The sequence below is a fragment of the Oryx dammah genome, unplaced genomic scaffold, assembly GCF_014754425.2.
Source record: "Oryx dammah isolate SB20612 unplaced genomic scaffold, SCBI_Odam_1.1 HiC_scaffold_8, whole genome shotgun sequence".
In the NCBI taxonomy this organism is placed as follows: Eukaryota; Metazoa; Chordata; class Mammalia; order Artiodactyla; family Bovidae; genus Oryx; species Oryx dammah.
The window spans coordinates 35315855-35381899 of record NW_024070192.1 but is presented as its reverse complement, the minus strand read 5'-3'; the positions used below and the strand labels follow the sequence as shown (position 1 = coordinate 35381899).

The 66045-nt window shown below is 50.2% G+C and overlaps 7 protein-coding genes and 2 long non-coding RNA genes across 20 annotated transcripts; 5 read left to right on the top strand and 4 right to left on the bottom strand.

The window, feature by feature from the left end:
- Positions 1-7985: 7985 nt before the first annotated feature.
- On the top strand, positions 7986-21866 carry ALOX12 (arachidonate 12-lipoxygenase, 12S type). 4 transcript variants are annotated; one of them, XM_040243571.1, is made up of 14 exons: positions 7986-8294; positions 8852-9053; positions 10363-10444; positions 10548-10670; positions 10788-10891; positions 11156-11316; positions 12147-12290; positions 13086-13295; positions 17125-17211; positions 17417-17586; positions 18094-18215; positions 20236-20336; positions 20458-20628; positions 20748-21060. In XM_040243571.1, exons 1-14 carry the CDS (start codon positions 8160-8162, stop codon positions 20925-20927), a joined length of 1992 nt encoding a protein of 663 aa, XP_040099505.1. In that variant the 5' UTR covers positions 7986-8159; the 3' UTR covers positions 20928-21060. The 4 variants fall into 4 exon arrangements, 3 of the variants coding, with proteins under 3 accessions (XP_040099505.1, XP_040099504.1, XP_040099503.1); XR_005721589.1 differs by lacking the exon at positions 7986-8294 and having other exon boundaries at positions 8539-9053; positions 20236-20368; positions 20748-21866; XM_040243570.1 differs by lacking the exons at positions 7986-8294; positions 20748-21060 and adding an exon at positions 21528-21865 and having other exon boundaries at positions 8539-9053.
- LOC120866095 lies at positions 8466-23318 on the bottom strand. Its single transcript, XR_005721591.1, has 4 exons — positions 23229-23318; positions 20561-20641; positions 8782-9088; positions 8466-8544 (listed from the first exon to the last, which is right to left on the bottom strand). It is a non-coding gene; the product is annotated as an uncharacterized LOC120866095 (long non-coding RNA).
- Positions 23319-23527: 209 nt separating this feature from the next.
- On the top strand, positions 23528-25301 carry RNASEK (ribonuclease K). Its single transcript, XM_040243577.1, has 3 exons — positions 23528-23756; positions 24459-24535; positions 24911-25301. Exons 1-3 carry the CDS (start codon positions 23679-23681, stop codon positions 25050-25052), a joined length of 297 nt encoding a protein of 98 aa, XP_040099511.1. The 5' UTR covers positions 23528-23678; the 3' UTR covers positions 25053-25301.
- A 97-nt stretch (positions 25302-25398) lies between these two features.
- Positions 25399-28340, top strand: CUNH17orf49 (chromosome unknown C17orf49 homolog). 4 transcript variants are annotated; one of them, XM_040243573.1, is made up of 6 exons: positions 25399-25646; positions 25832-25926; positions 26564-26665; positions 27341-27531; positions 27755-27859; positions 28071-28340. In XM_040243573.1, exons 1-6 carry the CDS (start codon positions 25626-25628, stop codon positions 28073-28075), a joined length of 519 nt encoding a protein of 172 aa, XP_040099507.1. In that variant the 5' UTR covers positions 25399-25625; the 3' UTR covers positions 28076-28340. The 4 variants fall into 4 exon arrangements, with proteins under 4 accessions (XP_040099507.1, XP_040099506.1, XP_040099510.1 ...); XM_040243572.1 differs by having other exon boundaries at positions 28067-28340; XM_040243576.1 differs by lacking the exon at positions 26564-26665.
- On the bottom strand, positions 26415-27344 carry LOC120866094. The gene is made up of 2 exons (XR_005721590.1): positions 27052-27344; positions 26415-26792 (listed from the first exon to the last, which is right to left on the bottom strand). It is a non-coding gene; the product is annotated as an uncharacterized LOC120866094 (long non-coding RNA).
- Positions 28341-34180: 5840 nt separating the features above from the next.
- Positions 34181-40157, top strand: BCL6B (BCL6B transcription repressor). Of its 2 annotated transcripts, XM_040243568.1 has the most exons (9): positions 34181-34268; positions 34816-35006; positions 35245-35466; positions 35577-35921; positions 36182-36306; positions 37070-37234; positions 37315-37445; positions 37561-37698; positions 38100-40157. In XM_040243568.1, exons 2-9 carry the CDS (start codon positions 34828-34830, stop codon positions 38214-38216), a joined length of 1422 nt encoding a protein of 473 aa, XP_040099502.1. In that variant the 5' UTR covers positions 34181-34268; positions 34816-34827; the 3' UTR covers positions 38217-40157. The 2 variants fall into 2 exon arrangements, with proteins under 2 accessions (XP_040099502.1, XP_040099501.1); XM_040243567.1 differs by lacking the exon at positions 34181-34268 and having other exon boundaries at positions 34293-35006.
- Positions 40158-42527: 2370 nt separating this feature from the next.
- On the top strand, positions 42528-46359 carry SLC16A13 (solute carrier family 16 member 13). 2 transcript variants are annotated; one of them, XM_040243565.1, is made up of 4 exons: positions 42528-43179; positions 43329-43472; positions 44103-44840; positions 45513-46359. In XM_040243565.1, the coding sequence occupies exons 1-4, from the start codon at positions 42981-42983 to the stop codon at positions 45707-45709; spliced, it is 1278 nt and encodes a 425-aa protein (XP_040099499.1). In that variant the 5' UTR covers positions 42528-42980; the 3' UTR covers positions 45710-46359. The 2 variants fall into 2 exon arrangements, with proteins under 2 accessions (XP_040099499.1, XP_040099500.1); XM_040243566.1 differs by having other exon boundaries at positions 42848-43196.
- A 285-nt stretch (positions 46360-46644) lies between these two features.
- On the bottom strand, positions 46645-49363 carry SLC16A11 (solute carrier family 16 member 11). 3 transcript variants are annotated; one of them, XM_040243564.1, is made up of 5 exons: positions 49190-49363; positions 48417-48624; positions 47951-48094; positions 47018-47785; positions 46645-46923 (listed from the first exon to the last, which is right to left on the bottom strand). In XM_040243564.1, the coding sequence occupies exons 2-5, from the start codon at positions 48616-48618 to the stop codon at positions 46694-46696; spliced, it is 1344 nt and encodes a 447-aa protein (XP_040099498.1). In that variant the 5' UTR covers positions 48619-48624; positions 49190-49363; the 3' UTR covers positions 46645-46693. The 3 variants fall into 3 exon arrangements, with proteins under 3 accessions (XP_040099498.1, XP_040099496.1, XP_040099497.1); XM_040243562.1 differs by lacking the exon at positions 49190-49363 and adding an exon at positions 48854-49086; XM_040243563.1 differs by lacking the exon at positions 49190-49363 and adding an exon at positions 48859-49034.
- Positions 49364-52731: 3368 nt separating this feature from the next.
- LOC120866081 (C-type lectin domain family 10 member A-like) lies at positions 52732-56861 on the bottom strand. Of its 2 annotated transcripts, XM_040243556.1 has the most exons (10): positions 56700-56853; positions 55415-55605; positions 54707-54820; positions 54308-54403; positions 54147-54218; positions 53969-54040; positions 53718-53804; positions 53472-53626; positions 53134-53240; positions 52732-52975 (listed from the first exon to the last, which is right to left on the bottom strand). In XM_040243556.1, exons 2-10 carry the CDS (start codon positions 55479-55481, stop codon positions 52819-52821), a joined length of 927 nt encoding a protein of 308 aa, XP_040099490.1. In that variant the 5' UTR covers positions 55482-55605; positions 56700-56853; the 3' UTR covers positions 52732-52818. The 2 variants fall into 2 exon arrangements, with proteins under 2 accessions (XP_040099490.1, XP_040099491.1); XM_040243557.1 differs by lacking the exon at positions 54308-54403 and having other exon boundaries at positions 56700-56861.
- Positions 56862-66045: the final 9184 nt, after the last annotated feature.

Here is a 66045-nt window from a genome sequence, read left to right as displayed (position 1 = left end):
CATCATGGAAGAAGGATCCTGGAGAAGGAAAAATATCATAACAAGCAGGATGGAGGTATAGAACAGTTTAAATACTGAAAGGAGGGACTTTCCTGGTGGTCCAGTGGTTGAGACTTCATACTTCCACTGTAGGGAGCATGGGTTTGATCCCTGGTTGGAGAACTGAGATCCTGCATGCCACGGAATGGTGTGGCCAAAAAAAAAAAAAAAACTGAAAGGAGTGTGACCTAATTTTGTAACAAACTGGTAAAGCAGGATATATTGGTTAAACTACTTTTTGCTTCTTTGATCCAGAGTTTGCCACAAGATTGTTTAAAAACATCTTTTCAGTCATCTCTACAAGGGGATTTGGGAGCGAATAAATACTCAATACTGATTACAAGATAGTGGACTGATAGATGCTGGAGTTCACCCTCCTACAGCAAACTCTACCAATAATGGAAATGAATCTGAAAAAAAAACGTGCACACACACACCTAGATCACGCTGCTGTACACCTGAAACTAACACAACACTGTACATCAACTAAAGTTCAATTAAAAAAAATAAAAGAATAAATAAAATAATGGATGATTTTTTAAAAAGTCAAATGGCTCCAGGGTATGTGTGGAGCAATCAGCTCAGGTCCTCAGAAAGGCTCAGAAATTAGAGTTCCAATGATCCCTGAAGACAGGGGTGCAGGTTAAGACTGAACACAGTAAGACTGACTGAAAATCTGTATGAAAAGCAAACAAACAGCCTCCATTAATCCCTGGGTTAATGAGCTGGGGCTCAAGTTCATCAGAGAGAAATTTCTGGTGGCACAAATGATGGCAAAAAATTTTCAGAATACATGGAGATAGCTAATATGAAGTCTTTCAACTGATCCTGTCTTTATTTAAAATTTTGATATTTTGTTGACTAATTTTTTGCACTAATTTTGATTTTTTTAAAATATTGCATTAAAATACTATTTACCTTGATAACCAGGTTTTGAGGCACCCAAGCTAAATGCCTCACTTGCCTCTCTCTAGTCTTCACCTAGGTTACTGCCTTTACAAACCTTCAGTACAAATCTGTTACAAGGAACAGCTTTGGATTAGTGATTGCTTTTAAACATGGTCCAACACAGAGCGGAGCAGAGATTCATCAGCAGTAGACAAGACATGAAAATCATCTAGAAATCAGTGTGATTAAGAAATCTGGGCTTTCCTGGTGGCTCAGTGGTAAAGAATCCACCTGCCAATGCAGGAGACACAGGTTCAGTCCTCGGTCTGGGAAGATCCCACATGCTGAGGAGCAACAAGGCCTGTGTGCCACGACTTCTGAGCAAGCCTGTGCTCGAGAGCCTGGGAGCTGCAACTACTGAGCCCAGGTGCTGCAAACATGTGGGCTTCAGTGTTTGCAGCCCAGGTGCTGCAAACACTGAAGCCCACATGCTCTACAGCCCATGTTTTGCAACGAGAAGCTACTGCAGTGAGAAACCAGTGCACTGCAACTAGAGAAAACCCCATGCAGCAATGAAGACCCAGCAGAGCCAAAAATAAATAAATAAGATTATTTTTTTAAAAAAAGAAATTTGAATACATAGAATTAGAACAAAGAGTTTAGGCTGGTTTCAGGTATTGGCAGGGATCCCAGAGAAGGGATGGAATTTCTGTATTCCCTATACCCTCTGATGAACCCCACAACTCATTTGTCCCTTAATCTTTGTCTCTCCAAGATGGAGTGAGAAGCCTGAGATGCCACGGGTCTGGGCTTGCAGTTCAGTCCTGAGAAGAGAGTTGAAGGGTTTGAGACTGGATCCCTGAGGAACAGAGATAAGCAGTGGGGGCTGGAGAAAGGCCCAGGATTAACCTTACAACATCTTTACAGAAATGTTGAGAAAAGCCAGTGTCAGAACAAGTAAATCCAAGTAGTTTCAAGATCTCAATCTAGTGGAAAGGGATTCTGAGAGGCCTTTCTTGATATAAAGTTTACATAAAATGCTAATTGGTAACATAAAAGTGTGGGTCCCTGGCTGTTCTACCAGTGGTGCTGAGGAGATAAGGATGAGGGAAGGGCTCACATCAGCCTCTGCCAGAGGGAGTCTCAGGATAATGTTCTAGATGATTCCAATCTTTGATTTTTCTTGCATTAGCAACCAAGCAGTGAGTACCATTAGGGGTATCACACCCCAAGTCATGTTTCTCTACATTTTTCTGTGATTGCCCCCTTACAAAGCCTTTACTGTCGTGTACCTGCTCATGCGTGTGGCCCTCTGAAGGGCCATAAGCCATTATAGAATCTATGATGTTGGGGCTCCACCCATGAGAATGCATGGCCTGTAGCCAGTTCCTCCCCACACTTTCCGGATTTTATATCCCCCCTCAGGGTCTTCCCCTCATCACTTACACTCTTGTTCCTCCACATCTCAACCTTTCCACCCACCTCCAGCCATGGCCCCCCTCTCTGTTCCCTGCCTGGCCCTCTTTCTTTCTTTCAACAATTTCTGGTTTAATTGAAATGGGGTGTAAATGAAAGGCCTTGTAGTACACTGTTAGGTTTATAATTTTAGATGATTTACTTTTAAAAAAATTTTAAGGGTAATACATTGTAAATAAGTTTTATTTTTATTTTAGTTTCTGGCTATGTGGCATGAGGGATTTAGGACCCTGACCAGGGATGGAACCCATGCCCCATGAAATGGAAGCATGGAGTCTTAACCACTAGACCACCAGGGAAGCTCCAGCCTTATTTCTTGAGGGCATGCTACACTCTGATCTGCATTCTGTCTCCTTCTCTCTACTGAACCTATTCTCCATAATATCACAAATGAACTCCAAGCCCCCCACCTCAACACATACTCTTCCACCCAGCAATCTCCATGTCAAAGAAACCTTACCAGCATGTGCCTAGAAGATAGCAAAACTGGACACTATGTTTCACCACAACTCTTTCTCACCAGCTGGATTTTAAATGGTTGTGAATATTGAGTAAAATTGCTCTGCCCAATCCTCAGTGGTCCTAACTTAAGACTCCCTTGGAACAACAGGAGTTGTCTCCACTGTGCACAAAACTATGGACTCTCTCCAGGGTACAACTTGCAACTTTTAATCATCATAAACATTAAGAACAGCCCCTTTCAAGCAGTCAGAAATCCCTGACTTAGGCTCCTCCCTGAATAATTCAGTTGATGTCTTCGCTAGTGGGTTCTTCTGCCTGACAAAAAAAGACACTTAATTTTGTTGACTGTTTTTATCTGTTCATTTTATTTTGTTCTTGTTTTTTTATTTGGTGGTCTTTCACCTTTTGTAACTTTTCTTGAACTTTAACCCATAGAAACAAAGCCACCAAGTATATAAGGATATAAATACAAACATGCTCTCTATAACATTCATCAAATGTCTAAAAAGTATAAACTGAATGATCACTGGCAGAGGAATGGTTAAAACCAGCGTGGGGCACCATGTAGCTGTTAAAGAAAAAGTCCAAGGAGTTCCCTGGTTGTCCAGTGGTTAGGACTACATACTTCCACTGCAGCGGGGTATGCGTTCAACCCCTGGTCAGGGAATTCAGATCCCAGGTGCCAATGGCCTGGCCAAAAAAGAATGAGTCCAGGGTATAACTACTGAACCACAGAGATGTCCATGAGAGAGAGTTCTTAAATGAGGAAGAAGTATATAGTATGGCACAGATTTGTTAAACAACAAAAAACAGCCACTCCTAGAAGTGTACTCATGATTGAAGATGATTCTATGCAACTGGCAGAAACCTGAGCAGACTCTTTGGGCTTGGCTTGGGGATTCTTGGGATCAAGGCAGCAGAGGTGGTGGGGTCAGGTGGCAAGGCGCCAAGAATCTGCCAGCTCTCTTCTCTCTGAATGGACATAGCTCCCTGGGAGCAAACCTTCTTTGACTCTCCTCTGAGCCCTGAGCATCCCCTCACCAGCACCCATTTGAGGTCCCACAAAGGCTCTTCCCTCTTAGTCCCATCCCCAAACTCCCTTTGTAGGCAGAGATAGTGGATGAGGACGAGGGGGCAAATATGCCTCAAGGACCAAGACTCTACCTGGAAGAAAAGAGATTGAGACTGAATTCTTTTTCACATTGTTTGATATGAATGAAGTTCTCTCTGAATGTTGAGAAGGTTCCAACAGAGATCCACCAGCAGGAAAGAACGCTAAAGTTCTCCAAAGGGAAGCCCCTGTGAGCAAAGTCATCTGGTCAAATGACCAGGCTCAGCATCAAGACTCAAGGTTTAAGGGGCTGAGGCTGGACACGGCCCTGACCCTGGCCCCTGGCACCACAGTCCCTCTGGGAGACCCTGTGTGAGCTAAGAGCTGGGAAGCCCAAGTGTGGGTCACTCTTGTGGCCTGTGCAGCAGGCCCATGAGGCACTAGAAATGACCCATCGGATGGTGCAGGAACAATGTGTCCCTAGTGCCACCAGTGAACAAAACAGAAGTGAGTACCACACTCAGAGAGGGGAGGTGCTGGGCTTCCTGCACACTGGGGAGGGGTACTCAAATTACTCACTGGAAAAATACGTGATATAAAGTCTACCCTCAAATCAGAGCCTATATTTTAAGTTACACAGTTTATAATGCTGTGTTCGTATGTCCAATTTGTCCTCAAGGAATAAACACAAACTTCTGTAGTCCTGTGCCAAATATGGGCTCCAAATACTCATGGAGTGGGGACACTGGGGTGACCCTCTAGCCAACTGAAGTCTAAGCCACACTGGTACAGGAGAAAAGAAGAGGATGAAATGGCTCTTGTGTTCAGAACACTTAAACAAGGCTTCTTGGCTATGAAATGCAAGGTCCATCCCCCTCGCCCACAGTCCCTGGGGAAGTATCTAATGAGAGAAGCTTTGATCAAGAAGCTAAATTGTCCTGCAGAGAGGTGGTAGAAAAGTGAGACAGAAAGCAGGGCCCTGGGGATCTGGAAGAAGAGGAGAGTTCAGCTTTGGGGTGCACATATGGGCTTCCCTACTGCAAAACCCAGCCCCTGGTCCTTCCTGTGGTAAACAGAAGAACAAATGGTAACTGTAAGGACCAGTAAACATTTTAAAACAAGAAGCTTAATTCTTCCTGTTGAAAATAAGAGACTTCTTCCAACCTTTTCTTTTCTTTTACTATTTATTTATTTGGCTGCGTCAGGTCTTAGTTGAGGCACAAATTTTCGACCTTCATTGCTGCATGTGGGCTGTTCAGCATGAGACCTCTCAGCTGTGGCATGCGGGGTCTAGTCCCCTGACCAGGGATGGAACCCAGACTCCCTGCATTGGAAGTGTGGAGTATCTCCAATCCCTTCCTTAAAGCATTAATGTTAGAAAACTTATAAGTTCTTTCTCTGTCTCTTTGAAGTGTATGGGAATCTTTTTAGAAGCTAAACTAGCCTCTTGCAGCTTTATGACCCAGGAATGTCTCTCTCCCAAGGCCCTGGCAGTCATCTCTTTGAAATGGAAAAATCAGGAGAGAGAGCACCCCTACCTCCCAGTTTCTGTGAGGACAGGACCCTAACTGAGGTGAGCACCTTGCTCTGAGATGCAAAACTACCTCCTGTCATAAAGATATGAGGATATTGGTTTTCCTGTGATTAACCCTATTAAAAACACCAAGGATCACCAATCACCAGGTAAAGTTAGGACGAACCGTGTGTGACAAATGGTGCTCTCAAGGCTCTTACTTGAGAACTAGTTACTGTTTATCTTGAGAACATGTGTAAAGGCTGCATCTGTTTGGCACTATAACAGGACGGGATTACCTTATCTTTACAATCTCTTAGCAGATGGCCTGTGACGCACATCACATTCTGGTAATGCTTATTCAAGTATAAAACTACTTTCTTTCCTCCACTGCCTTTGTGGAGAGCTTTTCCTGGGTTGGGAAATCTTGTTTTTTTATTATATTTCCCAATATAATGCATGAGCTGAAAAAGAAAAAAAAATAAGTGAGAAGGTTTTGAGGAGTAAGACATCTAAATGGAAAGGATGTGGAAAAATAGTATGGGGTGAGGAGAGGCAGAGAAAGTTCTAGAAACACTGATGCTGACATTCAATTGAAAACTGTTTCCAGAATGTAAGTAATAGAATAATAGCAATGAACACATAAGGAGACTACTGCCAGGTATTGTTCTGTTTTAAACATTAACTTATTAGCATACGTAGTAGCTTAATTATCCATCCCCACCTCCACCCTGCCTCTGAGTACGTTCCAGCAGGCAGAAAAGGTGTCACTGAACAGCAGAGAAGCAGGCTGAAGTATGGACTAGTCTTGGAAGTATCACGCAAACTTTCTTTTTAGGTAAAAGTGACACTTGAAGGGCACATGTGGAAAGGCAAGGTTCAGCTACTACAAAAGATGGGGAATGTGAGCCACACTATTTGGATATTACAGGATACCCCAAACTGGAGGAAACTGGGGGCCAGCAGACACCAGCCCCGAGCACTGAGGATGCAGTAGGCGGGAGTGGGCCCAGAAGATAAGGGGAAGGGCACCCAGTTAGGATCAGACACTTCTGTAAGGTCTGGAGGCTGGAAGGCAGGACTGGAATCCCTCTCACGCCCACCAAAGACCAACATGTCGAGTCATTTTTGAGGGTCTGGCTCATGAAAGCAGGTTTACCTTGCCCTGGCCTAGCCCAGGCTGCCAAGCACGTGCACTGTGAGCCAAAGGCTTATAAAGACTAGGGCCAAGAAGACTTGGGTAGGGACCAGCAAGAGGCTTCCTGGGTGGGTGCTAAAGCCTGAGTTCTGAATCATCCTCCTGACAAGTCCCACCGCTGCTCCCTGGTTCCCCAGTTTCTCGCCCTGAGTGCCAAAAACGGCCAGGAGACAGTGGGGGTGGGGGGGGGGGGGTTTAAAGTGGGATAAAGACAAGGGGGAAGATGAAAGAAGTAGAACTTCATGACTGATAAGAACTTTACACCTGAGTCTTTTAGGAGAAAATTGGATTCTTGCGGGGAAAGCAAGCACCAGGGTCAGTGAGGCCAGAATAAAAATGTACCTGGAACATAGAGAAGAGAAAGAGGCTGCATTCATTCTGGAGGGACAAAGTCCATGGGAATCGCCCAAGGATGCTGGGTCCCTAAGTGGCTCCACATTGCACCCTCACACCTGGGTCCCTAACATTCTCTGCACCCACTGTGAAGACAGGACAAAAGGAAGCACTCACTGCCCTGCCTCAGTTAGGCCTCCCTCAGTATCTGAAGGGGTTGGCAGGTGGCGCTAGCGGTAAAGAACTCATCTGCTAATGCAGGAAACACAGTGATGCGGGCTGGATCCCTGGGTCCGGAAGACCTCCTGGAGAAGAAAATGGCAACCCGCTTCAGTATTCTTGCCTGGAGAATCCCTGGGACAGAGGAGCCTGGTGGGCTATAGTCCCTAGGGTCCCAAAGAGTCAGACACGACTGAAGCGACTTAACAAGCAATAGCATGCAGTATCTGACGTGTATGTGTTTGTGTGTGGGGGCCGGGGGGGGGGCTCCTAACCCAGCCATGTTTGACGAGGTTGGGGGTGGGGTGAGGAGCAAGTCTCTCAGCCGTTACTTTTCCAAGTTTTAGGCAACATGGGGAAACTCTGGTCATTTATTGAAGGACTGCGCTCAAATCAGGTAGCAATCAGAATCTGAAGACTGGCTGGACTGCACTGGGTCCAGAGAAGCCCACTCTCCAGGAATGCGCCAGCTTAGCCACCCAGGTCGACCTTCCAGGGCTCGGCCCACGGTCTTCCCCAGGTCCCAGCCCACAAAAGCAGGGACTTTCTCCTCCGTTTGGAAGACCGACACACTCCCTCTTCCTTCGAGCTCCCCCAGAGTCCCGCCGACCTCGGGGAGTGTCCTCGTCCTGCTCCCTTCAACGCCGAGGCCCCTGACCTCCTCGGGAGGAGGAGAAACCCGGGCACATCCGTCCTCTCGGCTTCCCCCAGGCCGAGGCCCCTTTATCTCCCTCGCAGCTGCGCTCGGGCCGGGAGGCGCGGCTCTTCCCCACAGCCGGCTCTGCGGCGGCTCGCAGGTTCGGGCTAGTCTTGGGCGGAGACTGGGAACGCCTGAATGTGGTGAGGAGGGCGGGGACGCGAGCCCATCTTTAAAGGCCCGGGACCGGCCCTGAGGCGCCTGGACACCTGTCGGCGGCCCCGGGCGGCCTCGAGAAGCGCGCACGGACCCGGCTTCCCTCGCTTCAGCCGCCGGGGCGGCCATGGGCCGCTACCGCATCCTCGTGGCCACCGGGGCCTCGCTCTTCGCCGGCTCGCACAACCGCGTGCAGCTGTGGCTGGTCGGGGCGCGCGGGGAAACGGAGCTGGAGCTGCAGCTGCGGCCGGCGCGGGGCCAGGTCAGCGGGCGAGCCGGGACGCGGGAGGCCGGCGAGGGGGAGGGATAGGGGGCGAAACGACGGCAGCTCCGCTGGGGCTTTCAGGTGTTGGGCCGCCGGTGCCTGGGCGGAGAGGATCGGGAGCCAGGGTCCAGGCAGGGTGCACACCCTTCTCGCTCCCCGACGGCCCTGGTCCTCACAGCCTCCAACTCCTTCTTCAAGTGACCCGTGCCAGTGTCAGTAATAGGATCTGAAGTCAAGCAGGATGCTCCTAGTAAGGAGCGCGCGGGGGGAGCTCAGTTAAAGGACCGATTGAGGTGCTGATGCTCAGACATCAATTCAAGACACTGCGATCCACGCGCCGGCCTCTCTCATTCTGCCGGTGCGATAGGGGTGAGACCCACCGCGCAAGCGTTCGGAGGCAGAACGAGGAATGCTCTATCTGGAGGCCTTGCCACCGAGGCTCCACAAAGGTCCCCTCCTCTCTTGACCCCCTCGCATTACTTACCCCCACCCCCACCCCGGCAAAATGGCCTTTCCTGGAACCCTGCTACTGTCTCTGGGTTCTGGTCCCACAGGAGGAGGAGTTTGAGCACGAAGTTCCTGGGGACCTGGGGCCGTTGCAGTTCGTGAAGTTGCGCAAACACCACTCCCTGGTGGACGACGCGTGGTTCTGCGACCGCATCACGGTGTGGGGCCCTGGAGCCTGCGAGGAGGCCGCGTTCCCGTGCTACCGCTGGGTGCAGGGTGACGGCGTGCTGTGCCTGCCAGAGGCCACCGGTGAGGGGCAGTGTTGGGAGGAGGGGTGTACGGTCCTGGAGAACAGATGGGAAAGGAGCGGGGATGGAGCTGAGGAAGGTCAGAGGGCCTTGAGGAAAGTGAGCGTTCAGCAAGTTAAGTGTGGAGAAGGCAAGACACTGGAAAGTTATAAAATACCAAATTTATACACAGGGAAAAAAAGCTGCAAGTGGAGCTGGACAGGGACATAAGTTCACGTGTAAATCCCACCCTCCAAGAAGATGAGGGCAGGGGATGGGAGTCGCAGCAATGATGGGAAACAGAAGCGCCGAAAGCGCCGAAGTAAAAGCAGAAAGGAGATCTGTATGGGATGAGGAGCAAGTTGGGGCAGGGCAGGTACAGGTAGCATGTGGAATAGCGGATGGAGGTGACCCTGAGAGGAGACAGTGTGGGAAATAATAAACAATGTGACTGGGAGAGCTGGTTTGGTTGGAAAAACACGGAAGCAAACCATGAGGGACAGGGTGCACACTGACAGCGGGTGGGGGTGAATGAGGGCAGCCAATACAGAATCTGTTACCAGATTCTGGGAAATAGTAAGAGAGATGATCACAGAGGAAAACGCAGGCCAGGGCAAGTAAGGACAGAAAGACATCACTTTGACACTGTGACTAAACATGCAGCTAAGAGCAGGAACAAGGTGATAATAGACTCTGAGGGTCTCAGCAGAGTGAAGTCAGAGAAAGAAAGCAAAGAGCTTTTCCTCATAGCTTTCCAAAGACAGCTGAGGTGTGGCAGGTGAGGTTCAGCACATATGAAATTAACCAAGGCAATATATAGAAGAAAACAGGTAAGGGCATATGGGTGACTAAGACTTTACCCCTCACCCTTTTTTTTTCTTTTGGCTGCACTGCTCAGCATGTGGGATTTTAGTTCCCCAACCAGGGATTGAACCCATGTCCCCTGCAATGGACTTGCAGAGTCTTAACCACTGGACTGCAAGGGATTCACAAGATTTTATCACCTTAATTACAGTGATTTTTCCAACAATAGATACTGATGAAATAGGATTAAGTGGGGAAAGGCGAGTTAACGGACAAGAAAAGATATCAAACATGATATTGTCTCAAGGCAAGAAATGAGGGTTGAGATTAACAAAACCCAGAGTACACAGTTGGCAATGACAAGGTAAATGTGTCTCAGAAATCAATGGAGTGATGCAAGGCCAGAGATAAAAGCAACAGAGCAGAACTGAACACAGGGCCCATGACTGCTAAAAGGAAGATGAAGACAAGCGGGGGAGAGCCCAGGACCACACAGACTGTGGCCAATTGTCTTAACATCTCCACAGCCCGCCTGGCAGGAAACAATGCATTGGATGTGTTCCAGAGACATCGAGAGAAGGAGCTGAAAGAAAGACATAAGATATACCGGTGACCACCCACCTACAGGGCCTCTCAGTGGTACCCCCTTCCCTGACCCCAGCCCCACTACTGACCTGGGCACCCTTCCTGAAGCCTTGTCCCCATTTCCTAGCTGGGCCACCTGGAAGGAAGGGTTACCCCTGACAATAGCTGCAGGCTGTGAGGATGATCTACCTGTAAATATGAGATTCCACGAGGAGAAGAGGCTGGACTTTGAGTGGACACTGAAGGCGGGGTGAGAACGGGCCTGGAGTTCAGAGTGGTGAAAGGGCCGGGAGATCTAAAAAATGGTGGTAGATGGTGAGGGGCTGAGGGATGGGCGACTGGGTTCACGGCTTGATTCCTGTCCTAGGGCTCTGGAGATGGTCCTCAAACGTGTTTACACCCTCCTGAGCTCCTGGACCAGTCTGGAGGACTTTGATCTCATCTTCTGGGGCCAGAAGAGCCCCCTGGCTGGTCAGTGGTTCCCCAGGTCTCTGTAACCTGTTGATGGCCTCTCCTGATGTCCCGACCTTCACACTCCAGTCCCTCATAAGTGTTTCACAGATGAGACTATACTGTGCTGGGTCATTTCTCAGAGGCCTCAAGATGAAAAGATAGGGACTGGATATGGATGGGGTGGTCACATGCCTACATTGCTGGGGTAGGGCCTGGAGGAGGGACATCCTGACTGTGTAAACCTCCTCCTCCACTCGACTCCACTCCACCCCGACCCCACAGAGAAGGTTCACCAGCGCTGGCGGGACGATGAGTTGTTTGGCTACCAGTTTCTCAATGGCGCCAACCCCATGCTGTTGAGACGCTGCACCTCTCTGCCCTCCCGGCTGGTGCTGCCCTCGGGGATGGAGGAGCTACGGGCCCAGCTGGAGAGAGAACTCCAGGTATCCCTCCCACCCTGCCCTGTTCTCACCTTGGCAGTGCAGCCAGAAGTGGTGAAGGGGAGGGACCAAAGATGAGTTGAGGAAGGCAGGCTGTGGTAACCCTTGGTCCAGACTCCAGTGCTGGAAAAAACTAGAGGTGATACAGTATGTGGGGAAAACTCTGAGGAGCTCCCAGCATGGAGGAGAAGTAGGATGGATCCCCAGGGCACAGACAGGCTCAGTGGTGTTACCAGGGACAATGTCGTCTCCTGGTTGATGTCAGTGCCCCGGACACCAGTGTCCAAAGGGAGGACGAAAGATGGAAAATGTGCCATCCGTGGGGGAGGACTGTGGAGGTTACCTGGGTTTGGAGGACGTGAGCTGCATATGAGGATGATGAGCGAGGCCAGATGTGAGCATGTCATGGGCATGTGTGCACTGGACTGGGCAGCAGTGCTGGCAGCGGATTCCTTGACACAGGAGGTGAGTTTTGGAGAGGGAGTGAAAGAGCGTCCGCTGAGCTGCTGACAGCTGAACACAGGGAGCAGGTCACTGCAGGATGGTGGGGTAGGGGCCTGGCCATCTGGACAAGGGGCCAGCGTGCACACTGGACTAGGCAGGCCCGTTCTGAAATCAGACCTGCACAAGACGTCTACCTTCACTAGGCTATTTGTCACTTAAAATGAGAGGAATCAGGCCAGATGCTCTGGTTCTGCCAATAAGACTCCGTAAATGACACAGGATGATGGCAAGAATCAAGATAAATGTCTTTAAATGTGTTCCCCCTTTGCCCCTGCCCTCTTGGGTTAGACTTTAAACTCAAAGGATAGATACATTCCTCCTTTCCCCAGAACGGTTCCCTGTTTGAGGCTGATTTCATCCTCCTGGACGGAATTCCAGCCAACGTGATCCGAGGAGAGAAGCAGTACCTGGCTGCCCCCCTCGTCATGCTCAAGATGGATCCCAGTGGGAAGCTGCTACCCATGGTCATCCAGGTGAGGTGCCCCAGGCACCCCCTCCCAACTCTGCTGCTGTTCACCTCCACCTCGGCACCTGAGGACCCAGCCCCTTGGTTCTTGGCTCCCAAGCTCCATCCTCACATAGTGAGACCTGTCCTCATGTCACTCTGCTTACAGCCTGGTTTTTCCTGACTCGCCCAACTGGAAGGACTTGTTCAAGAGTCATAATGGCCTTTTGGAGTTCTCATCCTATACCCAGTGGTTCTCGAACTGCAGTGTGCCTCAGAATGACCTAGAGGGCTTGTTAAAACAGTTTGCTGGGTCCCAGCCTGAGATTTTCTGATTCAGTCCATCTGGGATGGGGACTGAGAATTTGCTTTTCTAAGTTCCAAAGTGACGTGGATGCTTCAAGATTGGGAACACATTTTAAGAGTCACTAATTAATCCCTCAGTCCACTCTCTTTTCTCCCACTGTTTTCAATAGTCAGTTTAACAAACCCTGTCAATTATCTCATACACCCAGCTTCCCCTTCCATCCCCCACCATAACTCAGACCCCCATAACGTTTCTCCCAAACCACCATCAGGACCTCCTCACTGAACTCCCTGCTTCAGACCCCCTGCATTCACCCTGAAGACCATGATGGGTGCACGGTGCCACAGCAGTGAGAGGCAGGGTGGAAGGGGCCTCATTCTTCCACCTCCTAATCCTCTAGATCACAGCCTCCTGGATAGCAAAAATCGTACTTACTCATCTATTTCCCCAAGATGGCTGACCATAAGGTCACACATAAAGTGGGAATTCAATGAAGGCTTAATTTCTTTTTCCCAGATCCAGCCGCCCAGCCCCATCTCCCCGACCCCACCACTGTTCCTGCCCTCGGATCCTCCACTAGCCTGGCTCCTGGCAAAGATCTGGGTCCGAAATTCAGATTTCCAACTGCATCAGCTCCAATACCATTTGCTCAACACCCATCTGCTGGCTGAGGTCATTGCTGTGGCCACCATGAGGTGCCTCCCAGGGCTGCACCCTGTCTTCAAGGTACCACCTCTACCCTCCATGTCCTACTTCATTCAGACCCCAAAGAAAGGAAACAGGCCAATATCATATGATACTGCATGTGTGCATGCTAAGTTGCTTCAGTCATTTCTGACTCTTTGCTGCCCTATGGACTATAGCCCACCAGGCTCCTCTGTCCATGGGATTCTCCAGGCAAGAATACTGGAGTGGGTTGCCATGCCTTCCTCTGGGGGATCTTCCCGACCCAGGGATCGAACCCTTGTCTCTTACATCTCCTGCACTGGCAGGCAGGTTCTTTATCACTAGCACCACCTGGTATTATGATATGATATTATAGCAGCAAAAATTTTTTATCACTTTGTAAAAGAAAGGAGAACAGAAGGAAGAAAGACTGTATCAGTATTTTGAGACTTGTGTTTTAATTAAGTTGAGTCACTTAACATTTCTTCAGGACATATTACAAAGGAACCCTCTGAAATTCTCAGATCTGACAATCTAGCAATGGGCCAAGAGAATAGCCAGAATATTGCCAGTAAAACAAAAGCCTTGTTCCTGCCTTAGTAGATTTATGATTTAGCCAGAAAGACACATGGTGCCCATAAGAACTCCCCAGAGAACAATACCTGGACCTAGAATTTGAAATCACGAGACAGCTGGTAAAACTAGAATACTGATGGAGAACGTTCCATCCCAACTGAGAGTGTTAAGTAGGAACAGAGCAATAGGCAAGGAGAGCAGCCCAACAGGGTGCTTATCCCAGCCCAAGAGAGAAATGGAGAAAAACATGTGTTGGCAAGGTGGTGACAAGAATTAAAAAAAAAAAAAAATCAAGGACTTCCCTGGCTGTCCACTGGTTAAGACACCACACTTCCACTGCAGGGGGTACAGGTTCAATCCCTGGTCTGGGAATTAAGATCCCACATGCCACATGGCTCAGCTAAAAAAATAATCATCATCAGACTTGGGGAAGAGAAGGAACAGTAGCTGCAGCAAGCCTGGGTATCAGAGCAGAGACAGAAAAGTCAGAGGTCTAAGCTTCTACAACACTCAGGAGCCCAAGGGTGGGTGTGGGAGACTGACCTAGAAATCCTGTAATTTTATAAAAGAGTGAGCTCAGCATCTACTGCTCAGCTGACAGCAGCAACATAAGGCTCATGCTTGCTTTAAAATGTCCTCAAAATCTTGATGACATTTTAGATATAGGGAACAAGGCAAAAGGGACAAAACTGCATATGAACATATGCATATGAAACAAGCATATGAACCAGAGCAATTGTCAGAAACAGGAAAGCCAGGAAAGAAGCCAGCTGGGAAGTGAAGATGAGATTCAGTTTGAGGTTCATGGAATCGGAAGTGTTGCCAGGACACACAGGTGAGCACGTGGCAGGGAGAAGGCCTGAACTGTACTTCAGCTGGGGGCCCTCCAGGTCCCTGAAAGCCTGACCAGCAGTAGCTGTGGCCTCTCGGGAGGCTGGGGCGGCACCAACAAGATGGAGTCCAGTGTGATGAGCAGAATCTTGGGTTTTACTCATCTCATTGTGCTCCTGCACCACTATCTTCTGCTCACCTTGGATAGGCTAAGCCTCTTTTCACACTGAAAATATCCCCCCTTTACGAGTTGAGCCCTGTGCCCACCTGTCTCCACTCCCAGAGCAAAATCATGTCAAAGAGCTGCACTGTTATCAGCACACACAGGAGAGCCAAGCCGGCCAATGTCCCAATGGTGATCTGTGCAGGCTCTGGATTCAGACTGCCAAGGCCTGAATCCTGAGTCCTAACCTTTGTACAGGTGTGAGCTCAGTGTCCTCATGTCTAAAAGGGGACAAAAGGAACACCATCATGGGGCTGCTAAAGGATAAAATGACCTAATAGCATGACACAGGCTAAAAGCTAGAAAAAAATTAGTTCTTGCAATTTTTGTTATTATTACCTTTGGTCGGGGGGTAGCTGGGCTGGGTCTTCATTGCTGTGCACAGGTTTTCTCTAGTTGTGGTGAGTGGGGGCCACTTTCCAGCTATGGTGTGTGGGCTTCTCACTGCAGTGGCTTCTCTTGTTGTGGAGAACGGGCTCTAGGGCAAGTGGGCTTCAGTAGTTACAGCTTGTGGGCTCTAGAGCTCAGGCTCAGTAGTTGGCATACGGCTTAGTTGTCCCCCTGGCATGTAGGGTCTTAGTTCTTGGACCAGGGATCAAAGCAGTGTCCCCTGAATTGGCAGGCAGATTGTTAACCACTGGACCATAGAGGAGGTCCCGGTTATTATTAAGAATTGTTTGTCCTCGGGCTTCTCCTCTCCTCAAGTGGATGTTGGGCTTTCTATGACACTCAGCAACTTTCATGAACTTTCTGAAGTTTCAGTCCAATGTAAGCTGCTTTGACCTTCTGACCTCATAGTTCTCTCTGGTTCATTCTGTCTCCAGCAACAACTACTTAGATAAATACCAACCCTTTGTGAAATCTGTACATAAACTGGGTGGAAATGAAAACAAAATAGTCTGAGATAAAAAGAAATGCATGGAAGATCAGGTGGCCTTTTTTAATAGCTAAGGAAAAGCCATTTCTTGAAAAGCTTGCAAAATAGAGGGAGTCTAACCACCTAATTTGGGGTGGGAGGAGATTTGATGACAGCCTCTCTGCTGCCCTGGTGGCTCAGCTGGGAAAGAATCCACCTGCAATGCAGGAGACCTGGGTTCGATCCCTGGGTTGGGAAGATCCCGTGGAGAAGAGAACGGCGACCCACTCCAGTATTCAGGCCTGGAGAATTTCATGGACTGTATAGTCTGTGAGGTCGCAAAGAGTCAGACATGACTGAGTGACTTTCATTTCACCTCTGCTGCTTACACAGGTGGCACAGTATGGCTCCTCCTCACTGAAGGTACCCAACTCTACCCCTCAAAACCTGACAGTGAAGCAACCAGGGGATGGAGGTGTGACTCTGGAAATGAGCAGAGAGACTAATTTAAACTGTGAGGATGACAGAGTATAAAAGCAAATCAGCTGTGGAGTAGGAAATGGCAACCCACTCCAGTATTCTTGCCTGGAAAATCCCATGGACAGAGGAGCCAGGTGGGCTATGGTCCATGGGGTCGAAAAGAGTTAGACATGACTAAGTGACTGAGCACATCAGCACATACTATGATTTAAAATGGTTGTTTTCTTTTGTATTCCTACCAGAAGAGTCTGGGACTTCCAATGCTTCCATATCCTTGCCAATATGTTCAGTCTCTTTAAATTTTGACCTTTTTAATAAATGTGTAGTATTTAAAAAAAAAAAAAAGCAAATTAGGGACCCTGGTGGTCCAGTGGTTAAGACTCCTGCATTGTAAGCCCCGGCTTACAATGCAGGGGCTGCAGGTTTGATCCCTGGTCAGGGAACTAAGATCCCACATGCCACAGCCAAAGAGGGGAAGAAAACAAGTAAAAGCAAATCAAAAGAGGCTGATTCTCAAAGGCCACCTACACTCCAGGTGGAAATCATCAAGATAAATAACAGCCGCTACTCAAGGGCATCACTCATGTAAGCATCACTGTAGCCTCCTAAGACAAAAGACAAAAGACCCTATAACCAGCCACCGTTATCATATGAGGATAGGAGATGAGAAAGGTCAACACTTAGAGGGTCCTGTACCTTGGACAAACATAAAATGACTGCTGAAGTGAAACCCAGGTCAGTGTGGCTGGAGAGAATGACGACTTACAGAGGTGACAAGATCATGAGATGACGTGATCATGGAAACAGGAAGAGACCAGCCTGTCAAGGGAGGAAAGCATCAAGAGAAAAGGCCATCATGCTGCCTATAAAGAAGGACCTGAGCATGTCCCCCATAATCGACCCCCTTTACTCCCCCATCCCAGCTCCTGATGCCACACATCCGCTACACGATGGAAATCAACACCAGGGCACGGACTCAGCTCATCTCAGATGGAGGCATATTTGATAAAGTGAGTGGGGCTGCATCACTGTCTGACTTTCTACCATCTCTTGCCACTTTCAAGATCCCAGACCAACCTGGATAAATGTCCTGACCCTTAAACCTATGAGCCCTTTATATCCATGTCTCTAAAATGTGAAAACCCCACATCTGAAAACCCTTTATATACTGTGCACTGGCTTCTTCCTCAAGGCCTTGCATCTCTCTTGTCCCAGGCTGTGAGCACCGGTGGAGGGGGCCACGTGCACTTGCTCCGCCGAGCCCTGGGTCAGCTGACCTACCGCTCCCTCTGTCCTCTTGACGATCTGGCTGATCGCCGCCTGCTGGGAACCCCGGGTGCTCTCTACGCCTGCGATGCTTTACGGCTCTGGGAAATCACTGCCCGGTGGGTGAGGGGGAAGCCAAGAAAGGAGTCGGTGGAGGGGTGAGGTGGGGAGAAGGCGAGTGGGGCTCTGGTCCCAAGGTCAGCCTGGGGCAGAAGGAACATGAAAACAAGAAGGTCCAGACAGGAGAAGCAGAGGAAGGGATCCTGGGGAGAGATGAGGAAGAGTGAGGAGTCAGTGGGTGGGGTCTGAGGAGCAGACTGGGGACAGAGAGCATAGATTGGGAAAGCTGTGGATGCAAAGGCTGAGGGATCTGGACAAATCAGCAGTTTTGTTAGAAAGAAAGGCTTTCAACAATATCTGGGAATGCCTAGAACTAAGGACCCACGTGTCCTTCCTCTCTAGGCTAGTTTGTAGAAACAGCTAGGAGTGACCCAAAAGGCAGGCCTAGAAGACTCTATACTCAGACATAGCAACAGTCAGCTGACCAGAGACCATGGAAAAGTGTAGAAGTCAGAGGCCGGAGCCTTCTCCTCTTAAGGAGCTCACCTCCCTTCTCCCCGGGGCAGGTATGTGGAGGGGATTGTCCACCTCTTCTACCACGGGGATGACGTTGTAAAAGGGGACCCTGAGCTGCAGGCCTGGTGTCGGGAGATCACTGAGGTGGGGCTGCGCCAGGCCCAGGAGCGAGGTGAGATCCCTCCCAGAGATGGGAGCTCCTCAGACACTCTGCCCAGAGCAGAGTCTGAGTTCAGAACCCCACCCACTCATCACACCCTCTGCCCTCCACACTTCAAACATCTTAATACCATTTCCACCTCCTAAGACTCAGGACAATTCCCAATGCCCAAGGATCAGCCTCCTCAAAGCCCTTGGCCATCATCCTTCACTTTCACCCCCTCCTCTAACCTGCCACAGCATGGCACCCCCCAGGAACAGCAGGGGATCTTCCCAAGCCCTGCTGGGGCTCACGTTCTCTCCTCGGCTGTCTATACCTTCCTGAGGATATAAATGGGAAGCGTTTTCCACCAAAGTCCATGATGACCCCTTCTGTTTCCCCTCTTCTCCTGCCTCCCACTGTCCAGCACAAACAGAGAAAGTCCAGGGCAACTGCACAATGACCACAGTGCAAGGTCATTTCTAGATGTAAACACAATGCTCTACAGGCTTTGTATCAACCCTGAAGTCAGTGCCCCCTTGGGGCTCATGTCGCTTTGGCCGATCCAGCCTCCCCCACAATCAAGTCACTGCCTTTAGCACCCCTACTGGCATTCTACCCTCTAGGGAAGAAGCAGCCTTTCTTGGCTCTTCCTGGCTTCCTCCTCCTCTAACACACACAGGCCAGCATGGCCTGCTCCAAATCTCCCTTCCGTCCCTGTCCCTCACATTTCACACTGACATCTCTGCCTCTGTGAGGCAACTACAGATATTTACTGGGGAGCCGCTATGGCCAGCCTCTGGGGGTGCCATGAGCACTAGTCTGACACTCGCCCTCAAGAGGGAGCGTCCCTCTGGAACATTGGTGGCTGCAACACCCCCCTTCCAGGACCAAACTTTCTCTAGTACATCTGAGTCTGTCCTCTGGGCTCCACAGGCTCCCGGGAGACCCCTCTTCCTCTCCTTGGCCATTTTTTTCCCCAATCAGCATCTACATTTGGAAAATGAAAATAAACATCCACATGTCAACTTTAGCCTCCAATAAGTGCTTCTCATTCTCTCTTCATCCACTCTCCCTCAATTCTCACAGCTCACTTTTGCCTCATTTTCTCAGCAGACATTTTAGAAAAAAATGTGCTAAAATAAAAACCTGAGATTAGCAGTTAGGAATCCAAGTTCAAGGTCAGCCTCCACCTTTTCCTAATTACCACAGTCCTGTTGTTTGTTTAGCCGCTCAGTCATGTCCAGCTCTTATGAGATGGCCCAGACTGTAGCTCACCAGGCTCCTTTGTCCATGGGATTTCCCAGGCAAGGATACCGGAGTGGGTTGACATTTCCTTCACCATGGGATCTTCCCCACCCGTGAACTGAACCCATGAACCCACATCTGCATCGGCAGGTGGATTCTTTATCACTGAGACACCAGGAAAGCTCTACAAGCAGTTTAATCTCTTTTGTCTTTGATTTTTTATCTATAAAAAGGGAGTGTTACATTTGTTCACCTTAACTGGCAGGATTACTGGGTCTCTGAGCCCCCAGCTCCACCATAAATTGAGTGGCTTGAACATAATCTTTGCAGAAAGCCTCTCTTGCCTGTGACATTGTAAATCTATAACTTCGCTTATCTTTCGTATTATAAATTAGACACCTGCAATTCCCTGTCTGCAAACAGAAGGGAACATCCCTAAATTCTCAACCATTTTTTGAGGCAAAGGGTTTCTGATCATTCAAACCTTTTCAGCACCACCACCACCACCCTTCCAAAATAACAATAATTGCTTATTGGAAGACTTGTTCCATACCAGGTGATTAACTCATTTATAAAGTAGGTATCACTCATATTTTACAGGTCAAGAAATTGAAGTTCAGAGAGGTTAAGTAACCCAACTGTATTACTTGAGTCTGAGTTGAAGCTCACGTCTGATGCAAATATACTTGAACAAATGAACTAAACAAACATCCATCAATTCCAAAATCTAGACATCTGAAGACATCGGCCTTTATTTCTCTCCTCTCAGACTGTAGCCTCTAAATCCTGTTCCTTTTCTGCCCAGGTTTCCCTGTCTCCTTCCAGTCCCAGAATCAACTCTGCCATTTCCTTACCATGTGTGTCTTCACGTGCACTGCTCAGCATGGGGCCATCAACCAGGGCCAGGTATGGAGCGCTGAAAGCCCAGATCCCTGAAGGCAAGTGTTTGGACTTGGGATGCTCAGGGGAGAGACGGGAGTTCAAACCCTAAGTACTAGGATCCTAGGGTTGCAGTTTCTTCCCCCAGCTGGACTGGTATGCCTGGGTCCCTAATGCCCCATGCACAATGCGGATGCCCCCACCCACCACCAAGGAAGATGTGACAATGGCCACCGTGATGGGCTCACTACCTGATGTCCGACAAGCCTGTCTTCAAATGGCCATCACGTGGCATCTGGGTCGTCGTCAGCCAGACATGGTAAGAGAGGATTCTGGGGAAATGGAAATGACAGTTGGAAGGGAACAGCATAGTAGGGCAAGGCTCTAGGTGTGTCTGTCTTTGAAATCAAAACTGACTGATCCTTTGTTCTTTCTTAGGTGCCTCTGGGGCATCACAAAGAAAAGTATTTCTCAGACCCCAAGGCCAAGTCTGTACTAAATCAATTCCAAACAGATCTGGAAAACTTGGAAAGGGAAATTACAGCCCGCAATGAGCAACTTGACCTGCCCTATGAATACCTAAAGCCCAGCCACATAGAGAACAGCGTCACTATTTGAGCTCTATGGCGCCCCCCATGGGCAGACTGCAGATCAGCTCTGGGACTGACAATTCCATCTTGAGTTTCAGTTCAGTTCAGTGTTCAGTCCCTCAGTCGTCCCCGACTCTGCAACCCCATGAATTGCAGCACGCCAGGCCTCCCTGTCCATCACCAACTCCCGGAGTTCACTCAAACTCACGTCCATCGAGTCGGTGATGCCATCCAGCCATCTCATCCTCTGTTGTCCCCTTCTCCTGCTCCCAATCCCTCCCAGCATCAGAGTCTTTTCCAATGAGTCAACTCTGTGTTGCTGTTCACTTGCTAAGTCGCGTCTGACACTTTGCAACCCTCTGGACTGTAGCACACCAGGCTCCTCTGTCCTCCATTATCTCCCAGAGTATGCTCAAATTCATCCTGCTGCTGAGGTTATTTCCTTTCCCAATTAAACCACCTACATCTGTATCCTATGAGCCCAAGGGCCTTTGCAGGCGTGCATGCTGAGTCACTCAGTCATGTCCAACTCTTATGTGACCCCCATGGACTGTAGCCCACCAGGCTCCTCTGTCCATGGGATTCTCCAGGCAAGAATACTTAAGTGGGTCGCCATTTCCTATTCCAGGGGATCTTCTCAATACAGAGATCAAACCTGCATCTCCTGCACTGGCAGCTGGATTCTTCACCATTGCACCACCTGGGAAGCCCCTAAGGAAAGGGTCTGATAATATGTTAGGTTTTGGAGGCCACACTGACTCTTGTCACAGCTATTCAACTCTCCTGTTGTAGCACAAAAGCAGCCACACACAACATGTAAATGAATGTGACTATGTTCCAATAAAACTTTATTTATGGACAGTGAAATATGAACTTCTTGTGTCATAGAATATTCTCTGTTCAGTTTAGTCAACCATTTTAAAATGCAAAAAGCACAACAACAAAACCCTGTGGATTTTCGCCCTCAGGGGCAGTACCTGCACCAGGGTGCCCCTGCAGCAGCCTGAGGTACTGACCTTATCTGAGAAACATCCAGAGAATGCTGGGGGGTGGGGGGTGGTAAGGGAGGGAGGGCAGGGAAGATTTCTTGGAGAAACAGACAACCTCAATTCATCCTCCTTTCCCAGAAGCTTGACTTCACGCTTGGTGGCCAACTTAAAAATTCCTGACTCTACCTTGGCAGCTTTCCCTCCACCCCTGTTTCTCCTATTCATACACCTACCCCAAAGTCCCTGCATGAGAATGGTGCTTCTAAGGCAAAAGAAAAACTTTCACTCCAAAATGATGTCCTTCCAGACAGTCTCAAACAAAAGAGACACAAAATACAAGTCTGAAGGTCACTTCCTCAGGAGCTTCAGGGCCCTGGGGTCTCTAAGTGTTTCCCAGGTTCCAAGTTCTCTTTCAGGATCCTTTAAAGAACAATATGTACAAAATAAAGGGGAAAATATCACAAAGTTATGCTAACCACTGACAGTGTCTGTCTGGTTCTGGAGTCTTGGGATCAAAATGACCCCTCTCAATTATACTATGACCACTGCCCTTACTAGAAAAGGTACAAAAAACTCAGTGAAAAATTATGTTCTTCAAACACCACTATTTCCCTGAATAATGTCTATAGACCTGTTTTTCACCAGTGCTGCTGCTGCTAAGTCGCTTCAGTCGTGTCCGACTCTTAGCGACCCCATGGACTGCAGCCCTCCAGGCTCCTCCGTCCCTGGGATTCTCCAGGCCAGAGTACTGGAATGGGGTGCCATTGCCTTCTCGGTTTCACCAGTGAGGTATACAAAATTTTTCTTTGGAAGGTATATAATCTATTCATATCTTTAAAATCTTGGACTCTATCGTGTTCAAAGTTTCCGTTTTCTCAGTTTACAATAAGGAAGAAAACTGACATTTCTGTGCACTTATTGCCTTCTCCAGCACACTTGGTAGGGCCACTCACCTTAACAGTTTGTTCATTGAGTCCGCTTCCCCTGGACTTTTCCTAACGCCCATATTTTTCCTGGATTTTGTATCCAAAACTCTTCAGTATTCCATGTTTGATAACAAAACGTTACTTAAGGATTTCCAATGCCAAGAACTCTCAGCAATTTTAAAGCGTTCTAGCCACGACAGCACGCCTGGGCTTGGGAAGGGGTTGCCATCTCCTTTTACCGTGTCAGAGTGTCTATTTCAAACGGTATGGATGAGTAGAGAGGAGACAGAGGCGTTCTCGGTGTAAATCTATCTCAATTACCATTTTCCCAGCGCAGACCACCACTCAAGACTAAGGTATCTGAGACCAAAATGACGTAATCCTCGGCTGCTGACAGCCCATCGCCAAGTTTACCTGGAGCTCCGCCAGAGATAAACGCTGTTCCAAGACCGGGCTACCCATTCTTCCTCGTCACGTGACTTGACAAACTTGGTCATGTGACACACTGGCTCCTCCCACTCCAAACTAGAGAGGGGGGTAGCCAAGAAACCGGAGGACTTTGCTCCTACAAAACTCGCGCCCCAGTTATTGATCCATATTGGTCAATAATGGACTCTAATTTGAGAAACACAGCCCTTCCCCTCGGAGGTCCCGCGAGGACCCGGAGGCTCCAGCGTTCTCCGCCTGGTGCCCCCCGGCCCGATGGTTGAGCCCGGAGGCCACGCCCCCTCGTTCTCCCTCCCTACTCTACGTCCTCCGCAGCTCGAGCCCCGAAGTCCAGCTCTCTTTTCCCAGCTCCTAGGGCCTTCCTCTCACCGATTTCCTATCTGGCCCTTATCTAGGCGATTCCCAACTCCTTTCTTCATGGCGTCGCTTCTGTGCTGTGGGCCCAAGCTGGCCGCCTGCGGCATCGTCCTCAGCGCCTGGGGAGTGATCATGTTGGTGAGGGGACTGCCGGGCGACTACCGGAGAGGAGAGGGCCTGAGGGGCTCAGTGTCGGAGGGCTGGAAGGCTAGGAGACTCCAGGCCTTGAAAAGCAGCAAACAGGCTGGGGGGGTGGGGGGTAGTTGATTAACCTCTGGAGAATAAGACAGAACTGGATTGAGAAATGAGTATTTGGAGGGGAGAGGGGAAGCTGGAGCTTGGAATGGGAGCCGGGGCTGGTAAATCTGGAGTACCCTCAAGGTAAGAGGAAGGAGATCTAGGTTCTTGAGAGATCCTTGAGCTGAATGGAGGGCAGTGGGGAGAGGAACCGCTTGTTCCCGAAATGGATAGCTAGGCCTTATTTCCTCAGGACTCTACCCGCTCTACTAAAGGGAGAAATAATATGGAGAAGTGCCGATTCCCTCTACCCCCCTCTTCGCCCTGACCCGTGATAATGACGCCTCCAGAGAGGAGGATAATCAGGGTTCCTGGGTTGTTCACTATTTCTGCCCTTGCCCCAACCACGTCTTCTCTGTGTCACCATTCAAGCTCTATTCCAGGTGACCGGAGTCCAGATCCGGGAACAACCATCCCTAATCCCAGCTCATTCTGGTAATTCCCAGACCCAGATGTTGTGGCAACATTCGAAGTGGGAGGAGTTCAGGCAGCGACCAGGTCAGTTGCCTGAGTTAAAACAACCTACCCTTTCTCTTTTTTCAGATAATGCTCGGAATCTTTTTCAATGTCCATTCTGCTGTGCTAATTGAAGACGTCCCCTTCACGGAGAAAGATTTTGAGTAAGTGGAGAGGCAGGGGATGTGGTCAGAATTGGACGCGGAGAATCGCAGGAGGCTAGACACTTGGGGCCCGGTGGTTGGGAAACTGGGTGCTCTCTCTAGCACCCAGGAATAGTCTTGGGAGTCAGACCTCAGAGACCATCCTAAACCCACCGCTTTAGATGTGGCTGTTAAGAATTTTACTGGACTTCTCTGTGCCTCCGTCCACCCCTGCAAAGTGGATGCTAAAACAGAACTCTCCCCCAAAGGGTTATGAAGATTGAAAAAAATAATACACGTTAAAGCGTTTAGAACGGTACAGGGCACATAGTAAGTGCTCCGTAAATGTGTGCTGTTAATGTTTCTGATATTTCTCTGCCTAATCCCCACCCCTAGGAATGGCCCCCAGAACATATACAACCTTTACGAGCAAGTCAGCTACAACTGTTTCATCGCGGCGGGCCTTTACCTTCTCCTCGGAGGCTTCTCTTTCTGTCAAGTTCGGCTCAATAAGCGCAAGGAATACATGGTGCGCTAGAGCACGGTCGCGCTCCCCCTCTCCAGCCCCCTCCTCTATTTAAAGACTCTCCCCACCAGGTCACAGTCCCCCCGCCCCCCATTCTGGTGCCCTCTGCGGACTAGGGCTTTCTTGGCGAGAGACTCAATCCCTTGTTCTCCAACCTCTGGCGCCCGGCTCCTGTGGAGGGAGGTTGGGGTTGGCCGTTCCCTGTCCCTCCGGCCCTCTCGCCTCGTCCCATTCCACAATAAAGAGAAACTGCTCTCTTAAGACTTGTGTGTGTGTCTGGGTTAGGAGGCGGGTACCCGGGCTAGAGGTCGGTCTCCAAATAGGGAATCCCGACCCCTCGACGGAAGTGGAGTGAAACCGGGCCGGAAGTGAGGCGGTGTCTTCCACTCTCCTTCCCGCGCGCCGAGGCGGCCTAAGCAACCGCGGCTGGTGAGGCGGTGAGGGCCCGAACTGGAGCCAATCAGCTGCGGGAAGGGGCGGGACTTCCTGCGCGGGGGCCGGAGCCGTTGCACCGCCTTGCTCTTCGTGGTCCCGGCTCCGAGGTAGCGGCGGCGGCGGCGTCTCCGTGAGGAGGCGCGCGGGGCCATGACGTCAGCGTCCACAAAGGTTCGACCTCCCTCGCGGACAGCGCTCCCTGGCGGCCACGGGAGGGCGGGCCCCCCAGTTGGCTCGCGGCTCTTCCGTCCCGGGCGGGGGGCGGGCGGGAGTCCAACCTGGGGTGGGGCTAGGGGCTCCAGGCGGGACGGCGCGGGGCTGTGCGCCGGCCCCCCGTAACGCTGCCCCGCCCCCAGGTCGGAGAGATCTTCTCCGCGGCGGGCGCCGCCTTCACGAAGCTCGGAGAGCTGACGATGCAGCTGCATCCCGTGGCCGACTCTTCCCCCGCGGGGTACGTGAGCCCGGGCTGGGGACCTGGACGCTGAGAACAGACGCTGGGACTCGATCACAGACACCGACACTCTAGGGCAGGGACAGATGTTAGTTTCCCTTCGTGCCTGGCACAGCGCAGAGTAGGTCTTAATAAATGATTATTGAATGAATGAATGACAGATAAACCACAGACTGAGGCTCATAATCTGGACTCATTTCACAATTCTGTCCTGCTGCGCATTGGCAGAGCATAGACCATCACCGCTACCCATTCACCTCAAATCATGTGGAATTCCGTCAGATTGCAACAGATTGTGTTTAGGGGTTCTGTTGGTAAGACACCCACACCCCCACACACACACTTGTTGAATTAGTTTTAGTGGGCTGTTTACAACAGCTGTTTCACGTTGATGGGGGAGCCGTTTTCTTCTAAGGTTGTTGCATTATCGTTTGGATGGGGGTCCTCAGGGTTCCCACAGGGCCTTAAGAATTTTTTTGCTTTTTTTGTTTGTTTGTTTTTTAAAGAGGACCTCTTTATGGAAGGGGCCCCGGACATTGCAGGGAGGAGGCTGGTTGCTGTGGAATGCGTAGCCTGTGGGCTGGCTCCACATCCCTCCTCCTCCCACTTTCGCTATTCCCCTCTCCCCTTCTGACAGTGCCAAGTGGACGGAGACGGAGATAGAGATGCTGAGGGCTGCTGTGAAGCGATTTGGGGACGATCTTAATCACATCAGCTGTGTCATCAAGGAACGGACAGTGTGAGGGAGGGCTGGCTGGCAGAGAAAGGGCGGGTGGGCAGCTTTCTTCCTCCATACCCATTTGTTCCATCTTCCTCAAACTCCCTTCCAGCTCAACATCTTTCCTACTCTGTGAGTCCCTTGAGAACTGAAAGAATAAAAGAATTGTCACAATTGGTCAGAAGTTACTAAAATGCTGTGGTCATCAGGACCTTACATGAATTTAATTTTAGGTTACCCAGTAGTTTAAGATACCCAATAGTTGAATTTGCTAATAGGAATTCCCTGGTTATTTATACAGATCTTTTGAACACTCCTGTGGTGTTTTCAGGGATATTATGATCCTGAACTAGTCGATCAGGATCTGTTAATAAGTTTCAATCTACCTGTAGGTCACCCAGGCTTACCTGGTAGTCTTCCACATCCATACCTCTCTCTCAAAAGAGAATTAGGGGGTGGGCCTTTCCCACTCCTCAGTTGAGGGACTCCACTCTTCACGCTCCATTTGCCCTCATTGGCTGCAAAGCTTCCAGGAAAACAAGAACCCTAGCAAAGGTCATTGAGGCCCTCACCTGGATTCCTATGAAGGGGCTCCCCAGTGTTCCTTCAGAGTGGCCCATCTCCCCTGCCCCCACCCCCTTATTCTCTCAGCCTTTTTTATGACTCCCTTCCTAACTTGCTCTCTCCTCTCTTTAGGGCTCAAATAAAGGCCACCGTGAAACGAAAGGTATATGAAGATTCTGGTATCCCCCTTCCAGCCGATTCACCCAAGAAAGGGCCCAAGAAGGTGGCATCTGGTGTATTGTCGCCTCCTCCAACTGCTCCTCCACCAAGCAGCTCCAGTGTCCCTGAGGCCGGGGGTCCCCCCATAAAGAAACAGAAGGCTGGTGAGGGCTGTGGAGTTGCTGCCTGGGGATTAGATGTCCCACCCACGGTTCAGTGAGAGAGCTGGGCTTTGGTCAGAGGACAGATCTCTTTTCCTCTCCCAGTGAAGGTTCCAGAAACTGGCTGGGGTGGGGAAGGGAGGGAAGGTTGAAAACTTTGGGAAGTGGGTGGGGTGGGGGGAGAACCATCAGGGAACCTAGAACCTAGCTTGTGCCCCACTCCCAGATGTGACACTCAGTGCTCTGAACGACTCGGACGCCAACAGTGACCTGGTGGATATTGAGGGGCTAGGAGAAACTCCTCCAGCCAAGAAACTCAACTTTGACCAGGGTAGGAGTCCTCTTCCTCTCACAACAGCTGAAGGGATGGGGGATGGTAGGGAGGGTCTCAGCAGGAGCCCCCTCCCGTGAACTGGGGAAGAGAAAGTTCCTTGCTATGCATGCAGGGGTCAGGTCTGTAAGGAGCCAGGTGCTCTGGGGAAGCGGGAGTCCTACTTGGGACTCGCTCCATCTCGGCCCATTTTACTTCCTGTTCCAGACAGCCTGACCCTGGATTCTGGCCTTCTCTTGACCTCCGCTGATCCTCCTCTGCTCTCATGCTGAGCCTTCCACCTCTGACCCCTCTCACTGTTCACCCTGGACCTGTGGATCGCTTGGGACTCTGAGCAAGGCCTGCATGTGACAGGGTGGAAAGGCTGCCAGGGGCAGCCCACCTTGCTGTTCCTGTATGAGCATCTGCACCCCAACCCCTGGGTCCCCCCCCAACTGATGGACGTTTTTATACAGAAAACAATAAAGATCTCCCTCTCAGCCTGGTGCTTTCCGCCTGACATTACGGGAGTACGGGGGACACTTCTCTCTCGGCTTAGCCTCCGGGGCTTAGCCCCTCCTCAGCAGCTCTCACCACCCTGCCTGGAGCAGCACAGCCAATATTGGCAGGCTCTCTTCCCAGTACCAACATTTCTGTGCTGCTAGAGCCAGGGGAGCTGGGCGTGGGCAACAAAGACTCCACTTTGCTCTCTGGAGGCAGCACGTACTCCGGGGTCTCTGGCAGCCAGTACTCTTGAGACTGCCCTGGAGACTTCAGAAGGGCAGCTTCCAGGGCTTTCACACCTCCCATTCCCCGCCCCACCCCACCCCACCTCCCACCTCACCAGAAGGCCCCAGATGTTTTCTGTGTCGCTCCTCCAGGGTGGCCTCCCGGGCCAAGCCTCAGCGGCGCCTCCCCCACCCTCGCTCTAACACCACAGTGTGGTTTGGACGTGGCCGCAGTGCCGTACAAACCACAGTGTGCTGCTGGGGCGGGAGCAGGACTGGGGTGGGTTGAGAGAAAGGGAGCACAAGACAGTGCTGTGGAGACCCCCCACCAAGGGTGGGGAGGCAGAGCAGGCTGGAAGGCGAACATGGCCCCCAGAAGCGTTGGGGAAAGCAAGAGACCAGAGCTAGGGGCTGAGCAGGCCACTGAAGGGAGAGGGGCCTATGGGGTGAGCTTGCAGTGTAGTGAGACTGGAACCATCTTCCCTGTAGGAACTCTGCTCAAGGGATCCCCAGTGTGTGGGGGGGTGGGATCTGAGGAAATAAGGAATGACTGGGGGGGACCAACAGACTGCCTCTCGACTCAGCAAGGGCAGGGACCCAAGGCTTCCTGTGTCCGTTCCTCCCCTCCCTGGGTCAGAACCCAGGAGAAAGCAAGGAAAGACAGAAGGCCAAGGACAGCAGTGTTGGGAGTTGGCAGTCCAGAGGTGGTGGGGCCGGAAGATGGTTGGGAGAGGGGGGCCGGAAGTCGCCCTGGGCCCTGGGCCTGCCACAAGATGGAGGCCAAAGGCAGGAAATGGAGGCCAGGGGGAAAGGGGAGCAGCAGGGCCCAAGAAGAGGGCCTTCTGGACCTGGGGGCCAGGTATTCAACCCTCAGGACTGTCCCCACTCCTCATAGCCCCCCAGGACCCAAGTCCCACCCCCCACGACAACCCCTACCAGCCTATTCCACCAGGCCCAGGAAGGCGGGCCCACCCCAGAAAGCCACGTTTAAGCTGACAAACATGCCTCTCCCCACCCCCACCCTAGGCCTTCCCTCAGCCTTTTTCTCCTGTCCAGGACTTGATTTTTAAAAAACACCCCCCAGAAAGCAAAATCCAAGGGCCAAAATCCCTTCCGCAAATCAAAATAATGCCCTCTAAAACCCAAAAGTTATCCTCCCTTTACCACCCCCCCTTCCGACACACCCCCCAAAACTCTTAGCAATCAAAAAGATCTAAGATGGTGGTGTAAGCAGTCTTTTTTAGGCCCCGGGGAATGCTAGACCCCCTCAAACGAGACCCCTATCTGTCCCACATCAAATTCTACCAAGGCTTCCTGCTCTTCACACCCCCCTCCATAACCCCAAAACTGAACAGCTGCCCCCAGCTCCCATCCTCGGCAGAGCCTTTGTGGGGATGGATGAAACAAATCAAACACTATACTAACGGCTGGGGATGTTGGGGGGCCCTCTGGTCTCAGTCTTTGGTTTCCATCTGGGGGACTACAGTTTTGGGGTGTAAGAGAAAGCCTCTTCAATCATCCCCCCAATTTCAAGACTGACAAAGCCCAACCCCACCCGAGCACGCACCTCCAAACCTCCCCCCCAACCGCCACGTCTCTCCTGAAAACAGGGGACACTTTCCTCCCCACTTACCTCAGCTACTCTCCCCTGAGATCCTGGTCCCCTATTTTGAAGGGAACAAAATTTGGGGTGCATCCCTCACATTTGGGGTGCAGGAGAAAGGAGCCGCCCCAGTCGCATCGCTGGCCTCCTTCCTCTCGGCTGGCTCAGGGAGTGGGGAGTGCCCTAGGGAGGGGGGACCCCCACAAGAGAGCACAGGAGGGGGTTCCTCCACTTCCAGTCAGAATTGGGGACACCCCCCCCCCAAACCCGTCCCAGCCCATCCGTCTCCAACTCGGCGGGAGAGGCAGCTGCAGTGCCCCAGTCAGATTCCCCCAACACTACATTCCTCACCCCATCTAGAGGGGTCCCGGGGGCCCCAAAAAATCCCAAAAAAATCTAGGATGTTGGCAGGACGGTCCTGGACTAGCTCCCCAAATTTGGGGTCCTCAGATCCCCCCATTTTTTCAGGAAAATTCCGTCTTTCACCTGCCTCCCGCCAGCCCTGCTCTGTCCCGATGCCAATTTTGGAAGTCACTCCCTCCTTCCTCCTCCCGTCTCTCCAGGCCCCCCCCGCTCGGGGGCTAGGGTCCAGGACACCTGGCTTCCAGGCCGGGGGAGGGGGGCACTCCTCGAAGGGCTAGGGGCCAGGAGGTCAAGCTCATAGCCCCAGTCTTAGGGAAGCAGGAAAGCCCGATCCTCCCTTCCCCTCCCCCCTGGCTGGTCTCCGTGGTGGTTTAGGAAAGCCTGGAGGATTGGAATCTGCCATTGCTGTTGCACAGGCAGTTTTTTTTTCCTTGGGTTGGGGGGGTGGGCGGTGGGAGGGAGAGAGGGGAGGAGAGCCGAAGAGAGCAGGGACCGGGGTGTGCAGAGCTGGCCTGGCTTACCCCCCAGCCCCTGCTGCCGTGGGGAACCCCCCTCTCATCTCACCCACACTCCCAGTCCTCTGTCTGCTTTCTGTTTGGGGCTCTTATCCTAGAAAATCAGGGTACAAGATTCACCTCCTCGCACCTCATCACCACCTCTCCTTGCCACAATTTCAACAGCACTGCCCTAGTCAGGAGTGTCCACTTGACCACAAGATACCCCACTTCCCCCACCTTCCCCTAAGTCGAGGTGTGTGCCCTTAATAAATTGGGGTTCAGAATCAGAAACCACCTTTTCTCCCTCAGATCTATCCAGGCCACATAAAAATAAGAGGAAATATGCTCCCTTTCCAAATTTCTTCCATCAAATCTTGAGCATATTTGGAGGTTCACTTAAGAGACTTCTAGACTCTAGGGTGAGAGGGAGCTAAAAGCAAAGGATATCCCAAACCATTATCATAGTCCAAATTAAGTGAACCCTAAAATCAGTCTCACATCATGATCCACCACTCAGCTTCAACAGATGCACCAAAGAGTGGCAAAACACCCCAAAATAAGGACACCCCAAAACTTTAGTCTCCTACCCTCAGCCCTCACCTTGTTTCCCCCTGGAAAAAGCCTCCTGGCTCTCATGCATACATAGAAATATCCCCCTCCTCAAAGTAAGCTTACACAACATTCAAATATAAAGCCTTGTTCCCCGGCAAGGACCCACAATCACAAAAAGCCTTCAAACTTGCTCCCAGGTTCCTATTATGTTCCACCTCAAGCTAATAAAAACCCCAAATTGAATTTCATGTCCCCCAATATAATCTGAACCTCAAAATTTATCTGGTACCCCATCAGACTGTACCCTAAAACCACCATGATTTCTGTACTTGAAATCAGATTGTCCACATACACCAATGACTATGAATCCCCTACACCAAATTTTCATCCATCTCCAAAGAACACCTAGCTGACTGTGGGTGTAAGAATCTCCAGAACTAATATAGCTTCAAAATCAGCTCCATGAAAGTGTTAGTCACTCAGTCATGCCCAACTCTTTGCAATCCCATGGACTAAAACCCACCAGGCTCCTCTGTCCATGGGATTTTCCAGCCAAGGATACTGGAGTGGGTTGCTATTTCCTTCTCCATGGGATCTTCCCAACCCAGGGATTGAACCTAGGTCTCCTACAGGCAGATTCTTTACCGACTGAGCCACCGGGAAGCCCAATGTAGCTTCAAAATCAGCTCCATACCTCAGACTTACTACTGGCCCTCAACCCTGAATCCAGCCCTCAGGGCCCAGAATGATGAGTAACTCAACACCCCACATCTGACAGATAGACCAGATAACATAAAAGTAACTCTGCCCTGATACCAAAGGAGTCTCGGGTCTAACTCCCACCTCCAACTGGGCAGAGACCAAAGTAACCCTCATTTGCAGAAGCCAGCACACCATCTCGAATCCCTAGTTCCCCATTCCCAATGTCTCAGCAGTTCTTTCCTGCACCCAAAGACATCCTCAGTTCTGAAAAGGAGGGCCCCATGTCTCTATATGCAGCTCCACAGATTATGGCCAGTCATTACTGGGCAATTGTAGACGTTCCTGAGCCCAAATGCAAGTCCTGCTTGGCAGCTAGACTCAGCTCTGGCCCCTGTTATCCAAATGAACCTCGTCTCCCCAAACAAAATATGAGGGTGTGACCTGTGCCTATCTCCCAGATCAGGGACTTAAACTGGGGTTATCAGCCCCTTCTGCCCTCTCTCCCTTGTTACCCTGAGACCCTCCCTTTCCTCTTCTGTCTGTTCAGTGCATCTAACTTTTACATTCAGTTCAGTTCAGTCGTGTCCGACTCTTTGAGACCCCATGAATCACAGCACGCCAGGCCTCCCTGTCCATCACCAACTCCTGGAGTTTACTCAAACTCATGTCCATCGAGTCGGTGATGCCATCCAGCCATTACATTAATGTTCACTAAAAAAAAAAAAAAAAAATCACCTCTAAATACAGATAATAGCGTCTAGGTTAATAAGAAATCCTGGGCTTCCAGGGCTCAGACCCTCGGCTCTTTGTCCCACTCATTTTCCTGGTTCCCAAAGTCCGCGGATTTCTCACCCCAGGCAGGAACCCCAGGTTCAGAGGGAAGTCACCTCTGTCGCCTAACTCTCCCTCCCTCCGCCCAACCCTAGTCCCCTGGACAAAGTAAATGCGAGCAAAGAGGGGTAGAATGACCGCCCAGACCTAATCCATCCTGCGCCCCTGGCTGAATGGACCCCCAGCCGAGTGGAGACGAAGGGCGCGGCGAGGCTAGTGCTCTTCCGCCCCCTCGTGGAAGGAGCCGAACATTGCCGAGCTTCGCCTGCTTGCCGCGCTGGACCGCGGCGTCCCGCCAGCCTCTAAGCGTCGCCGACGGGCGGGTGCTCAAGGCCCTAAAGAGCTGGGACTAGGGGAGGGCGAGCGGGCTTTGGGCGGGAATCTGCCTCTCTGGATCCCTAAAAGGATTCAGAAGAGCGTCGGGAGCGAAAAGTTCGGACCCTAGGTCTCTTGAGCGTCTCTCGGCCGCCACCCGGGGCTTTCCCCACCTCCTCGAGGGGAAGCAGCTGGCGGAGCCGTCCGGTCGCAGGACAATGGAAGGAAACGAACTAGAAATCATATCCGCCCCCTCCCTATCGCGCCCGTTCAGAGCCCCTCTTTTGCAGGCCCCGCTAGAGGAGCCTGTTGAATGACCACACCCTCCCTGTCTGAGACCCCACGGGAGCCCACTGTCTCCTCCCCAAACCCGGTGTTTCTTTGGGTTCCCCTCAATCTCCCTTAATACCGTACATTGCAGGGGCGGGGGTTTGCTGTATGTAACAGGCTCCTTTCTAAAGCCAACACATCAATTTTCGCTGTCCCGGGTCCCCCGACGACCTAAGTCACCCAACGACTTAGTCACCCATGTTTCCCATCTCAACATCCCCAATCTCCTCCCCAGTACCAATGTCCCTCCCTCGGTTCCACTTTCAGTGGCCCAAGACCCCTTACGTTACGACCACCCAAGCGTTTCCGAGGTCCCGCCCTGGAGCCGGAGACCCCGCCCCGGGTTCGCCATCTGGAGAGCGAGGGAGGAAGGAAGGATACAGACCCAGGCGTTCACCCCACCTCCACCCCCGCCCCCGACATCCCGGCCAGATAAAGGAGCCGAGGCCAAGAGGGGAGAGAGACCCCGCCCCCTTGAGAAGAGAAGCTGAAGCCCCTGCAGGACGGGGGTAAGAACCAGAGACTGAGGGAGGCAGACTCCTGGGTCCCTTAAGAGGGTCGGGGCTTGTTGATAGTAGGAAGACCGAGGCCCAGAAATTGGGCTAAACTAGGGATCCAGGACTAGAGAGTGGAATTTCGTGGTTCGGGGAAGGGAGCTTGGATTGGGATATGGAGGGATGAGGACCACAGGTCGTCTGGGGTCTCTAGGCAGGATTGTACACCTGAGACCAGGCGCGCGGTGAGGCAGAGTGGGAAATGAGGATACTGGAAGGGCATTGGGAGTCTAAGTAAGGGCGCTGCGGACTGGATTCCCAACGCTTGCCATCGACGCAGCGGTGTGGGACACTTCAACTCGCTCCAAGCGCTGTAGAGTCTTAGAGGAGGAAATCGGACGATACTGAGGTTGAGGGCTGACAGAACGAGATGAATCAAGTAAAACTGCGTGAGCCGGGGCCGGGGGCTTTCCCCTGCGCCTTAGGAGGAAGAGGCAAACTGCGGAAGGGAAACCGTCTTGGGACGACGAGGATCCCTGAGCCCTTTCCTTGGCACCCGCAGGCCTCCGTCGCTATGGGTTCCACCGCTACCCCGGAGGGAGCGCTGGGCTACGTCCGCGAGTTTACTCGCCACTCCTCCGACGTGCTCGGCAACCTAAATGAGCTGCGCCTGCGCGGGATCCTCACTGACGTCACGCTGCTGGTTGGCGGGCAACCCCTTCGAGCTCACAAGGCAGTTCTTATTGCCTGCAGGTTCGAGGGGTGGCTCATGGAGTGGGGTGGGACCAAATGGAAAAGGGGGCGGAGCTATAAGGTCTTTGGGAGGACCCGGAAGCCAAGCCTTCCAAAAACAGGAGGCGGAGCGACAGGGAATTGAGGGCGGGGTGAGAGTCAGGGAGGCGGGGCTTCGTGTAGGGGCGGGGCTTTCGACGGGGTCGAGTTCCCCCTTGGTTCCCCAGCCCCTAACTCGACATATCTTCCCTCTCTCCAGTGGCTTCTTCTATTCAATTTTCCGAGGCCGTGCAGGAGTGGGGGTAGACATGCTCTCCCTGCCCGGGGGCCCCGAAGCCGGAGGCTTCGCTCCCCTTCTGGACTTCATGTACACTTCGCGCCTACGTCTCTCTCCCGCCACCGCACCAGCAGTCCTCGCGGCCGCCACCTACTTGCAGATGGAGCATGTGGTCCAGGCATGCCACCGCTTCATCCAGGCCAGGTGAGGGAGCCCCAACTTGGTGTTCCTCGTAGGTGAAATGGCGTCCCAGGTGTCAAGGGCAGAGGCCAAGATTAGGAAACAGCACTAATGTCCATTGCACTTTTTCTCAGCTATGAACCTCTGGGCATATCTCTGCGGCCCCTGGAGGCAGAACCCCCCACGCCACCAACGGCCCCTCCGCCAGGCAGTCCCAGGCGCTCGGAGGGGCACCCTGACCCACCTACTGAATCTCGCAGCTGCAGTCAAGGGCCCCCCAGTCCACACAGCCCAGACCCCAAGGCCTGCAACTGGAAAAAATACAAGTTCATCATACTGAACTCTCAGGCCTCCCAAGCAGGGAGCCTGGCGGGGGAGAGTTCTGGTCAACTTTGCTCCCAGCTCCCCAGTGGAGATGAGGCTTCCAGCAGCAGCAGCAGCAGCAGTGAAGAAGGACCCATTTCCAGTCCCCAGAGCAGGTACAGAAACTGGAAACCACCCCACCCAACCCCAACCCCAGAATTTGTAGCAGTAGCCTCAGCTCAAGGGGCACAACCATTGGGCTTGGATGATCAGTAACAGGAAGTGAGAGAGTGGGCTTCACCTTAGGGAGCTGGCCAGAGGCCAGGCTTACTTGGTGAGGTGGGCCCTTGGCAATACAACTGGATAGGGTACATTGGTCAATACCCCATCATATGATGTCTCCTAACCATTTTTCTGGGCCTTGACATCTGCCTAGGCTTTCTCCAACTGCTGCCACTGTGCAGTTCAAATGTGGGGCTCCAGTCAATACCCCTCATCGGCTCACACCCCAGGCTCCAGAGACCACTGGGTCACCTTCTGGGAGGGGTCATCCACCACCAGGTAAGAGCCTCTCCTTCTACCCCCTTGGCTTTTCTCCTGTGGCTACTCAAGGCCAGTTGGGGCCAAAAGACCTCAGGGAAGGCCTAGTCCATTTTCAAATTAGAATCACCTAGAGAGCTTCTTTAAATCCCATTGCCCAGGTCACACCCCATGGATCAGAATGTCTGCAAGTGGAATCCAGGCAGCAGTATTTTTTTAAAGCTTCCAATGAGCAGCAGTGTTTGGCAGCTTCTGGCGTGTTCCCATCCAGGGCTGAGTGGTCAGCCCAGGGCTGGCAAAGCCTCTCTGGCTGGCAAGCTGTCATCCAGGCTGGTGCAAGAGAGAAGAGAGGGGGTACTTCCCTAGTGGTCCAGTGGCTAAAACTTCATGCTCCCAATGCAGAGGGCCTGAGTTCAATCCCTGGTCAAAGAACTAGATCCCACAGGCCTCCACTAAGACTGATGGAGCCAAAGAAATAAATATTTTTAAATAATAAAAAAAAGAGAGAGTGAGAGAGAAAGAGAGAAACAGAAACTTCCACCCATAAGTAGGGGCCTCCACCTCCTACCACCACTATTGGTGTGATTAGCAGAATACTCTCAAATTATAAAGACATTGAGACAGATCCTGGCTTGTCCTCTCAAATAACAACAATGTGACCCAGAGCAGGTCAAATGAGCCTCAGCAGCCTTAACAGTAAATTGGAGGCAAAACAAAACAAAACCTGCTACCCTGTGGTCTGAGAATTCACTGGTATTGTTGTCATGACTCACCCCGTCCCCAGGAGGTGAATTTTTCAGCTGCCAGAACTGTGAGGCTGTGGCTGGGTGCTCATCGGGGCTGGACCCCATGGCTTCTGGGGATGAGGACAAGCCCTACAAGTGTCAGCTCTGCCGGTCTGCCTTCCGCTATAAGGGCAACCTGGCCAGTCACCGCACGGTGCACACAGGTAGGGGAGGAGCAGGGAGAGAACCCTGGACCTGGTGCCCACTGCTATTCTCCTTGACCTCCCTTCCTCCCCGCCTCCAGGGGAAAAGCCCTACCACTGCTCCATCTGCGGAGCCCGCTTTAACCGACCGGCTAACCTGAAAACGCATAGCCGCATCCATTCGGGAGAGAAGCCCTATAAGTGCGACACGTGCGGCTCGCGCTTTGTACAGGTACGACAGTTTCAGAGCCTGATCGCAGGCAAATTTGCGAGAGGGCGAGGTGGGCCGAATAGGGGGGGGTTCCGTCCCTTCCAGGGGCGCGGCCTGAGATTGCCTCCTTCCCCAGGTAGCGCATCTGCGCGCGCACGTGCTGATCCACACCGGGGAGAAGCCCTATCCTTGCCCCACCTGCGGGACTCGCTTCCGTCACCTACAGACCCTGAAGAGTCACGTTCGCATCCATACCGGAGAGAAGCCTTACCACGTGAGTCCCCGACCTGGCCTAGCCCAAAGCCTTGGAATTACCTCCTGTTTACCGACGAGCGGGGCTCTGAAAGGAGCGGGCCTGGAGGCTTTCGATCGAGGCTAGGTGGGCGGTGTCCATGTGAGAAAGGGGTGGGGCCGGAGGTAGGGGTGGCAGGTATGGAAGTTAAGCTCCTGGACGGGGCGCAGTCCTGGAGAGGAGGTGACAGGTGGAAAGACGCTTTGCTGAAGGGGGCCTCCTAGGCCTTCCCCAGAGGATTTGGGAGAATGTGGGGACTCAAGGGGCTTCCCTATATCCCCAAGAGCTTCTCTCAGGTGGAGCGCTGGGCGGTTCTCCCTCGCTCAACATCTGAAAGGTGGTCGTGGGTGGGGAAAAGACCTGACCCGGCTGTCATCCTACAGTGCGACCCCTGCGGTCTGCATTTCCGGCACAAGAGTCAACTTCGGCTACATCTGCGCCAGAAACACGGAGCTGCTACCAACACCAAAGTGCACTACCACATTCTAGGGAGGCCCTAGCCGAGTGCCGCCCCGGCCCCACTCCCTTCCCGGAAGACGGAAAGCTGCGGCTCACGCCTGGGTTCGCTGCCAGGCTTGGGCGTGGGGGTGTGCGAGGCCCCTGGATATCAGCGACGGCCACCACCTTTAATTTCTCACTGCGGGGAGCAGGGGTGGGAGATCCTGGCCTGATCTGCCTCTGTTTTGCTGGTCAAAACCTCTTCCCCGCAATCGATATTGTTTCTGAGCAGAGAACAAGCTAGGAGCTGGAGGAGCGGAGAGACTGGAAGCCTGATTTCCTTAAGGAATCAGGCCTCCACCTGCAGCCCCCGTCTCATTTGATTTATCTGTAAATATAATTTATTGAGGCTTCTGGGTGGCACCAGGGCCTTCATACTATTGCATTTCCCATGTCCCTCTTCTACAAGTGTGATCAAAAGTGACCTGAAACTTGGAATGTGAGGTCACAGCTCTGCTGGCAGAGATTAGCACTTGGCTGCCTCCTTTGGCTTGAGTGTTTTATATTATTATTGTCTTAACTTTTACCTTTAGAATTGTTCTTTTCCCATGTGCTTGTTGGTTTGTTTAAAATGGAGAAAAGGGTTCCCTGTGCCCTGCCCCTTCAATTCTAGGTCTGGAACCTTTATTTGTTCTAAGGCAGCTCTCGGAACATGTGAGTTTGTGGAACTGGGTCAGGAACCCTCTCGAATATTCTGAATATTGTAGGTTTTCTAGCAGGCTAGCACTGGATGTAGACTTTTTCTGTCCTTCAAGGAACCTATGATGAAGTGGGGGTAATATATACCTCCTGGAGGCAGTGAGTGTGGGGCCTTTGTCAGTCCTGGAAGTTGGGGGATGACTTGAGAGGCTTTCTCTTAGGCCCCTGACTGTCCTATTAGACTGGCCACCTAGGTTTGGCTCCATGGTAGTTTTGGCTATCTGATAGAACTCACCCAGGAGCTTGAGTTGAGCCCACAATCCTCCCACTAGGGCCTGTTCTTACACGAAGTTGCTCCCTCTATGCAGGAGAGATCTGCAATTCCATATCAAAAATGATGCAATCTTTTCTGAGTCTGCCCAGTCTCTAAGAATGCAATGACCTAGGGGAGAATTATCTTGAGTAAAGACTGTGACCTTTCCTTTACTGCAGAGGCATCTGGGTTAGAATGTTCCTTGGGGGTCCTACATGAGATGACCTCTTCTTCCTTTAGTAGGTATTTGGACATCTTCTGGCAAGTGTCCAGATTTCAGAGATTTCTTTGCCTCTAGAAGTCACAGGTGCTTGGTAACTTTCTTACCTTAGAAAAGCTGAGTCTGTGACCTGGTCTTCTTGTCACTACATTGCTGTCTGGAACCAGTGAAAGCACTAGAACCTTCCACAAGGACAGAAAAGGGGCTGAGTTCCATTATGGATTTGCTGTAGTTGGGATTATGATCGAGATTAGTGTTGGAATTAAAGCTTTAAAAGATTGACTGATGGACCATCTAGTTGACCAAGTATCCCGTAGGATTAAGAGGCTGTTTGAGGGACACAGTCTCTGGTGTAGGCCAAGTAGGTAGAAAGTTAGAAATGGGTTGCCTCTTAACTGTGTGGAGCGTCTAGAATGTTAGATGATACTCTGAAGTATTACAGTCCTGCCCCTGTTGCTCTGGGGCCTGTTGGTTTAGAGACATGGGGTAGAGGGTAAGAAGCACTTTGAATTTGTGGGATGGAGCTTCCTCAAGACAGGTCAGTCCTAGTGGCTGTCACTTGGGGACTGGTTAGAAAGCTACTCTTTTCCCTTTCCCTCTTAACCTCAGTGCAGAATTGAAGGAGGGAGGGAAAGCAGAGGAAAGAGTTGAGAAGAAACTATATATATATATTTAAGCAGATTGGATGGGCAGGTGGAGAGTGCCAAGGGGTGGAGATGTTAGATCTTGCAAGATCAGAATCATGGAATAAAGAAGCCTCTCTGTGCTGCCTGTTGTGTCCTGGGTTCTTGCCTGTGGCGATCTGGGGACTGGGGAAAGAGGGTTCTTCCTCATGGATACCATCTTGGATTCTGTGCCCATCCCACTGTCCCATCCATTTTAAGCGGCCCTTGTTCTCCCCTTCCCTGCCCTTGCCTTCCGGCTCATTGTGTAGGAACCAGTGACTTCATGAAGTCTCTCCGGAGCCACCTGCATCCTGCTGCTCTGAAGTCACTTCCTGCCTGAGATATGGAGGTAGCAGGGAGAAACCAGGAAGCCACAAATAATACCAAGATGCTGGGGGATGCATCTGTGCAGGGGAACTTGATGCTTGGGACACCCCCTAGCACCACGGAAAATGGTTAGGACTTGGGTCTCCTAAGGACAACAGATGCTAGAGGTGGCGGTAAGAAGACCATGTGTTTAGAGCCAGTGTGCCAGCGCTACCTGTCCCCCAGCAGCGATGTCTTGGAATCCATCCAGTGCCTAGTACTCGATTCTCTTCCACCCTTTCTCTTGTCCTGTGTGTCTTGGTGCACAGCTTTGTTCTGCCCAGAGGGTGAAGGGTCACCAATTCTGATAAATTACCTCCCTCTTGGACTTAAATTCCTCATCTGTGAAATAAGTCCATTAACATGGAAGGAATAATTTCCTTCCAACATTTATAGTTTGTGGTTGTGTGTCTCAGTCTTTTAAAACCCGTGACATGGGTTAGATGTTTTTTAAGCACAAAACAAACTAAAGGAAAACCTCCCTTCCCGTCCCTCTATGGCTTATCCCCTGTTTAAAATAAGACTTGCTAATATTACTTATCTCCTGCTTCATGTGCATGCTAAGTCACTTCAATCATGTCTGATTCTTTGTGACCCTATGGACTATAACCCACCAGACTCCTCTGTCCACAGGAGAGATTCTGGGATTCTCTAGGAAAGAATACTGGAGTAGACTGCCATGCCCTCCTCCAGGCGATCTTCCTGACCCAGAGATCTAACCCACATCTCTTACATCTCCTGCACTGACAGGCAAGTTCTTTACCACTAATGCCACCTGGGAAGCCCAAGGCATTTTAGTGTATAGATTTTCTAATTCAACCCCCTGACAACCTAAAAGTAGGAACTATTATTAGCCTCAGTTTACAAGTAGGGAAACCAACTGAGAGATTCAGTATCTTGGCCAAGTTAATAAGTGAGGAAGCCAGGACTGGAACTACAATTTGATTCTACAGACTGTGCTCTTAACTATTATGTTATATAGCCACACCAACTTCTATATCTTTGATATAGTCCCTACCGGTCAAAGTTCTGACTCCACTTACAAAAAAAAAGGAGAGAGAGAGAAAGAAAGAAAAAACTTTTGGGGTATGACTATTTTTATTTCCCACATATAAAAAAGTATAAGGCTTTTTAAAATTACACAGCCGTCCTCCCCACCCCAGCCCCACTTGTTTGACCCCTTGAGCTCAGATTTCAAAGTCAGTGTTTTAAGGAGCTTGAAGCCAAATCATTAGTGCTACATAAGGTTGGAGGAACTGGGTACTGGTTGGGAAGAAAGGGCTGATTGTACCAGTGGTCATGGCTTGTCTCTTTTAGTCTATCCCATCATGGGATCGAAAAATGTGGTTCAGTTCAGTTCAGTCGCTCAGTCGTGTCCGACTCTTTGCGACCCCATGAACCGCAGCGCGCCAGGCCTGCCTGTCCATCACCAACTCCCGGAATTCACTCAGACTCACGTCCATCGAGTCAGTGATGCCATCTAGCCATCTCATCCTCTGTCGTCCCCTTCTCCTCCTGCCCCCAGTAGGAAGTGGTTGTTACTGGAGGGCAGAGGGAAAGTTTCCAGCCCCACTGAAGACGGGTGCTGGTGGGGCTCTGAGTGAGTTCACAGATGCACTTCCTCTGCCCAGTTATTTTTGGTCTCTGTGACCTGTAGGTTTCCTGTTAGTGGGAACAGAAGGGACAGGAACAAGTTCCCATTACAGAAATACATGCCAGGAATCCAACAGCCCATTCTCCTTTTTCCTTGGCCTCTGAACCCTCTCCGTCCAGGCATCTAGATTTAATCTTATCTCATAATCGCTCTACGCCCCCCATCCCCGCCCCGCGTTTCAACTCCTGGACCCCTTATTAAATATGTTTTCCTCTCCTGAACCAGCTTATCCACCACCAACCCCTACGGACTCCTTACGTGCGCATCTCTGTGCAGAAGCCCGATCAAATTAGCCCACTGGGTGGACAAGGGACCGAAGCTGCAGCAGGGCACACTCCTGGGTCACGTGTGGCCCAACTATTTGGCCTCCGAAAGTCCCCTCTCCACGCATGCGCCCCATTCGTTGTCCAGTACAGGCCGGGTTCTAAACTCCGCCCCGCCCCTCTGGCTCCGCCCCCTGCTGAGGAGTCCCGAGTCCTTATTGGTGAGCTTCGGACAGGGATGCAGACCCTGGCTGGCCAGGTGCTAACACTTTCAGTGATAAAATGGATAATCCACCTGGAGACGGGCGCACCTCAGGGGTGGGGCCCAATTCAGCCCCCTCCCCAGTCTGTCCCGCCCAGGCCTCAACTCCAGATTTGAAGCCAGCGGAGCCACGCCCCCCGGCGCTGAACGTGGGGGCCAGCGCGGGCCTACTCTCCCCATTATAATCGCCCCCACTAGGGGAGAAGCGCAGGCGTCTCACGCAGCCTCTCTGCAGCTTTCAAGCCCTCGTTGGTACTTTCCTCTCTGCCACCCTCGCCTCTCCGGCGCGGCCCCGAGCTGTCCGGCTGGGTGGGTGGGCAGAGGTGGAACGACCCGAGCTCCGCTCCCGAAGGGGCTTAAAGAGGCAGCCCTGTTACCACCCAGATGGCTTATAGGGCCGAGCCCCCCGACGGGGGGTGGGGATGGATGGTGGTGCTCTCAGCGTTCTTCCAGTCGGCGCTGGTGTTCGGGGTGCTCCGTTCCTTCGGCGTCTTCTTTGTGGAATTTGTGGCGGCGTTTGAAGAGCCGGCCGCGCGAGTCTCGTGGATCTCCTCCATAGGAATCGCGGTGCAACAGTTCGGGAGTGAGTGCTGCGCCTAGGTCCGGAGTCCTGTGTCCCTCGACCCTTGGAAGGGAGTGGGGGATGCGGGGACAGTAGAGGACATGGGGAGGGGAAGCGGTGCTGGAGAAGGACGCCTGAGATTTTCTCGCAGAACTCTTCCTCTTCTCCAGGTCCAGTGGGCAGTGTGCTGAGCACAAAGTTCGGTCCCAGGCCTGTGGTGATGACCGGGGGTATCCTGGCTGCACTGGGGATGCTGCTCGCCTCCTTTGCTACCTCCTTGACCCACCTGTACCTGAGTATTGGGTTGCTTTCAGGTGAGACCCTGAGCAGGGCCGGTGAGGCAAAACCTGAGTCTTTTTGGCCTCAGGATATTTACCTTCTTCCTGCTCCTTCCAAAGACAGGGGAATCTCTCAGAGAAAGTTTTAGCTAGCACCTCTGCCTGGAAGGGAATTCTTAACAGAGGTAACTAAAGTGATAAACAGGTTAGGGGAAATCAGGAAATTCAAAGATGCAAGGCAAGAACTGGTGGAACTGGAATGTAAAGGAATGAATTACTGTAAAGTTGTGTAAGATACTGTGGCCGTAAAATAAACATCATTATCCTATTTACAGATGCGGAAAGTCTTTAAAGCTTATGCAGTTTGGCAAATGAATTTCACACAGCCAGCAATGGTAGAGCCCAGGTCTAACTCCAAAGTTCTGTGGTAGTGACTTTACAAACAGTGTCTCTAAGCTTCCAGAGTCTGCTAAGTTATATTACCTCCATTTTGCAGATGAGATTGAGGTCAGGAGGTTAAGGTACACAAGGTCATACAGCTAGAAAGTATCCAACCAGGGTTGTGATTTAGGCCTGTGCTCCACTTTGTTGCTGGGCAGTGTTGGGATGACTGGGTGTTTGAGTTCCTTAAGGGGTCCTCAACCCCCACTTCTTCCTTTTTGACAGGATCTGGCTGGGCCTTGACCTTCACTCCAACCCTGGCCTGCCTGTCCCGTTACTTCTCTCGCCGGCGATCCCTGGCCACCGGGCTGGCACTGACGGGCGTGGGCCTCTCCTCCTTTGCTTTTGCCCCACTCTTCCAGTGGCTGCTCAACCACTATGCCTGGCGGGGGGCCCTACTGCTGGTGTCCGCCCTCTCCCTTCACTTAGTGGCCTGCGGTGCTCTTCTCCGTCCACTCTCCCTGGCTGAGGACCCTGTCGTGGGTGGCCCTGGGACCCAAATCACCTCCCTCCTGTGTCACGGCCCCTTCCTCCGTTACACCGTTGCCCTCACCCTGATCAACACTGGCTACTTCATTCCCTACGTGCACCTGGTGGCCCATCTTCGGGACCTGGGTTGGGACCCACTGCCCGCTGCCTTCCTCCTCTCAGTGGCGGCTATTTCTGACCTCGTGGGGCGTGTGGCTTCTGGGTGGCTAGGTGATGCTGTCCCAGGACCTGTGGCAAGACTCCTGATGCTCTGGACCACCCTGACTGGGGTGATACTGGCCCTGTACCCTGTGGCTGAGGCGCCCACTGGCTTGGTGGCCCTGACTGTGGCCTATGGCTTCACATCAGGAGCCCTGACCCCAGTGGCCTTCTCCGTGCTGCCTGAACTGGTGGGGACTGGAAAGATATACTGTGGCCTGGGACTGGTACAGATGGTAGAAAGCATCGGGGGGCTTCTGGGGGCTCCTCTGTCAGGTAAGGGGAATAGGATTTCCAGGTGGGCCATGGCTGCTGTGTTTTACTATGGGGGGGGGAGGGGAATTGACATAGTATATGTTAATACTGCCCTCTGCCACGGTAGATACACAGCCCATATAGTCAGTCACAGCAGCCTTGAAACAGGTCTGGGGGAAAGAAACTGGGGCTGTGGAAAGATTAAGAGGACCTCTGAGGCACCCTTGGCAGTGTACCTACAGCTGGGGTTTTCAGAGGATTCCGCCAGACATAGCATGCTAGTGCCTGCCTTTTCCCTTGGCCCACTGGGCCCCAGGCCAGGGGCCTGAGCCGTCTGGTCAAAGTTCCCCATACTTCAGAAGCCAGAACCTTCAGACCCTTAATGTTTTCCTCTATTAACTGAAGGCATGGAAGGGAAAGAAAGGCACAAGTGTGGCTGACTCAATCTGTATCCCCAAATCTGGGGATGCCCTAAACTGGCTAGTTTGGCAGTCCTTTCTGAAGGCAGGAAGGTGGTTGAAGTGACATTTTGAGGGCCCTTGGGAAACCAGAGTTCTCACGCTCACCCAGTCTGAACTCTTCCAAGATGATGGGTTAAGGAACATTTTCATCCCTCCACCCCAAAATGTGTCAGAGCCATCAGTCCTAGGAAACAGATCACCCATGTGTATTCTTTTTCTCTTTTGAACCTAGGCTACTTCCGGGATGTGACAGGCAACTACACAGCTTCTTTTGTGGTAGCTGGGGCCTTCCTTCTGGCAGGAAGTGGAGTTCTCATCACTTTGCCCCACTTCTTCTGCTTCTCAGCTCCTACCTCCAAGCCCCAGGACCTTGTAACAGAGGCACTGGATACCAAAGTTCCCCTGCCTGAGGAGCTGGGAGAGGATTGAACTCCAAGAAGGGGCAGACAGACCCACAAAACAAGAGGTTGGTGGCTCCAGGTCTTCTGCCCCATCTTGGCACCCAGAGAACCACAGTGCCTTAAGCATCTTGATCTGCACCCCCTCCCCGCCCCTCAGAGCAGGCGTGGGGCTCCTGCAATGTGTGTGCCAACCCTTTGTATTTTCTCGAGGATTCTTGTCTCTCGTTTGCTCCCACAACTTTTTCTGAAGGATCCAGGAGTTCAGCCTGCTCCACCGAGCTGTGAATCAACCGTGGAAAATCAAAGGCCAAGATACTTATCATAGTTTTTTTACATGTGATCTCTAATGTTGTCCTCCTTGGAAAAGATCTGTCTTTGGGATAAAACTGAATAAGAAAACTGGACAAAACTCAGAACCTCAGAAAGTGCTTGGGCCCATAAGCCTGAGTGGGCTGAATGGGGTCAAACTGGGGAGTGGAGGGGAGGTATCCAGGACCTCTGGTGACCCAGAGCATTTAACCCTGGACTCTGCTCTCTGGACCACAGTTTCTCCCACTTGCCCCCAGACTTCCCTCTTTCCTACTCTCCCCTGTAACTTAGAAATTAAGAAAATGGTGTGAGATGTGGGGGAGGGGTGCTAGTTTGGAAGGGAGAGATAAAGCTAAGAGAGAAGTCTGAGATGCTTGTATTTTCCTCAGGCCAGTAAAGGGGGACTGAAATGCAGAAAGACTTATCTGGGAAATGAAGATGGGGCAGCTAGCACTCATGAGCACCCCTCTGCCTCCAACAAACCTGAAGCAGACAGACAGGGAGTGCCTCAAAGGTTTCCTGTTATAATGGCAAAGAGAAATGGACTGACAGGATAAACACCCTGCCTGCCATGGCTTAGGGGGATCCTGTTCCCATCAACCAGCTTCTCTGGATATCTTAAGCAGACTGTTTGCAGCATAGATTGCCTAACAATTGGAACTTGCAGGAAAAGCAGATAAAAAGTCTTTATTGGGGGAGGGGCTCAACAAGTGGTGTCCAGAGTGGAGTGAGGGTCTCCCGGGGAGAGCAGGGCAACCTGAGGGACCGGGAGCAGCTCCCCCATCTCAGGGGGTGGAGTGTCTGGACGGGAGGCCGGACGGCAGGAGGGCAGCGCCTTGGGCAGCCCCATATAGACGAAGCTGCCAGAGAGGATGAAAGAGCCGCACGTGAGGAAGGAGGCAGTGAAGTCTCCGGTCTCATCCCTTAGGAAGCCTGAGAGGAGAGGGAAAGGAACTTAGAGGCCTGGGTCCCCAGTTGCAGGTGGGGGGTGAGGGTGGCGAGCGGATCTGCTGGCTCTGGCCCTTACCTGACAGGGGAGGGCCTAGAAGCCCCCCGAGGCTCAGCAGCAGCATCACCAGACCGGTGGCCTGTACCACATTTCCGATGCCCACCAGCTCCGGGAGCACACAGAAAATCAACGGGGCGTAACTTCCGGCGCTCAGGCCGTAGACCCCAGCCGCTGCCAGCAGGGGGCCCCCCCAGCTGTCTTTGTTCCCCACCACGGGCACCAATCCCACCGCCAGCAGCCCCAGGCCTGTCAGAGCCCCGAATACCGTCAGCAACCGCGGGAGGGGCACCCAACCCTGGTCCGCCAGCCACCCGCAGAGGAGCCGAGCGCCGATATCCCCCACCGCAGCCGCCGCCACCACCAGCGCCGCCCCATACCCGCCCAGGCCCCGATCTAAAGCGTGAGGAGCCAAGTGCACGTAGGGGATGAAGTAACCGACCCCCACTAAGGCCGTGCCTAGTGTCAAAACTAGGAAGGCCCGGTGTCTGAAGAGGCCGAGGCCGAGGGCAGCTAGAGGGCTTCGAGGTAGGGCCAGGGGGTCTCCAGGAAGCGCCAGGGGTCGTAGCAGGGCGCCACAGGGGGTGAGGTGGAGGGTGACGGCTCCGAGGAGGAGCAGGGAGCCCCGCCAGCCAAAATTATCAAGGAGGAGCTGCAAAGCAGGCGCCAGGAGCAGCGAGGAGGCCCCGTTGCCCGTGAGTGCCAGCCCCACGGCCAAGACTCGACGGCGGGAGAAGTAACGGGAGACGGTCCCCAGCGCAGGGGCGAACACCAGCGCCCAGCCGGAGCCTACGAATGGATAGGACCGGGTAAAGACAGAAACCAGGGTTTCCAGGCCCTGCCATCCTAGCTCCGTTTCTCGCAGGAGGCCCCCGCCCTCTCGGCTTCCCTACCCGACAAGCTCCTATTTCCACCATCACCCCCTTAAGAACCCGGGTATCCCTCTCCCCTCACCAGCAAGGACGCCCAGGCCAAGGTAGAGGTGCAGCAGACTGCGGGCGAAAGCCGAGAAGACGAAGCCGAGCGAGGTGAGGACGCCCCCAACCATCACGACGGGGCGCGCCCCCCAGCGGGTACTCAGGGCACTGCCCACTGGGCCTGAAAGGGGGCGGAGTCAAGGGAAGGCACGCCCCCCGGACCCCCAAACTCTCTCGAACACTTCTCATTGGCTGTTTTCCTGGCCTAAACTTCTTCCCCGCCTTATAGCAACACCACCACCACCAGCCTGCCCCGCTTCATCTCAAGGCCCACTCAATTCTAGAACTTAGAATTTTAAATTCGACCTAGGTCTGAAGGTCGAACTCTAAGGGTCGACTTTTCTTAGTTGTTTGTTAACTAGTCAAGGGTGTCCTCTACCACTGCTCTCACGGCACTTCCCCCCACCCCAGTTCCTACCTCCCACCTCGGGGCCCCTCCTCACTGGCTGCCTGCTGCACTGCCAGGGCCAGGGCGCTGACCCACGCCGTCTCCAGAGCGTTTCGGTCAAAATACTCCGCGAAGTCAGGGAAGGCGAGGCCCAGGGAGCGTAACACCCCGTAGGAGAGCCCATTCACCGCGAACCCTGCGGCTGCCACCACCCAGCCCCAGCCCCCGTCCGGGGGTCCGGTTGGCTTGGGGGTCATCACCTCCTGGGGAAGGGGGAACATCAGAGAAGTCGCCACATCTGTGTCTCCTTTATGGATCTTAGCATACCTGAGATCCAGCCCTGAGCACGACAGGACGGAGGCGGGGGGCGGGGGAGGGGCGGTGTTCGGGCCTAGGGCTAGAACTCCAGGTCCGCGCCGTGCAAGAGCGGGCTAACAGCCAGATCCCCCAATTCTGAGACTCCCCCTCCCACACACACCAGGTTCCCCTTACCCGACCTCTCTGGGCGGTCCGGGGGAGGGGAAGGGCGAAGAAAGGCTCGGCCCGGTTTTCTCCCCGCTTCCCCAGAGGGCGGGGCCTTAGAGGGGAGCAAATGCAGAGACGGAGCCCAACTTGGACCGGCTCTCAAGGTAAACAGAGAGCGCCACAGGGCGCCTGAGCCACCTGGGACGCGCGGGCGGGGGGATGGGGACTGTCGAGGGCGGGGGCAAGGTGAGACAGCCAATCCACCGAGCCGAGTCCCACGGGGATTGAATTATCCATTTACACCCCCAATCCCGAGGAAGGGAGGGGCGAGGAATGAACACCTCCCCGCCCATGCCCACGCACCTGCAGCTGGCTGCGCACCCGGGAGATGCATGGATTGCAATCGCCAGCCTCCTCAACGTTGGTAGGCAACGCACGGAAATAGGGGTGTCCTCCCAAAGCCTGAGGGGATGAGTAGCTCCAACGTTCTCAGGGAACGTTGCTGGAGAACCTGGTAAACCTCGGGTGTCAAATCACAGACCAGTACATGTTGCGTGCTCAACGACAATACGCCCTCCAGGACAGAGAGGAAGGAAGAGGACTTCCTTGTGATGGGCCAGGGACATAGACACGTCATGTTGCATCTTCACAATCACCCTGTGAAAAGGTGTTCCCTCCATTTTACAGATGAAGTCACTGAGACTTAGAGAAGTTATGTGATTTGCCCGAATCGCCAAACTTAAAAAGAAAGAAAGAAAAATATTTGAGTTTGGGTCTGTCCGACTGTGGAACCATCCAAGAACAGACCTACTACTGAAATAGAATCTGCCACCACGGAGGGAAACGGCCTGGAGACAATTTGATGCCAAACTGACCTGGAAATGGTAGATTGATTCTGAGCTAGGGGTTTCTGGGACTAGAAAGGATTCTTGGGATCAGAATCCCTGAAGATTTAGATGGAAATTTTAAAAACAAAGTAAGAAATCCGAAAATTGAACCCAGGTATTGATTTCTTGGAAAAACTTTCCTTTTTACATTAAGATTGATTTACTTTGAATCAAGGGATGTGTTCTTTCCTTTATTAAACAACATCAGAGAAAACCTGGCAGTTTGCATTAGTTTGGCCGACAGCCACATTACCCGACAGCCACATGGTGGCAGTGTTTCCTAACTGTTGAGAAACTCTCTGCAAATAAAAAACACTATTTATGCCTGGAGAATCCCATGGACAGAGGAACCTGGCAGGCTACGGTCCATGGCGTTGAAGAGAGTCAGACGCAACGAATGACTGAGCACACACACACGTTTTACTGTGTAAGAATTACATCTCAGTAAAGCTGATTTTTAAGGTTAAAGAAATCTTAGATTGGTGAGGATGTAGAGAAAAAGAAACACTTAGCACTGTTGATGGAAATGCAAACTGGTATAGCCAGTATATAGAAGTGCCTCAAAAAATTAAAAATAGAACTGCCATGCTGTGCTGTGCTTAGTCTCTCAATCATGTCCGACTCTGCAACCACATGAACTGTAGCCCAGCAGGTTCTTCTGTCCATGGGGATTCTCCAGGCAAGAATACTAGAGTGGGTTACCATGGCCTCCTCTAGGGGATCTTCCCAATCCAGGGATAGAACCCAGGGCTCCTTCCCTGCAGGCAGATTCTGTACAGGCTATCAAAGAGGTATCTGCACTTATGTGTTCATTGGAGCATCATTCACAATAGTCAAGATATGGCAAGAACTTAAGTGCCTATCAGTGAATGAATGGATAAAGGATAATATAATAGTCCATTAGTTTGTTGTCCAGTGGCTAAGTCTTATCCAACTCTTTGTGACCCCATGGACTGAAGCATGTTAGGCTTCCATGTCCTTCACTCTCTCCCAGAGTTTGCTCAAAATTTTGTCCATTGAGTCAGTGATGCTATCCGACCATCTCATCCTCTTTCACCCCCTTCTCCTCCTGCCCTCAATCTTTCCCAGTTTCAGGGTCTTTTCCAATAACTCAGCTCTTCACATCGGGTGGCCAAAGTATTAGAGCTTCAGCTTCAGCATCAGTCCTTCCAATAAATATTCAGGATTGATTTCCTTTAGGATTGATGGGTTTGATCTCCTTGTGGTCCAAGGGACTCTCAAGAGTCTTCTCCAACACCACAGTTTGAAAGTATCAGTTCTTTGGTGCTCAGCCTTCTTTATGGTCCAACTTTCACGTTTGTACATGACTACTGGAAAATAGTATATATGGTCTATATATCATATATACCTATATATAATATTCTACCATATAGCCAATGTATATTGTGCATGCTGAGTAGCTTCAGTCATGTCTGACTCTTTGCAACCCTATGGACTGTAGCCCAACAGGCTCCTCTGTCCATGGGAATCTCCAGGCAAAAATACTGGAGTAGATTGCCATCTCCTTCAGGGGATCTTCCCAACCCAGGGATGGAACCTGCATCTCTTACGTCTTGTGCATTGGCAAATGGGTTCTTTACCACTAATGTCACCCAGGAAGCCCATATCCAATATATACATAAAGGTATGTATAAAATGACAGCATATTATTCAGCCTTGTGAAAGAAGGAAACCCTGCTATTTGCAACAATATGAATGGAACTCAAGAGCATTTATAACAAGTAATATAAGCCAGATAGAGGAGGACAATACAATATGGTATCACTTATCTGCAGAATCATTAAAAAAAAGACAGAACATGGAAAAGTGGTTGCCAGGGGCTGGGGGTTGGAAGGGAATAGGAAGAGATTGGTAAAAGGGAACAAACTTTCAGTTATAAGATGAATAAGGTCTGAGAATCTAACATTAAAAAAAACATGGTAACCATAGTTGATAACACTGTATTGTATATCAACACCAATATACAATATCCTTTTGGGCCACACCAAAAGTCATCTCTACTCTTTAAGTGGTGCATTTTATTGTGTAAGGATTACACTTCAGTAAAATTGATTTTTCAGGTTAAAAAAACCCTTAGGTTGGTGAGGATGTAGAGAAAAAGAAACATCTATGCACTCTGGGTGGGAATGTAAATTGGTACAGCCAGTATGGAAAGCATATGGAAATGTCTCAAAAAATGAAAAATAGAACTACCATATGATCCAGTAATTCCATTTCTGGGTTTATATCCAAAGGAAATTAAAACAGGATATCAAAGAGATACCTGCACTCCCGTGTTTATTGGAGCATTGTTCACCATAATCAAGATATAGAAACAGCCTAAGTGTCTATCAGCAGATGAAGGGATAAAGAATAATATAATATTCTATCATATATACATATATGAATTCCATCATATATATATATATAATGACAGAATATTATTCAGCCTTGACAAAGAAGGAAATCCTGCCATTTGCAACAATATGAATTGAACTAGAGGGTATTTATATCAATTAATATAAGCCAGACAGAGAAAGACAGTACTGCATGATATCACTTATCTGCAGAATCATTAAAAAAAAAGTCAGGAAAAAAAAATTAAAAGTGCAAAAGTCGTTGCCAGTGGCTGGAGGTTAAGGGAATAGGAAGAATTTGGTAAAAAGGAGCAAGCTTTCAGCTATAAGATAAAAGTCTTATAGCTGAGAATCTAACATAAAACATGGTGACCATAGTTGATAGCACTATTTTATAACTGAAATTTACTGAGAGTAGAACTTAAGTGTTCTCACCTAGGAAAAATAATAAATGTGTGAGGTTATGGATATGTTCATTAACTAGATGCGAGAATCCTCTCACAAAGTATACATGTATCAAAGCCTGATATTTAAATATCTTACAATTTCATATGTCAATTATACCTCAATAAAGCAGAAATTTTTAAAAAGTACCTTAGGAACTCTAGATAGTCTTTTCAAAGTTAAGGGGAAAAAAAGAACCTCAAATCAATGGCAGTGCTCTAATCTCCCAGGGTTTATTGCTCTCCTACAAGGAGGAGGGTCCCCCTTCCCCACCCTGCCATTTCCCAAGCAGGGGGCCCCTCTCTTAGTTGCCTTTGCTCAGTCCAGCCTCGCAGATCCAGTGATAGAGTCTTTGGCAGGCATCGTCATTCCACTTGCCATCGGGGTAGAAATGGGCACAGTCCTCACCTCCACCCAGCCCATGCCCATGAAAGTCATCCGGCTGGCCTGGCTTCCAATTCCTGGTTGGGGGCGGGGGGGGCGGTTGGTGTGAGAAGAAAACAGCCAGCTAGGAAGAACAGATAGAACAGAATCCAGAGTGGGGAGAAGGGGCTGTGGGCCAGACCCTGGAGGAGCAGAGCTGAAGAAGGAAGAAGGTACAGAAAGCTGAGGCACTCACTTGATGTTGGTCTCATAGTCCGACCCATCCACCCATTTCCAGACTCCATCCGGATCACTGAGGCCCATCCAGGTGAAGTAAGGACGTAGGTTGGCCTGGATAAAATCCTGGGATGACAGAAGGGCAGCGATGACTTCCCCCCAACTCCCAGGCCAGCTCCTCGGACTAGCAGTTCTGAACTTCATGGGTTCATTAAAGCCATGGAGGAAATTCAGGGTGTTGATCCCAATGCCGGAACCAGTGGAACCTCAGACTCTGGCTTAGATTGAAGTGGTTGCTAAAACTCCCCAGCTGATGCCAATGAGACCAGTCTTGGGACCTGAGCTTGAGGGGCTCACCTGTTCATCTCTGGAGTTGATGACTACCAGGTGGGCATTCTTCAGTTGGCAGTCTTTCTCAGCTTCTGGCCAGGGCTTCACCAAGGAAGAGAACCAGTAGCAGCGGCCTTCATGCTCCAGCCAGTTGGTGGGACAGCAGGCTGTGTTTTGAGAGCCTAAGGGGCCGGGGTTGGGGGAGTGGCTGAGATGCTGCCCAGGGGAACGTGGGCAGGAACTGGTTCCAGGCATGCCCCACACAGCTCTTACAATTACTCTTGAGAGCATCCATCTTGCAGGTCAGGGAGTTCAGGTTCTTGACCAGCTGCTGGACTCGAAGGAGCATTTCAGAATTACCTGGGATGCACACAGGTGGGCAGTGGGTATAGTGTCCTGGGTGTGGCTTCTGCTCCATGAGTCCCTGGAGACTGGGGGTCCAAGCCCAGGACCCAGCCTAGGAACCCCCCTGCCTTGCCCTCCCACACACCTCATGCCCAGGTAGAAGGCAGTAGGGGCCTGACCTGCTTTGAGTTCTTCTAGTTGCTTCTCCAGCCTGTTCTCCAGAGAAAGCACCTTGTCATTCAAGCTACGGGCTGGAGGGGAGGGCACTCAGCACCCTGTTACTGCTCCCATCCCCCACCCTCCAGTCTGAGAACCCAGCCCCCACCTCTCCACACCCTCTCCCTGAGGGTCTCTTACCAGCTTGCAGTTCTTGCTTGTGACTTTCCACCTCAGCTTTCAGTGATGTTATCATTTCTTGCAAGTTGCCACCTGGAGGACTCAGGGACTCAGGAGTCATCCTCCACCCCTGCTCCACCCCACCCCAGCTCAGTCCAGAGCCCCTTTCATGCCAGGCTCACCCTGGGAGTTCAGTGCCTGGACCTCGGCCATACTGTTTGAAGTGAAATTACTGAAACTTGTTCTCAGGGTCTGCAGGTCACTCTGAAACTTGAAATCTGGTCAGAAGAATGGGACAATCAGTGCTAAGGGTTATCAGGCCCTCTCTATGCCAGCATTGGGCCCCTAACATGCATCATCTCATGGGTCCCTTCAGTGACCCCACCCAAAAGGACAAGTCCTATTTTTATCTGATACTGCAAGTGAGGCAATCAAGGCTCAGAGAGAGGGCATAATTTGACAACATTCCCCAGCTGACAAGTGACAGAATCAGCAGTCATCCTCATCCAATCACTCTTGCATTCAGCATCCCCACCACACCTCGTTATTTCTCTCTTCCTTGCCCACCTTGTGCCACTCACTTTGGTATCCCATCACACAGGCGCTGGCCAGCAGGAGGCTGAGGCCCAGGGAGAGCAGGAGGAGGCAAGGGCTGGAGAGGAGCCGCTTCAGAAAGGTCTGGGAAGAAAACAGCACTGCAGGAGGAGAGGGTGTCAGGAGGAGGAGGTCCAGGTGGTGGGACAGAAATGGGGCCACAGGGACCTCTCAAGGAGGAGGCCAGTTCAGCTTATGCTGGTGGGAGGCCGGATGAGAACGGTGGGACCGGGGGTGTCCAGGTCTCTGACTCCTCATGGACCAGCCCAAGTGCTCAGATACAGGGGCCCCTCACATGCCTGGGGACACGTGTACCCAAAGACACACAGACAGAGGACCATCTCGATGTGTAAGTTCCTCTCATCAGAGTTGAGGAGGTAGCAGGAGGACCCAGAGAGAGCGAGGGGCAGCCCACACTCTAAGCCCACAAGGCAAGCTCACATTCAAGGGCGAAAACACATTAGAAAGACAGTTTACGCTTTTGCCCTTCCTCAGCGCACAGGAAGTCAGGCCCACTATGGATCTTGAATTCTCTTCCTACTGGGTCCCCCAGAGGCTGGGCCCTGACCCCCTTCAGAGTGGAGGACCCTACCAGGACACATGGTAGAGGTGCAGACATGACCCATTTGACAACAGAAAGCCTTCTAAACATATTAAGAAGAGGCTTAGCAAAGACTGTTTCCCCTTTCCCTTACCTTCTGTAAACCTCTGGCTTTTTTTCTCACTCTCTAAGTACTGAAGGTCTTCGTACTTCACTGACATGTTTGGACCAACACGGTCTCTGAGACTGTTGGAGCAGAAGTGGAGGCCGAGGCAGTAGGCAGGCTGGGGCAGGAGCTGGATTAAAGGGGGAACACGGGGACCAGGGAGGAGCTGCAAGGCAAGGCTGGAGATGAGGAAAGAGTGAGGTTTGAAAAGGAACCCATGGGGAAGGCTAGGAATGGGGATGGGCTTGGGTTTGCAGCTGAGGTCAGAGGTGGGGTCAGGGATGAGGTTTGAGCTAGGGTCAGGTTGAGCCTGCCGTGATGGTGGAGGTGAAGTTGGAGCTAAATGCATTGCTACGACTAGGTCTGATGTTGGGGCTGGAACCGAGGTTGCATCTCCTACTAGGATCAGTACTCATGCTGGAGTCAGTAGTGGGATCAGTACTCATGTTGAAGCCATGAATGGAGATAGACATAGGCTTGGTGCTGAAGTTGAAAATAGGACAGAGTTGAGGTTCAGGCTTTTGGGGGGTGAGGGAGAGGGGCAGGCTGGTGTTAAGAGTCAAGCTAACTTGGGAATTCTCTGGCAATCCAATGGTTAAGGCTCCATGCTTCCACTTCACAGGGCAGGAGTTTCATCCCTAGTTCCTAGGATCCTGTGTGCCCTGCTGGGCTGCCCCCACGTTTTTTTTTTTTTTTTTTTAATGATGTAAGAACTCTGGGGGTGAAGCTGCCACTGGGGTTGGTATGGGGTTTGAGATGTGGCTGGAGTAGGGGCTGAAGACAGGGCTAGAACCAGGCTAGGGAAGGGGTTGACTGTGAGTATCAGTTTGTGACCAAGTTGTAGCTGCCCTGCTGCTGCTAAGTCGCTTCAGTCGTGTCCAACTCTGTGCAACCCCATAGATGGCAGCCCACCAGGCTCCCCCATCCCTGGGAGTCTCCAGGCAAGAACACTGGAGTGGGTTGCCATTTCCTTCTCCAGTGCATGAAAGTGAAGTCGTTCAGTTGTGCCCGACTTTTAGCGACCCCATGGACTGCAGCCCACCAGGCTCCTCCGTCCATGGGATTTTCCAGGCAACAGTCCTGGAGTGGGGTGCCATTGCCTTCTCCCTAATTTAATCCAAATCCAATGAAGAGAATAGAGTTGAAAATCTCCCATGAGTCATTAAATCCCCAACCTGCCCCCTTATATATCTTACCATTCAGTTCCACCAAAGACCCACGGTCCCTTCTCCCTGCTTTCTCTGACATCCTCCCTGCCCTTTAGCCCCTTTACCTGTGAGAAGTCAAGAGGCTGTGATTCTTGAGTTCTTTGTGCAGCAATGACCAGAGTTGGAAAAAACGAAATCCCGGACAATTGGGATGGGGGTGGCCGATGGAAGAGTCACCTGAGTGGAGACCTGCTAGTCTTTGTGTCTGAATGACCAAGAGTCTATAAACTGGGACACTCCCATTTCCTCAGTTTGAGGCAGTAACTAATAAGAAGGAATTGAAATCAAAACTCAGACAGAGGTGGCGTGTGTAGGGCAGCTGGACATTTTTAGACCTCCGGTGACTTCCTTAATTTTACTATTTGGCAGTGAAACATTGGATCAGAAGGAACCAGAGCTGCAGCGTTGCTTTTCCTCTGTCCCACACTTCCTTTCAGTTCCTGATGTGAACATCTCGGAATTGTTGACATCTCCATCATTGCAAATCCAGGTCCAGAGGAGCCCTTTGCTCTACTCTTGCTCAATCCTGACCCAGGGCCCCTGGCATCTTCCTCTGGGGCCTTAGCCAGCAAGCTCCCTGAGTTCTGGCCAGCTCTCCTTGTTATCAAGTCCAGGCTTGCTCTGATCACTAAATGACAGGGACAAGGTGTTGAGGCAAGGAAAAAGACTTTATTTAGAAAGCAGGCACTGGACTTACAGAAGATGGCAGAATAATGTCTCAAAATAACCATCTTCTTTTATAGACCAGAGACGGGGTCAGGAAAGGGGTGAGGAAACAAAGTAAAAAGGCTATTAGTCTTGCAAATATCTCCTAGGATGGCCAACCTCAGGCAGGGATGTGTTGATTTCTTCCTTCCTTCCATCCACAGGTGGACAGGGTCCTGAACACTTTAACAGTCAGGCAGAGGGGCAGATGCTCTGAGGCAGGTCTTTATGTATGATTATAATAACAAAATCCAACTCAGAGAAACAGTTCCAACATGGAGTGAGAACTGGCTTTTCCCTGCCACATCCTCATTTCATTTGAATGGAGGGAAGAGGTGGTGGAGAATAGGACCTCCTGGCTGGAATGGAAAGGGAGGATCCAGGAGAAAGAATAGAATTTATTGAGCATTAAATCTGTGATGAGGATTGTGCCAGACATTTGCATTAACCATTCAATTCCCACAAGATTGTTGGGAGGAATTTTGGATGAAGAATTTAGGCTCAGAACCATCCTGTGACTTGCCCAAGATCACTCGCCTGGTAAGCATAAGAGCCAGAATTCCAGCCTAGGGCTGCCCCACACCCTAGCCTGGGCTCTCTCTGAATATACTATCTTCATGAAAGGGGTTCAGTTTAATACTGCCAGCTCTCTAAATCCCTCTAAGGGGTTTTCCCTGAATTCACACATACAATCTTTTCATAGGAAAGATTATTAGTGTCTTAAAAGGGGAAGAAGGAAAGCAAATACATTTCAGATTCTATTTTCTAGTTAAATGGGATTGTGCTCTGATAATTGCATTTTAAAACTCATTTAACATTTTATCAAGAATATTTGGCCACATCAGTTCATAAAATATCCTTTATTTCTTTTTTAACTTCATCTCATTTCATAAGCTGTGCCATAATTTATTGACTAAGCTTTTTCCCTTATGATAAACATTTAGGTTTTTTCCAGTTTTCTTTTGCTTTCTTGCTTTGCATTTATTCAGTGTTTGGATTAGTATCTGTTACAGGCTGGGTTTTTGGAATCAATGTGGAGACTGAATTTGGGGTACAGTTTAGTTATTAGGGATCAGCACCTGTGAAAGGAAGAGGAAAGAAGGTGGTGGTAGAGGGAGAAGTTAAAGAGTTACAAAGACCCCACAAAGCTTTAGCACATCCGACAGGGGCTTCTAGGGGTTCAAACTGCATTGGGTGTCAGAGCTGCCCATTGCTTCATGGAAATGGGGCCCTTATTACCTGATCTCGCTCAGTTAGCTGATACGGCTATCACAGAGGGGTGGGGCCTCAGGGGAGGTGGCTGTGTTGTGTGTACAGGTTACAGGTTACACACCCCATGACTGGGCACCAAGTCCTTTTTGGAAGTGAGGTCTGGCTGTATTATCTTTGTGTCTACCACAGTTCTGCTTTACATTCACACATTAATTGGGGGATAATCAAATTTTTGCTTTATTGAATCTTTCCCACAAAGAACATTGTATGTTTCCCCATTCATTTATCCAAGTGGTAGGGACAGAATGAAGGGACAAAATAGGTGATTAAATAGTTAATCCCACTAAGGGTTTGTAATTAGAAAAATATGGGAGACCCCCATAAGTTAATGATTACTCGAGGTTTGCTTAATGACAGAACCATGCAAAAGAAGCACGGGACATGCCCCAAAACAATAAAACAATGGTTGCATAAGACCTACATAGTGAGTGCCCAGTGAACTCAGTCAGTTAATGATCCCTAGTACATGTTCTCTAAATACACAAAAAAACAATAATTTGTGGGCCTAGCTTGACCACACAGGGACAGGGAAACTCCCCTGCTCAACTTGGAGGAGGAGCTGATGAGGGAAGCATGACGTCTACTCAAGAAAGACAAAGAAGGGTTTCCCCCTCCGCTACTTTCCCTTAGATTAAAAAACTGCAGCCCACTAAGTTTTCAGGGTGCAGCATTTCTTGCCCACCTGCTTGTAAGCCCCTAAGTATCCTAGTCTAATAAATAGCTTATCTACCACTTTGCTCTTGCTGAACTCTGCTCTGCACTGAGACTTAAAGGACTACGATATTGGAGCTCTTTGGAGCCCGCCTGAAATGACACCAATCAGTTTCACAAGCATTCACCCATCCATTCAAAAATATTTATTGGGTGTTAATAAAAGAAAATGTCACATATGGAGGTATGGGAAAGTCATTCTGGCTTTTTTATGAGCTAACTTGAATTTTATGCCAAGTTATGACAGTGTGTTTGTGAACTATCAAATACACATTGTGCATCCACTTTAATTATTTAGAGGGAAGAACACACTGACCAGAAGTAAAGAATGTCCATGTCAAAAATAAAGATGAAATTCTCCTCTTCCTGGGATGCCAATGCTGCTCCTCCTTTGACCATAAGAATCCCTTCCCAGGTGCCAAGGCCATGCTTCTTACTGTGTATGTTTTGGTCTGGCTGTTTTTAGAATCTGGAAGAAACATATTTCTGAATTATTTAATGTTCTGACACAATAGAAAACTGTGCTGAAACTCTGGACCAGTTAATTTCTCAGAGAAATCTGAGAAGTTGGCTTCGGGGCTATAGTCCTCAGCTGGGCTCAAACAGAATTCTTTTCTATTCTTATTATGGCTTATTGATTATTTTCATCAACAGTGTCTACAATATGCCAGGCCCCCTCCTTCAGAAGAGACATCCTGCAGAAGTAAACAAACAGATAAGAAAGGACCTGGTCACAGAGCTTATAGTCTAGTGGGTGACAGATAAACAGAATAAGTGAGTAAAACACATATAATGTCACAGTGATAAATGCAAAGAAGACAATATAGCAAGGAGGTGGGTACAATAAGGTCAGTTTTTAACAGGTTGTCATGACTAGGATGTCAAGAACAACCTTACTGAAGGACTTCCCTCGTGGTCCAATGGTTAAGAATCCACCTTCCAAGGCAGGGAACCCGGCTTCAATCCCTGGTTGGGGAATTAAGATCCCACATGCCTTGGGGGGCAGCTAAGCCTGCAGCAACAAATGATCCTGATGCAATAAAAAATAAATACATTTTTTTATTTTTCAAAAGAATAATCTTAGTGAGAAGTTGATATCCAAGCAAAGGCCCAAAGGAGGTGAGGGAGAAGTAGATGAGACTCAGCTAGGAAACCTGGAGCTCCAACTCTTCAGGGCCTGTAGGCTGTTGCCACAGATTTGACTTAGAGGGGCAGGCTTTGTGGGGGTGAGAGCAGAGGAGTGAGTGGGCTGATTTACATTTTAACTGTGACAATGTGACTCTTGCGAATTTTGTGAAAAGGGACCAGAGTTGGGTTGGGGGGGAGGGAAGAGAGATGAATTAGGGGCTTGGGATGAGCATATATACACACTGCTACATAGTGGCTCAGCTGGTAAAGAATCTGCCTGCAATGTGGGAGACCTGGGTTCGATCCCTGGGTTGGGAGGATCCCTTGGAGAAGAAAAAGGATACCCACTCCAATATTCTGACCTGGAGAATTCCATAGACTGTATAGACCATGGGGGTTGCAAAGAGTTGGACACAACTGAGTGACTTTCATTTTCACATATAAAACAGATAACTAAAAAGAACTTCCAGTATCACACAGGAAACTACTCAACATTCTGTAATAACCTATATGGGTAACAAATCTGAAAAAGAATGAATATATATACAGTATATGTGTAACTGAATCACTTCACTGTACACCTGAAACTAACACAATGTAAATCAACTAGACTCCAATAAAACTGAGAAAAAACTATTGTAATATCTGGGTGAGAGATGATGGTGGTTTGTGCATGATGCTGGTGAAAAACATTTTGATTCTGAACACATTATGAAGGTAGAATTGATGGGATTTTTTGCTGATAAATTGTATGTGGATCTCACCCACAGATGAAACAGTTCTCCTTCTATGCCTCTAAATAAATGAAACTTTGAGCATTTTCCATAAGTTGCTAACACTCTAGGAAAAACAGCTTTCCCCCTGGCTATGCGATGCTGATGCCTTAAGATCTGTCATGATATTTTGTGAATAGGATTATCATTGAGAGAAGTTTTGTTTTGCCATCAGGAGCAGACTGATAAAAATTTGTTAAATCTGGTAATTGTGCAGAATTTTTCTTTGGATATGTGGTGTGATTTACTTGATAAGGTTGCCCTACCAAAGTCTGATTCCCTTACAATTTTTTTTTTTTTTTAGTTTCAGCACAGCAGTTTAATTTATATCCCTTGTACTCATTCCTTGTAAATATATTTATTATCCATATTGCTATTTAATTTTTCTCAAAAACTGTTACACAGAGGCTTGTATTGTTTTCATATCAATCATGACACAGGTCTGAAACAGACACTTGTCCCTGTCCTCATGGGAACCCACACACAAAAGAACCAACACATGAAAACTTAGTCAAATATGCTGTTGAAACCATTTACCTCAGACTGGGACTCAAACCCAGCCAAAACCCAGTTTGGGATTCAAATCCATGTGGCTGGGACTCAAGCCCAGCCAAAACCCTGCTTGAGACTTGAACCCACATGGCTGGACTCAGACCTAGCCAAAACCCATGGTATCTGGTTTCAGGACCTAATGAAGCTTGGGTTCTTGATATCTCACCATAGAAAGAATTCAGTGAAAGACAAAGTGATAGGTAAGAAGTGGATTTATTCAGATACAGAGAGAAGCACACTCCACAGAGTGTGGGCCATCGCAGAGGGCGAGTACAGTGAGGAAATGTAGCATGGTTATTTCTTATAAGCTGGGTAATTTCATATGCTAATGAGTCAATCCTAACGGACTGACAAACCAGTCAATCATAAAGGAAATCAGTCCTGACTATTCATTGGAAGGACTGATGCTAAAGCTGAAATCCCAATACTTTGGCCACCTGATTTGTAGAACTGACTCATTGGAAAAGACCCTGATGCTGGGAAAGATTGAAGGTGGGAGGAGAAGGGGACGACAGAGGATGAGATGGTTGGATGGCATCACCGACTTGATGGACATGAGTTTGAGTAAACTCCAGCAGTTGGTGATGGACAGGGATGCTTGGCGTGCTGCAGTCCATGGGGTCTCAGAGAGTTGGGCATGACTGAGTGATTGAACTGAATGAGTGGGAGGATTATTCCAACTATTTTGGGGAAGGGGTGGCGATTTCCAGGATTTGGGCCACTGACCACTCCTTGGTCTTTTAACAGTAGCTTGGAACTGTCAAGGGACCTCTGAGTGTGTCATTTCATTTGCTGTCATTTCTAGTCTTGTCTGCCATCTTGGTCCCATTTGATTCTAATTGGTTTATGTTGTGTCCTTGGTCTACGTCATTCTTTCAAAAGTTGTGCCCTGCCCCTTTCCCTCCTGTTACACTTTCAGTGATCCAGATAATGTTCTTTCTTTGATCTGAGGTGGGATTTAATACTTTTAGAGTAAGAAAAGATTAAGTATAGGGACTTCCTTGGTAGTCCAGTGGCTAAGACTCTGTGCTCACAACGCAGGGGCATGAATTTGATCCCTGATCAGGGAACTAGACCCCACGTGTCACAACTAAGAGTTCCACAGCCACAACTAAAGACCCTGCATATTGCGATGTTAGGCAAATTAAGAGGGAGGAAGTCTTGTCCAGGCTTCAGAAACAGGAGAGCAGGCCCTTGACCTTGCTTCTGATCTGCCTGGACACTGTCCAGATACTGCCTGGATTCCATGCCTGTCCTCAAGCACAGCACTTGAGATAAGAAAGGGAGTGGGTCTTGGAATTCTAGGGCCCCTGGAGTCTGGCCAGCTGCTCAGGGTTTAATGAAATCCTAAGACTCACAAGATAAAACACACCACATTGTAACAAGGTTAAAGTGAAACCAGTGCTGCATTTTTGCAAGCAAACTGCTGCTGATATCAGTTTGCAGCCTGGGATTACAAGCGGGAGCCCCTGAAACTGCAATGTGAAGTCTCAACCCATGGAGGGGACGCACTGCCCGGGACATTTTCCCAATTAGGATTCCAGATTGCTGTTACTTGGGACTTGAAATTCATAAGAGCACATCCACAGCCTCCCTGCACTTTTCTTGCTTCTCTCAAATAGTACTCCAGGATCCCAACAAAGTTTGCAGCTTAACTACGGGCTTCCCAGGTGGCACAGTGGTAAAGAACCTATTTGCAGTGTAGGAGATACAGGAGACTTGGGTTCAGACTCTGGGTTGGGAAGATCCCCTGGAGAAGAAAATGGCAACCCATTCCAGTATTCTTGCCAGGAATATCCCTTGGACAAAGAAGCCTGACAGGCTACCGTCCATGGGGTTGCAAAGAGTTGGACATGACTGAAGCAACTGAGCACATTGGGCTAAGAGGAGGTGAAGAAGCGGTCCCTTCCCCTGTATAACTCTCCGGCTACATGCACGAATTCCCTCAAAATCATCTCAACTCCCTACTTTTCACTTACAGAGTCTGGTAAGGAGAATGGCTTCTTTTTTATCACCTCTTAGTAAGTCCTGACTCCATGTCTCCTGCTCCTCCCTGAGTTTCTTTTCCAGGTTTATTGATATATAATTGACATGTAACATTGTGTAAGTTTAAGGTATACAATGTGTTGATTGGATATATTTATAAGTTGTAAAATGACTGTCTCCACAGTATTACCTACCACTTCCAGCCCATTTCATATTTACCATTTCTTTTTTGTGTGTGTGGTGAGAATATTTAAGAACTCCTCTGTTAGCAACATTCAGGTATATGATATAATATCATTAGATATGATCACCATGCTGTACATTAGATTCCCCAAACTTGTGAATCTTATCATGGAAGTTTGTGCCTTTTGACCTATATCTCCCCATTTCCCCCATTCCTCAGTTCTTCTCTGCTTTAAATGTATTAGTTAAAGCATTTGTCAACAATCATTCTCACTTTGCAGAATTCAACGAAAGTTCTTTCAAAACAGGAAAAGCATCACTTAACTTCCTATTTCAAATGGCCTTGCCATGTCTCTCAGTTCCTTAATTGGGCTTGCCAACTTTTTATTTATCCCATTAGTCTTTTCAGAAGTGAGATTTTTGGAATTACCTGGTGGTCCAGTGGCTAAGACTCTGCACTCCTAATACAGGGGGCCTGGGTTTGATCTCTGGTCAGGAAACTAGATCCCACGTGCCACAACTAAGACCCTATGCAGCCAAAAAAAAAAAAAAAGAGGTGAGATTTTCTTAAAAGGATAAACAAGCCACAGATTTGGCTTGCAAGCATTTAATTGTAATGTCTCTGCTTGTGAATACACTATCTAGGTTGGTCATAACTTTCCTTCCAAGGAGTAAGCCTCTTTTAATTTCATGGCTGCAATCACCATCTGCAGTGATTTTGGAGCTCCCCAAAATAAAGTCTGACACTGTTTCCCCATCTATTTCCCATGAAGTGATAGGACCAGATGCCATGATCTTCGTTTTCTGAATGTTGAGCTTTAAGCCAACTTTTTCACTCTCCACTTTCACTTTCATCGAGAGGCTCTTTAGTTCCTCTTCACTTTCTGCCATAAGGGTGGTGTCATCTGCATATCTGAGGTTATTGATATTTCTCCCAGCAATCTTGATTCCAGCTTGTGTTTCTTCCAGCCCAGCATTTCTCATGATGTACTCTGCATATAAGTTAAATAAGCAGGGTGACAATATACAGCCTTTGACGTACTCCTTTTCCTATTTGGAACCAGTCTGTTGTTCCATGTCCAGTTCTAACTGTCGCTTCCTAACTTGCATATAGGTTTCTCAAGAGGCAGGTCAGGTGGTCTGGTATTCCCATCTCTTTCAGAATTTTCCACAGTTTATTGTGATCCACACAGTCAAAGGCTTTGGCATAGTCAATAAAGCAGAAATAGATGTTTTTCTGGAACTCTCTTGCTTTTTCCATGATCCAGCAGATGTTGGCAATTTGATCTATGGTTCCTCTGCCTTTTCTAAAACCAGCTTGAACATCTGGAAGTTCACAGTTCACGTATTGCTGAAGCCTGGCTTGGAGAATTTTGAGCATGTGAGATGAGTGCAATTGTGCGGTAGTTTGAGCATTCTTTTTTTTTTTTATTTGATTGATGAGCATTCTTTGGCATTGCCTTTCTTTGGAATTGGAATGAAAACTGACCTTTTCCAGTCCTGTGGCCACTGCTGAGTTTTCCAGATTTGTTGGCATATTGAGTGCAGCACTTTCACAGCATCATCTTTTAGGATTTGAAATAGCTCAACTGGAATTCCATCACCTCCACTAGCTTTGTTTGCAGTGATGCTTTCTAAGGCCCACTTGACTTCACATTCCAGGATGTCTGGCTCTAGGTAAGTGATCACACCAGTGTGATTATCTTGGTCATGAAGATCTTTTTTGTACAGTTCTTCTATGTTCTTGCCACCTCTTCTTAATATCTTCTGCTTCTGTTAGGTCCATATCATTTCTGTCCTTTATCGAGCCCATCTTTGCATGAAATGTTCCCTTGGTATCTCTGATTTTCTTGACACGATTTCTAGTCTTTCCCATACTGTTGTTTTCCTCTATTTCTTTGCATTGATCACTGAAGAAGGCTTTCTTATCTCTCGTTGCTATTCTTTGGAACTCTGCATTCAGATGCTTATATCTTTCCTTTTCTCCTTTGCTTTTTGCTTCTCTTCTTTTCACAGCTATTTGTAAGGCCTCCTCAGACAGCCATTTTGCTTTTTTGCATTTCTTTTCCATGGCGATGGTCTTGATCCCTGTCTCCTGTAC

Coding starts and splice junctions, on each gene's coding strand:
- RNASEK (XM_040243577.1), top strand. CDS start 23,679: ATGGCGTCGCTTCTGTGCTGTGGGCCCAAGCTGGCCGCCTGCGGCATC. Junction 23,757..24,458: donor CCTGGGGAGTGATCATGTTG/GTGAGGGGACTG, acceptor CTCTTTTTTCAG/ATAATGCTCGGAATCTTTTT. Junction 24,536..24,910: donor TTCACGGAGAAAGATTTTGA/GTAAGTGGAGAG, acceptor CCCCACCCCTAG/GAATGGCCCCCAGAACATAT.
- SLC16A11 (XM_040243564.1), bottom strand. CDS start 48,618: ATGACCCCCAAGCCAACCGGACCCCCGGACGGGGGCTGGGGCTGGGTG. Junction 48,095..48,416: donor GGCAGTGCAGCAGGCAGCCA/GTGAGGAGGGGC, acceptor GCCCCCTTTCAG/GCCCAGTGGGCAGTGCCCTG. Junction 46,924..47,017: donor TCTAGGCCCTCCCCTGTCAG/GTAAGGGCCAGA, acceptor CTCTCCTCTCAG/GCTTCCTAAGGGATGAGACC.
- SLC16A13 (XM_040243565.1), top strand. CDS start 42,981: ATGGCTTATAGGGCCGAGCCCCCCGACGGGGGGTGGGGATGGATGGTG. Junction 43,180..43,328: donor CGCGGTGCAACAGTTCGGGA/GTGAGTGCTGCG, acceptor CCTCTTCTCCAG/GTCCAGTGGGCAGTGTGCTG. Junction 43,473..44,102: donor GAGTATTGGGTTGCTTTCAG/GTGAGACCCTGA, acceptor CCTTTTTGACAG/GATCTGGCTGGGCCTTGACC.
- CUNH17orf49 (XM_040243572.1), top strand. CDS start 25,626: ATGACGTCAGCGTCCACAAAG. Junction 25,927..26,563: donor GCCGACTCTTCCCCCGCGGG/GTACGTGAGCCC, acceptor CCCTTCTGACAG/TGCCAAGTGGACGGAGACGG. Junction 26,666..27,340: donor GTCATCAAGGAACGGACAGT/GTGAGGGAGGGC, acceptor TCCTCTCTTTAG/GGCTCAAATAAAGGCCACCG.
- ALOX12 (XM_040243569.1), top strand. CDS start 8,597: ATGCTCAGACATCAATTCAAGACACTGCGATCCACGCGCCGGCCTCTC. Junction 11,317..12,146: donor AGCTGGAGAGAGAACTCCAG/GTATCCCTCCCA, acceptor TCCTTTCCCCAG/AACGGTTCCCTGTTTGAGGC. Junction 18,216..20,235: donor GCGCCAGGCCCAGGAGCGAG/GTGAGATCCCTC, acceptor TTTTCTGCCCAG/GTTTCCCTGTCTCCTTCCAG.
- BCL6B (XM_040243567.1), top strand. CDS start 34,684: ATGAATCAAGTAAAACTGCGTGAGCCGGGGCCGGGGGCTTTCCCCTGC. Junction 35,467..35,576: donor CACCGCTTCATCCAGGCCAG/GTGAGGGAGCCC, acceptor ACTTTTTCTCAG/CTATGAACCTCTGGGCATAT. Junction 37,699..38,099: donor CCGGAGAGAAGCCTTACCAC/GTGAGTCCCCGA, acceptor GTCATCCTACAG/TGCGACCCCTGCGGTCTGCA.
- LOC120866081 (XM_040243556.1), bottom strand. CDS start 55,481: ATGTCAGTGAAGTACGAAGACCTTCAGTACTTAGAGAGTGAGAAAAAA. Junction 54,219..54,307: donor CCAGGCACTGAACTCCCAGG/GTGAGCCTGGCA, acceptor TGAGTCCTCCAG/GTGGCAACTTGCAAGAAATG. Junction 53,805..53,968: donor ACTAGAAGAACTCAAAGCAG/GTCAGGCCCCTA, acceptor TGTGCATCCCAG/GTAATTCTGAAATGCTCCTT.